We start from the raw sequence: 72,089 nt of genomic DNA, 5'->3' as shown, positions 1-72,089 counted from the left end.
GGTGTTTGATGAAATGCCTAAGTTTTCTTATCACCTCTGTTTGTGTTGGCAACTTCATCGGCGACCACCTGTTGCTGCGAGTAGCTGCAGGGACTGTAGGCATCCGCCGTAAGAGGATGTGAGGTAACAAGAACCTCATTCCATGTTGTTGTTTATTTCACGTATTTAGAATTTGATTAGGTGGCGAAATAGATATGTGTCTTAAATAAGAATTTGAGTTGATTAAGTAATACTCAGTTGATAGTCTTGAGTTGTTTTGAATTTGTAGTAGACTTGGAGTTGTAAGTTGTTGCAGTATGATTGATAAGTTGAGTGTTTTGTTGTAGATGACTACATAATCGTTAATCAAATTCATTGGATTGATGTTGTGATGGTTTGGTTAGTTGTTGATGATGATGTTAGGTTGATGTCGATTTATGACGGAGATTTAATTTTTATGATAGGTTATTGTGGGTTGATATCATTATGTGGTGGCTTAGTAATTAGAGATGATTCATATATAAACCTATTCTAATAGGGTTGTATGGTTAAGGATTATTTAGGGATTTGATTTAGCTATTTAATTCTTAAGTAATTAGCTAAATCTATATGTTTGATTTGCAGGACTTTGAGGCGAGACGAACATCTCGACGAGGGATTGGTTTATCTTCACATTTGAGGCGGGTACCTTGACTTATCTTTTTGATATGCCATGTTGATATGTCTAGTAGGTTATAGCCTTTAGTAATAATTATGTTCGTCCTTGTTTCGGTACCTCACTACCGGATACCTGTTATATGCTTGTTTGCTCACCTGATATGAATTTTATGCTAGTACCCACATGATTATATATATATATATATGCTCAGAGAGGTAGTGACATACCATGCTTGTTATGTTCAGGACCTAGGTTTTTTATATCCTATCTGACCTGTGTACTTTAGATCTTCGTATTTGACCATCGATATTACGGTACTCATTTTATATATATGGATATGGTTATGCTGATCAGTTTATTGCTATGCTTAGTGTCATGCATCATGATTGCATACTGTGCGATAGTCCGCTCCATTTTTGTTGAGCACATCGCGATATATGGATCTGCACACACCACCACTCGTGGGTTAGTGGTCGATTCAGCAGTGTGTGTGTTGCGGTAGGGACTTTGTTTGGCTCAGTTGATCCGCTCGTATGCCGTGATGCAGCGTGTTAGCGAGGATTCCTCCCGTAATCGTGTCGGGAGTTGAGAGCATCAGCTCCCCATTTATGATTTGGGGTAGGAGGATAGGTGTACTCACAAAGATCTCGTCCACTCGGTCCACTCATCGTGAGTAGTGACGACAGTGCACGGTTGTCACGACCCTACCCTCGGTCTCACTATTGTGTGAGATGGTACCGTGGCGTCGGGGGTGACGGGATCATCGTTGGCATCATCGCATTTATCATTCTTGCTTGTGTTCACGCACTTATATCGCGTTTGGATGGATCGTATGTTTGACATGCATCTGAGTTTATGACACTTCCGACGACCGATTATTACGATAGGTGGCCACGATGAGTCGATACTCTTCAGCCTTTTCTATTATGCATTACCTTCTTTTGTTCAGGAGACTGTACTCCATAGTTATTACTATTTGTTATAGTTTTCTATACATGTCTACTGGTATCTGCTGAGTTGTTGAACTCACCCCTGTGGACACTATCTTTTTCAGGTACCAGGTTGTTATGATGTCGCTTGGAGTATCCTGTCTGCTGGTCCCCACGTCACATCAGAAGACTTATCGGTTTCACTTATGTTTTGTTTGTTCATGTATCAGTTTGTTTAGCTCTGTACTCCGGTTTTATTTTTGGAGTGTTGATGTTGTTATGTGATATTTTGCATTGGTTGTTGGTTGTGTAAGCTTAGCCGGCTAGCAGTTTTTGTGCTTTGGTTTGTATTGGGTTTCTGTCATTTTCCGTTGTGTTGGTTTTGTTCTAACCGTGTGGGCTGATGATATATATATAACTGCGTGGTTGTGTATATATTCCAGCCGCCTGTGGCTGATGTATATTATGCCTGTAGAAATGCTTCAGATTGTCACCCGTACAGGGGAGGTGTTGCCGAAATTTCTTCGGACAGTGACTTTCCCGGGGCGTGATAGGGGAGCTTTACTTCGAGTTTATCAGTTGCAACAACATCTACAAAGCGAGCAAGTGAGCGAGACACGATATTCACCCCCTCTAGCTCCGGAGTGTTCCAACAAGTGGTATCAGAGCGAGGTCGTTTTCACCGGACTTATCGCCAGAAAGGACAAAGAGATAGAGGAAGAAGAAGAAGTTGAAGCCTAAAGTCAACATGTCAAAGAATTTATCAAAAGAGTTCAACTTCAAGATGGATTTCTGAGATGAACTTAGATATGCAACAAGAATGCCTCCACCATTTATATCTACAAGCTTTGATTCTTGGAAATCAAGAATCAAAAGCTTCTTCATGATGAAGATAGAGTAATGATTTACTCTAATGGAAGGCTTTCAAGCTTCAACAAACGACAAAAACAAAATCCTCAACAAGATCAAATGGAGCAAGGAGCAAATTCAAAGAAGCTAGGCCAATGACAAAGTAACCATGCTGTTAGTCAATCTATTGTCGAGCAACATATTGAGCCAAATTTGGGAATACCAAGAGCCAAGAAGCTTTGGAGCAAGTTGACAAAGTTTCATGAAGACCCCTTCACTATACCGAATCAAGACAAATCTAAAGAAGGAGATTCAATGGATTAAGAAGAAGAAGATTCATCCTCAAGAGAGCGTCAAGACAAAGGTAAAGGCGCATACTCTTTATTTGATGTGCATGAGGATTCAGATGTTAAGAGGTGTTCAACATTTGAGGAGGATATTCAAGAAGTCTCCACCTTAAGGATTGAGGGGGAGCGTCATTCATTGACACCTGAGCAAGAAGAAACTTCTACCTCTTAGTCAAATGAAGAGAAAGATGGTTCCACATCTAAAAATCAAGAAAAAATAAATGGAGGATCAAGTGTCATCTCTACAAGTAAAGGTATAAAAATGTTAAATTGTAATAATAAAAATCACATTGTATACTTTGAATGTAGGGAAATAGGATACTACAAAAGTAAGTATCCAAAGTTGACCAAGGAGAGGGGTAAAGTGGCACCAAAGGCTAAGGAGAAGCTAAGAAAGGTTGACCCCATGGTACGAAAGGGCAAAGAGCACATTTTGTGCTTCTTGTGTAGTCAAAAATGACATTACTGGAGTCAATGCCAACAGAGGAAGATACCGACCAAGAGTCAAGAAGAAAGCTCAACTCAAGGGAGAGCTTTGATCAAACATGTCTTGTCGTAAAACAAGTATAAATCAAAGTTAAATTATGATCCCTAGCAAATACAATATAGGGAAACTCAAGTCATCTCCTTAAGACCATTGTAATATCTTTGCGAACACTAATTCTAATTGATTGAAGGTAAGAATAGGGGGAATTGTTTTCAAGATTAAAGGCTAATGAACAAAATAGAGAAAAATCATTCTCCTGACCAATCTACTATTTAAGAATGGAAACATCCCAACAGAGTCTAACCAAGTAATCTGAAATGAGGACTATGAGAAGAAAGGGGTAGCTGATCTAAACCTTCCTAATCAAGAAACATTTCAGTCCAACTTAAGAACAACTCAAAAGCTTAAGAAAATTATCTCAAGTGCATAAAATCTCCAAGCAATCACTGGAGATTTGGAAACATGTAAAGCAAACAATAAGAAGTGTATCTCTCCTATAGATTGTTCACATGAACCCTAATCAGGAAACATTTTCAGAAACTTAGCCGTAGAAGGAAGACAGTGGAAATGGGAAAACTGCCGATCAACACCAGGGAAAGAGAAGGATCCTTCCTTGCCATTGGCTAGAGATGAATCTCCCTAGTGATCTGCTTCTTCCACCTCCAGTTGTGTCTCTGGTTCCTTCCAAGTCGCTCTTGCGGTCGCCAAAGAAAAACCCAGATCCCCCTTACTGTGCTTCATCTCCCTCTTTTATATCCTCTTCCAAACCCCATCCGATGGTGGTAAGTAACTCATATCTCATCTGAGCGGTTGGAGTCAAATGTGATATCAATGGCTCAGATCATGTTGGATTTAAAATGGATGACTGAAGTTAATTTGAGTTGCTCCTTCCAATCCATCCCAATTTGATCAAACCAAACTCTATTCTCCACTACAATCCCTTGCAAAGAAATGAAACTAGATGAATTAAGTACAAAACCTCAATTATATCTAATATTTAATTCTAATGCATACTCAAGTTTCAATTCAGAAGAATACGTTTTCAACCCATAAATTGGTTATGAACTAAAATCAAAATCAAAAGCTTAGCACCCAAACATGTTATCAAATTAATTACTTATCAAGCTCTAAAGAGCAAATCTATGGTATCATTTATTGATGAAATTCTTCTAAGTAATGATAAAAGTATGCTAGATCAAGTTTATATCATTTTAATACTATTTATCATAAAAATAGAAAGCATGATAAGATTAAGGAAAAATATGTTTCATATCATGTTAGGGCTACCTCACCTAAGGATAGGAAGGTAGAAAATAATTTAGGCAAAAATTCTAAGGAAATTAGATATGTTCCTAAGAAAAGGAAAACTCAAGAATTTAATGAAAAATCAAAATTTTAGGATAGAAAACCAAGTTTTGAGGTCAAGACTTGATAAATTGGAAAAAACCCTAAAGAGAATGAAAAATATTTTTAAGGGGTCAAATGAACATAAACTAGGGATAGATAGACAAAAGTCATTCAATGACCATAGATGTTTGTAATACAAACCAAAAGGCAAGAAGGATGTGACTTCATACCATAGGATGTCATATAACTATGTAATCAATCCTAGGTTAAGTGGTCAAGTCAAGGCTACAAGGGAGGTCATCCCTAGAGTTCACCTTGAAAAGACCAATGTGACTAAGGCTTTTAAGAAGCCTATGAAAGTCACTAAGAATGTCATAAGGAAAGTTATCCCTAGAGTTGACCTAGAGGAGTCTAGTATGACCAAGGCTTCTAAGAAGACTAGGAAGGTAATTAGGAAGGTAACTAGGAAAGTTATCCCTAGTGAATACCTAGCATACCCAAGGAGCACCAATAAAGTTGACCTAGAGAAGCCTACAAAAGTCATTAAGAAGGTCACAAGGGAAATTATCCCTAGAGTTGACCTAGAGGAGTCTAGCATGACCAAGACTTCTAAGAAGCCTAGGAAGGTCATTAGGAAGGTAATTAGGAAAGTTATCCTTAGTGAGTGTTGTTGGTACCCCAAGGTTGTTTTGATGTGATCAAATAAGTTAGATTAGGTTCTGTTGTGCTTAACCCTGTGTCTAAGTGTGCAGGGACTTAGGAGCACAGAAAGTTGAGCAAAAGACGCAACTAGCGAGAAGGACGACACAGGAGAGAACCGACGGGCTCGGTTCATCTGAGGGATGAGGTGTTGCGGAAGAGTACACTGGCGGACGAGAAGGGAGCGTGCGGTGTTTCCGAGGGATGAGAAGATGGAGCGGAAGATTGCTAGAGGAGCAAAAGATGCAGCTAGCTAAAAGGTCAGCACGGGAGAGAGAGCCAACGGGCTCGACGTGTCCCAGGGATGAAAAGTTGTGGAAGAGTACGCTGGCAGACGAGAAGGAAGCACGCGGTGATTTTGAGGGATGAGAAGCCGGAGTGCAAGGTTGCTTGAGAAGGCCGGAAGTTGGGTTCGGGTGAACCCTATTCCAGATGAACAAAATCACCCAAGCGAGCGGAGTCGGAGTGGAAGACCCGGACCGAGGCGAACGGAATTGGAGCAGAGGGCCTGGACTAAAAAAGTCAACTATGTTGACTTTGTGGGTCCAGTGCTCGGACCCATTCCAGGCATCCGGAACCCAAATTTTATCGACGTGGACTTTGACCGACACATCAGGGTTAGAATTCTATCCCACTCCAGGCATCTGGAACCATTTCAGGCGCTCCGACCAAGACTATAAATACAGTCTTGGTCCCAAAAGTTAATAACGACAAGCATTTTGATAAAGTGTGTTTCTCTTTATTAGTTTAGCTTCATTTTTCTGTGCGTTAATTTCTATAAAGAGACTTCTTCGCCTGAAGGAGAATCAGTGTGTTTCACTTCCTTGGATTAACAACTTTGTCGGTTGTAATCAAATAAATCTGTGAGCCTCGTCTTTTTGTTTATCTCTTATTTTATTTATGCAAGTTTTAGCTTAATTAAGTTATAAGTTTGAGGAAGGTATTCTTGTTTTGTTTTTGTGCAGGGGCTATTCACCCCCCTGTAGTCGCTAGCCAAGGGTCCTATAAGTGGTATCAGAGTGAGGACGCTTCAGAAGGACTAACCGCCGACCGAAGCAAAGAAACCAATGGCCGGACCAAGCCTTGTTCCACTAAAATTCGAGGGAGAATTCACACGCTGAAAATGTCGAATGGAGGTATTTCTAAAAATTGACTTTGAGATTCTTTTAATAAACAAGTATGATTTTGTAGTTCCTATGAATCAAAACAAAGAAGAGAAGGAGGAGAGTCTTTGGACGAAGAAAGAACAAAAATGATTCCGTAGCAAATAACAGAGCGGAATATCACTTGCTAAGTGTATTGCCACCTCAAGAAGTCAACCGTATCAGGAGCTACTCGTCATCCAAAGATCTCTAGGAAAAATTCCTGGAACTCCACGAAGGCACATCCGAAGCTAAGCTCACAAGACAAGATATACTTCAGAACAAACTGATGAATATCCGTCTGGAAAGATGTGAGAAGGTAGCCGATCTACATGTGAAGATCAAAGAACTAATCACCGAACTCAAAAACCTCGGTGAAACGATAACCAATTGGGACTCGGTATGCTATGCACTCAATGCCTTTCCTAGGACTCCAAAATAAACCTTGATAATCAACGCCTACTACATCTCAAAAGACCTAGAGGTAAGTACCCTAGAGGAACTCTTTTCTATTTTAGAATTACATGAAACCAGATGTGCAGGTACAACAAAAGAGTCAAGCCAGATTCTGGCACTAAATGCAACCAAGAAGGATGAATCCGAGTTAGACTCATAAGGAGATCAAGAAGTTTACATGGTAAGGAAATTCAGAAAATTCTTTAGATCTAACAAATTTAAAGAAATGCAGAACAGGAAAAATCCAAGAAATAGAAGAAGGGTTCGATGCTACCTATGTCAAAAGGAAGGACATATAAAATAGGACTGCTCATAACTCAAAAAGGAAAAAAATAAGATGCCCAAGCAAAACAAGCAAAAGAATCTAAAGGCTACTTGGGACAAAAGCTCATTATCTGAGTCAAAAATAGAAGAATATGCCGGACTAGCACTGATGACGAGCCATGAAGAGCAAAGCATCTCAGAAGCCAGCATCGATGAAGGGGGAGCAACTTCAGATGAATGCAACGAAGTAGGGGGAGAGTTAGGCTTCAAGTTTGATATGGTAAGTGAGGTATGCCTCATACCGCCCAATCAACTCTATTTTGGTATTAAATCTATGGCAAAATTAATGTGCAAATTAAAAAGTAAAAATGATAAATTAAAAAAATGAAAACTTTAAAATAAAAAGAATTTTAGTAAAGTCATGTCTAATAGAAGATTTTGCAAAAGTAAAACATGAAAATGTTGAATTAAATGATCAAATAGAAAACTTAAAAAATTTTACATGTTCAAATGTTTCTGTTTTAAATGTTAGAAACTATAAAGGATTAAACTGCTACTATAAATATCACAAAGGATAAATTAGGAAAATTTCTCAGAAATACATTCCGAAGAAATTCCTAATTAACCCAATTGGAAGGAACCTATATTATGTTTTAAATACTTGTCTTAATTGAAGTTTAATTAGGCTTAGGGCATTCAGAGAGTACATTAAATGTTTAATTTCTTTATGAGGCTTTGTCTAGAAAGTGGTTGTTGCTCCAATAACCAAGAAAACCTAATGCCTCGTCATAGCCTGGAAGCCAAGTATTGAAATAAAATGTTTGATTGACTAACTGATAGAACATTAAATTGAAATTAGATAATACTTTAAATAGTTACTCAATTTTTTTACTTGGAAATTTCTCAAAAATATTTTTTGCAAACTTAGAATTTTTTGTCAAAACTTGTATAACTTAGAAAAATTTCTCATTTTTTTAATCTATTTAACTTAGAGTTTCTTTTATATTGGCTTTCCTTTACAAAAACAAAATTTGTAAATCTTTCTTAAATTTAAAAATGTACCCTCAGATGTTTTAAGATACCCCATTTTTTATGTGATCAAAGAGGGAGAAGGGAATATTAAGTCTAGGGGGAGATAACTTTTAATTTTTATTTTTTGCACTTTATTGAAAAATTTATCCCTAACTTAACTTAGGTTGCTCACATCAAAAAGGAGAAGATTGTTGGTACTCCAAGGTTGTTTTGATGTGATCAAACAAGTTAGGTTAGGTCATGCTGCGTTTAACCCTGTGTCTAAGTGTGTAGGAACTTAGGAGCACAGGAAGTTGAGCAAAAGACACAACTAACAAGAAGTACGACACGGGAGAGAGCCGACAGACTCAGTGCGTCTGAGGGACAATGTGTTACGGAAGAGTACACCGGCGGATAAGAAGGGAATGTACAGTAGTTTCTGAGGGACGAGAAGCTGGTGTGGAAGATTGCTCGAGGAGCAAAAGACATAGCTAGCGAGAAGGTCGGTACGGGAGAGAGCCGATGGGCTCGGTGCGTCCGAGGGACAAAGAGCTGCGGAAGAGTACGCTGGCAGGCGAGAAGGAAGCACGCAGTGATTTTGAGGGATGAGAAGACGGAGCGGAAGGTTACTCGAGATGGCCGGAAGTTGGGTTCGAGTGAGCCCTATTCCGGATGGCTGAAATCACCCAAGCGAGTGGAGCCGAAGCGGAAGACCTGAACCGAGGCGAACGGAATCGAAGCAGAGGGCCTGGACCTATTCCGGGTGCCCAGAACCTAAATTTTATCGACGTGGACTTTGACCGACGCATTAGAGATAGAATTCTATCTCACTCTAGGCGACTTGAACCCTTCCAGGCATCCTGACCAAGGCTATAAATATAGCCTTGGTCCCAGAAGCTAATAATGACAAGCATTTTGATAACCAACACTTCTGCGCTTCTCTTTGTTAGTTTAGCTTCATTTTTCTGTGCATTAATTTCTGTAAAGAGGCTTCTCTGCCTGAAGGAAAATTATTGCATTTCACTTCCTTGGATTAACAACATCCCCGGTTGTAACCAAGTAAATATGTGAGCCTCGTCTTTTTGTTCATCTCTTATTTTATTTATATAAGTGTTTAGTTTAATTAAGTTATAAGCTCGAGGAAGGTATTTTTGTTTTGTTTTTGTGTAGGGGCTATTCACCCCCCTCTAGTCGCCCGCCAATGGTCTTACAAGTACCTAGCACACCCAAGGAGCACTAATAGATTTTGGGTTCCTAAGAGTGCATTTTCTATACACTAGATGAGTTTAGAGAGTGCCAACTCCAATTGGAATGGTAATTAACCTAATCTTGAAGTAGTTGACACTTGGAGGGCATTTTTAAGGTAGTTGTACTCTTTGAAAATGAGAAGGTCTAATTGTTTACTCTTTGGAAGAGTAAAATATGTCAAAATTTAAATATTTAGACTTATTTTAAACTGGCACAAATGGGATAATTCAAAGAAATGCTAAGTTAAGATTTTGGTATTTTCTTGGGAGAAAAATAGGCAACTTAGGTTATTCTTAGTTTAACAAATGGTTTAGGGATAGAAACACTTAGATAGATAATATAGGTATTTCATTTATACTAACTTACCATGATTGTTTGTCCATCATATGCTATGACATCATATTTTGCATTCATATCATTATGAAAAATATCACATGTCATGTCATGTCATACATACATCATATATCTATTGTATGTTTTCTTTTAAAAATTATTCATTTTGATGTATACCATAAATCATCATGCATTACTTTAAATTTCTTGTAGTTAAGGACAATTACATTAATTAACAAATGACATCCTAGGTGGATGATTACATTTTAAATACCTAGATAGATATACATGAACTCTTAGATTAGAGAAAACTAATATCTACATCTCACAAAGACCATAAGTTGACTTGTATATATTTTTGTATACATTAGATACAAGTGAGATGCTAAGAGGATGAACAAAACTCAAGATGTTGATTTAGTACATCTTTTTAAGTTTTAATTTCATCAAAACACATAGTTTATGTGTAATTCAGTCATTGAGAAAACTATTGTACAAGTTATAGGCATTTAACCCAAGGAACATAGTTAGAAATTAGTTTTGAAAATCATTTTGAAATGCTTTTGGAAAACCTTGGTAAAGATTATCTTTTGATAGTGCTCACCATTGTATAGTTAGACATAAACTAGGAAGAAACATTAAATATTCAATGGTTTCAAGTTTTATGTCAATATTTGAAAATAGAGGTTATTTTCTTAGAAAACTATTTTTCCCTGATAATATATAACTTAAATAATGTCTATACAAAATTTTATGAATTTTGGAAAAATGTAGAATTATTTAAAGATTTCTAAATTTTGGCTAAATTTGAATTCAGAGAAATCAGAAATCCAATCGATCAGGGAGTTTAATTGATCGGTTGATCGATTGAATTGGATTTTCCATGAGCAAAAGCTCCCGGAATCAATCCATTGATCGATTGACCTGTGACTTGATTGATCGATTCAAGTGCTTTTCCATGAACAGAGCCTTGTTGAATCGATTAGTTGATCGATTGAAAGGCTTCAATCGATTGAATTCCAACTTTAATCGATTGAAAAAGTTAATTTTGGCTATGATGGTCTAATTTTAGTTCATTAAGCCGCGTTTAGTCGTGTTAACCATCTGTAACCATAAGAAATTCATTTATGAACATTTAAGGGTAATTTTCTTGATGAAAACAAGAATAGATTGGTTAAGGAATACTAAGTTAGAGTTTAGAATGATGTTTAGTTTCAAAGTTAAATTTTGAACATTAAAATTTTAAATTTTGGGTTTCCTATAGGTTTAGGAATTTCAAGTCATTGTTAGTGCAATGACAAAATTTTGGAGCATGTTTTGAGGGGGAGCTACTCTTTAAAGACATGAATTATTTTTTACGAAACTATGGAAGGTTGTAAACCTTCATTATGGATGTATGCTCTAGGATGAGCATTTGGAGACAATGAAGAGTACGAAACCTTCATTATGATGTTACGAGCAACATATAGATAACTCTTTAGGGGGAGAGTTTTGATGTGTGCCAAAGGGGGAGAATGTAGGATTTAATTTAGAAAACCTTCATTGGGAGATTACCCTCTTGTTAAGGGGGAGAATGAAGGATACCCTTATTCATGTTTTGGTATGAAGAAGAGTTGCGGCTATGAGATTAGCCTAACTTAAGCGTATTATCAAATATCAAAAAGGATGAGATTGTTAATGTAATTTCTCCTGAGTTAAGATTGACTAGACTTGAATTGGCTTAAGCTTAAGTCTTGATATTTGAGTTTCGATATTTGACAATGTATGAAGATTGTAGATACAATTATCCATATGAGATATTGACAGTCAAAGGTTGACCAATGAGTCAAGTATGTCAAGATTGATCGGATACTTAACTAGAAAGTCCTAATTGGAGATTAAACAAGGACATGCCCAATGAAAAGGTTGGCAAAAGAAGAAAATCCAGGTGGGTCTGTGTTGACCAGACACTTATTGTGGAAATCCCTAGTGATTGAAGCTAGGCAGATTAGAAAGTTCTAGTTAGTAAAGTCAGATAGTTGGGAAGTCCTAGTGAGTGAATTTGGGTAGATTGAAAAATCCTGGTGAGTGAAACCAGGCAATTGAGAAAGTCTCAGTGAGTGAAACTGGGCAATTGAAAAGTCCTGGTGAGTAAAGCCAAACAATGGAAAGTCCTAGTGAGTGAAGCCATTAAAAAATCCTAGTGAGTGAAGCTAGGTGATGAGAAATCCTAATGAGTGAAGCTAGGTGGGAAAATCCTAATAAGTGATGTTAGGTGATGAAAAGTCCTAGTGAGTGAAGATAGGTGAAAAATCCTAATGAGTGAAGCTAGGCAGTGAAAAATCTCGGTGAGTGAAGGTAGGTGAAAAGCCCTAGTGAGTGAAGCTAGGCAGAAGCAAACTCCTGCTGAGTGAAGCTAGGCATGAGAGAAATCCAGGTGAGTCAATGTTGATTAAACACCTGGTGTTTGGAAGTCCAAGTGGGTCATGAAGGGACCAGACACTTGGCATGAGAAGGTAAGTCCAAGTAGGTCAAGGTTAACCGGTCACTTGGCACGGGAAGAAAAATCTAAGTGAGTCAAAGGTTGACTGGACACTTGACATGAGGAGAAAAGTCCAAGTGGGTTAAAGGATTGATCGGATATTTGATGACAAAGTCCCAGCAAGTCAAGGTTGACTAGATGCTAGGCAATAAGGAGTCCTGACAGGTCACAGTTGCTTGGATGTTGGGTTTGGGAACCCTATACTTGACTTGAGCATGTTAGGGTTGGCCAATCAATTAGTCGATCAATTGAACTATATCTCAATTAATCAGTTGATCGATTAGGAGAGTGCTGCGAGCAAAGGCAGCTCAATCGATTAGTTGATCGATTGGGAGTAGACCCAATCGATTAGAAGCCCTAAAAACATACAAGTTCAAACACAAAAACTCTTCTCACATCCTCTTCTCCAATTCTCACCGCTGGTTCTTGAAGGTTTTTTGGAGGAAAGTGCTACTGCATTTCAAAACATCAAGAGACATTTCCAAACAAGAAGAGTGCAAACAAGGGTTTCATTATTGTAAATCTTGTAAGATTTCATTTGTTTAGCTTCTTATTTTCTTCTTGTTGTATTGAGAACTTGTATGAGGTATCTTCACCTCCAGAGTGTTTCCAAAAAGGAGTGTTTTGATAGTGGATGTGTGAGAGAGAGCTAGATCGTTGGATTAGTCACCTCATCTTAAGATGGATACCAAGTAAATCCTTATGTTAGATTTGGGGGGGGCTTTGCTTCTAGTTTATCTGCTGCAACAACATCTACAAAGCGAGCAAGCTAGCAAGATGAGCTATTCACTCCCCTCTATCTCCAGAGTGTCCATCGACATCGTCACTTAAATTCCAATCACCATCCACAAGTAAAAGTCAATCAGTAATAATCAAAATGGACAACGTCCAACTGGCAAGTCAAGTCCGATCGACAAAATTCAAAATGAGCATCCGCTCAGAAACCCTAGAGGACCAAAATTTCAAGCCCATCGACAACTCCGAAATAGCTCTAATTGTAGGAATTGTAAATTGCAGCAATTTCATGCGGAAAATCCTTTCAGAATCCCCATTTGGGATAAATTTTAATTTATCGTCCACTTGGTAGCCTCGACCGATAACTCGGTCATACCAATCGACTCATCCATCATTTCTTGGCAATTTGAGATTATCATATCAAACCACCTCAAGATAAGTATGAACTTGAATTTAAATTCTAAAATTTCTCTTTATCAAGTAGGAAGTTTAGACCGGACCGACACTCGGGTCATACATTATGCCTCTAGCTCTCTAAGACATTCGGGTTATATACTGTGCCTCTACTCTCAAAGGCATCCAGGTCATACACCATGCCTCAAATCTTCAAGGCATCCGAGTTGCCCCTAGGGCGTAGCGCAGATGGTGGGCGCATGACATCTCTGGCGTAATGGCCAGAGTTGATTTTCAAGAACTGACGACCTGGGGTTTACGCCACTATACGCCTATGGCTTGTGTACCTAATGTACCTCCCTCCATATCTGTGAGGCCGGCACTAGAGAGGCCACTAAGGTAGCAGATCTACCTTTTTTTCTTTCAAGACATTCAGGTCATACACCGTGCCTCCAGTTCTCCAAAGCATTTGAGTTATACACCGTGTCTCCGCTCTCCAAGGTATCTGGGTCATACACCGCGCCTCCACCTCTCCAAGGTATTCAGGTTATGTACCGTGCCTCCAATCTCCAAGGCATTCGAGTCATACATTGTGCCTCCAGTTCTCTAAGGCATTCGGGTTACATACCTTGCTTCAAATCCTCAAGGCATCCGGGTCATACACAGTGCCTCCAGCTCTCTAAAACATTTGCGTCATACACCATGCCTCCAAACTCCAAGGCATCCGGGTTATACACCATGCCTCCAATCCCCAAAGCATCCGGGTCATACACCATGCCTCCAGTCTCCAAGGCATCTTGGTCATACACCATGCCTTCAGCTCTCCAAGGTATTTGGGTCATACATCATGCCTCCAAACTCTAAGGCATCCGAGTCATACACCGTGCCTCTAGTTCTCCAAGACATTAGAGTTATACACCATGCCTCTAGTATCCAAAGCATCCGAATCATACATCGTGCCTCCAGCTCTCCAAGGTATTCCGGTTATACACCGTGCTTCCAAACTCTAAGGCATCTGGGTCATACACCGTACCTCTAGTCTCCAAGGCATCCGGGTCATACATCATGCCTCTAGCTCTTTAAGACATTCAGGTCATATACCATGCCATCAGTTAACAAGGTATCCAATTCATACACCGTGCCTCTAAACTCCAATGCATCCAGGTCATACATTGTGCCTCCAGTGTCTAAGGTATCCAAGTCATACATTGTTCCTCCAAACGCCAAGGCATTCTGGTCATACATCATGCCTCCAATCTCAAAGGCATTCGGGCTAAAGGCATCTGGGGTCATACAACAGGCCTCCAACACCAAGTTCCAAACTTTCATGTTGCTTGGTCGAGTTATAATCGAGCATGCCCTCACGTCCAAGTTCCAAACTCTCATGTCGACCGACCAAGTTATAAGCTAAGATGCCCTCGCGCCCAAGTTCCAGACTCTCGTGTCGTTCGGTCGAGTTGTAAGTGAGCATGCTCTCGTGCCTAAGTCCTAGACTCTTGTGCCGCTCGACTGAGCTATAAGCGAGCATGCCCTGGCACCCAAGTCTCAAACTCTCTATCCGCTTGGCCAAGTTATAAGCTAGTTTGCCCTTGCACCCAAGTTTCATACTCTTATGCCAATCGAACGAGTTATAAGCAAGCCTGCTCTCGTGCCCAAGTTCCAGACTCTCATATTGATCGGCCGAACTATAAGTGAGCATGCTCTCACATCTATGTTCTAAACTCTCATACCACTTTGCCAAGTTATAAGCGAGCATGCTCTCATGCTTAAGTCTCAGACTCTCGTGCGACTAGCCAAGTTATAAGTGAGCTTGCCCTCGCACCTATATTTCAGACTCTCGTGTCACTCGGCCGAGTTATAGGTGAGTATGCTCTTGCGCCTAACTTCCACACTCTCGCTGGACCAAGTTATAAGCGAGCATGCTTTCATGCCTAAGTTCCAGACTCTTGTGCCAACCAACCAAGTTATAAGCGAGTTTGCCTTTGCGCCAAGTTCCAGACTCTAGTGTCGATTGGTTGAGTTATATGCGAGCTTGCTCTTGTGCCCAAGTTTTAAACTCTAGTGTTGACCGGCTAGTTATAATTGAGCATACTCTCGCACCTAAGTTCCAGATTCTCGTGCGGACTGACTGAGTTATAATCGACTATACTCTCGCGCCCAAGTCCCAGACTCTCGTGCTGCTCGGCTAAGTGATAAGTAAGCTTGCCCTCACACCCAAGTTCTAGACTCTCGTACTGCTCAGGCGAGTTATAAGTGAGCTTGCTCTGTGCTCAAGTTCCAGACTCTCATGTTAATTGGCTAAGTTATAAGGAAGCTTGCCCATGCATCCAAGTTCCAGACTCTTGTGTCGTTCGACCGAGTTATAAGCGAGCTGTTGGTGCAAAATCCCTCAGGTCAAGGTTGACCTGGTTAACCAAGCTGAGTCTTGGTTTGGGTTTAGATGTTTGACAATAAGATATTGATCGAAGAAGAGTCAAGTAGGTCAAGATTGACCGGATACTTGACTAGGAAGTCCTAGTGAGTGAAGCTAGGCAGATGGAAAATCCTAGTGAGTGAAGCTAGGTGGAAATCCTGGTGAGTGAAGCCAGGTGAAAGTCCTAGTGAGTGAAGCTAGGCAGAAGGAAGTCCTAGTGAGTGAAGCTAGGCAGAAGGAAGTCCTAGTGAGTGAAGCTAGGCAGAAGGAAATCCTAGTGAGTGAAGCTAGGTGAAAGTCCTGGTGAGTGAAGCCAGGTGAAAGTCCTAGTGAGTGAAGCTAGGCAGATGGAAAACCCTAGTGAGTGAAGCTAGGTGAACGTCCTGGTGAGTGAAGCCAGGCAAGGAAGGAAATCCAGATGGATCAAGGATGATCGGACATCTGGTGTTGGGAAGTCCAAGTAGGTCAAAGGATTGACTGGATACTTGGCAAGGAAGGAAGTCCAGATGGGTCAAGGTTGACCAGACATCTGGTGGAAGTCCAAGTAGGTCAATGGAGTGACCGGATACTTGGCACGACGAGTAAAAGTCCAAGTGGGTCAAAGGGATTGACCGGACACTTGGTGGGGAGTCCTAGCAGGTCAAGGGAGTGACCAGATGCGAGGCATGATGTACCAACAGGTCAAGGTTGACCGGATGTTGGTTAGGGAGGATTGGGACTTGGTTTTGGGCAAAAAGCGTCGGATCGATCCGTGGATCGATCAGCCGTGGATCGATCGTGGATCGATCCGGATTCTTCCCAGCGAACAGAATCGATCCGTGGATCGATCCAGAGGTCCCGATCGATCGGCCGATCGATCGAGAGCGATGCCGCGCGATAAGCGCCGGATCGATCCGTGGATCGATCCAGCGCTTCTCGCACGAGGCTCTGGATCGATCGATCCAAAGCCTCCCGATCGATTCGGAACATTCGAATCGATCGATCCGACCGCTAAGGCGGGTTTAAAGCCGCAGGCGAGCGTGGTCTTCGGCATCCTTTTACAAGCTCTTCTCAGATTCATTCCAGCTCCTACACAGCTCTCTACAAGCACGTGATCGCCAGTTCTTGAAGGTTCTTGGAGGCTTTCCAAGTCAAGAGGCGGATCTATTGCAAGAGGAAGAAGTTAGGGTTAGAGTTTTTACTGCACATCTTGTAAGCTTTTGCTTAACTTGTATTTCCCTTTCTTCTTCTTGTATTGAGAGTGTTGTAGGGCTTCTCCGCCTTTGGTAGTTACCATAAAGGAGTGTTATTCATAGTGAAGGGTGTGTGCGTTGGTGTGGATCCTTGGATTAGTCACCTCTTGTGAGGTGGATACCAAGTAAAATCCTAGTGTTAGCGTTTTGTGTTTGTTTCTGTATTTTCCGCTGCACATCCAAGAAGAAACAAGCAACGCCAAGCAACGAAGCGCACCGAGCGAACGCGACGAGCTATTCACCCCCCCCTCTAGCTACTTTTGGTCCTAACAAGTGGTATCAGAGCGAGGCCGCTCTTCACCGGAATCATCGCCGGAAGGGTCAAGCGTAACAAGAAAAGCTAGAGGGTGAAGAAGTTGAAGCAAATTCATCAAAGTCAAAGAATTCACAAGCTCAACTTCAAGATGCAATTCCAAGATGGACTTGGATTTGACACGAGGGTGGCTCCACCATACACCTCCACGAGCTTCGATTTTTGGAAATCAAGAATCGAAAATTTTCTTATGATGGAGATAGAGCAATGGTTTGCTCTAATGGAAGGCTTCAAGGCTCTAAGAAATTCAAAGGGTAAAGTTCTCAAGAGGAGCAAGTGGAGCCAAGAGCAAGTCCAAAGGTGCGAGGCTAATGACAAAGTGACCAAGCTTTTGGTCAATTTATTGCCAAGCACCATCCTTTGCAAAATTGTAGAATTTGAAGATGCAAAGGAATTATGGAGCAAATTGAACAAGCTTCATGAAGATATCCCCTCCACTGTACAAGATCATGAAGAATCCAGAGAGGGTGACTCTTTGGAGCAAGACCAAGAGGAGGACTCCGAGGTTGAGAGATGCTCAACCTCCAAAGAAGAGGAAATCCAAGAAGCTTCATCCTCAAGGGAATGCAACGAAGGGAATAAGGAGGGAGCATACTCCTTGTTTCATGTTCAAGATGATGAAGCCTCCACCTCTAGGATTGAGGGGGAGCAATCCTTGGTGACACCGGATCAAGAAGAAGGAGAAGCTTCTACATCCGGGTCAAGAGAAGAAGAGGAGGAAGAAGCTTATACCTCCACAAGTCAAGAAAAATCAAATGGAGGAGAATCAAGGTCCGATCAAGAGGAAGCTTCTACCTCCGGATCCAAAGAAAAAGATGCCACCCCTACAAGCAAAGGTATAAATATTTCAATTAATAATAAAAATCATATTATATGCTTTGAATGTAGGGAACATGGGCACTACAAGAGCAAGTGCCCTAAATTAGCCAAGAAGAAGGGCCAAGTGGCACAAAAGGGCAAGGTGAAGCCCAAGGAGACCATCCCCAACACAAAGAAGAGCAAGGAGCATATTATATGCTTCTCTTGCAATAAAAAGGGGCATTACCGGAGTCAATGCCTCAAGGGGAAGAAGATGGCCAAGGTTCAAGGAGGCATTAGTCAAGCGGGAGTCTCCAAGGTAAAGAAGAAGGTAACATTTATTGAGCCTACTCCTTTAAATTATGGTAAAAAGCATGATAGTTCTAATTTTTATCATTTTAATGCGATTTACCATAAGAATAGGAAGCATGAGGGCTTTAAGGAAAAGCATGTGGCCCTACATGCCAAAACTACTACACCTAAGGCTAGGAATGTAGGTAAAAGTCTAGGCAAGAACTCTAAGGATTTAATGATAAAAAATCAAGTCTTGAGATCAAGACTTGATAAAATTGAAAAGACCCTAAAAAGGATGGAAAATATCCTAAAAGGGCAAAATGAGCAAAACCTAGGGCTAGGAAAGTCAAAGCCATCAAATAGCCATAGAGGTTTGGGATACAAACCAAAGGCTAAGAAGGATGTGCCTAGTTATCATAGGGTTCCATATAGTTATGGAACAAACCCTAGGTTTAGTGGTCAAGTCAAGAATACTAGGGAAGTCATCCCTAAGAGTATTTTTGCAACCAAAGTGACTAAGACTTCTAAGAAGTCTAAGAAAGTCACTAACAAGGTCACAAGGGAGGCTATCCCTAGGGTTGACCTAGAAAATGTGACCAAGGCTTCTAAGAAGCCCAACAAGGTCACTAGGAAGGTATCTAGGGAAGTTATCCCTAGTGAGTACCTAGAGCACCCAAGGAGCACCAATAGGTGTTGGGTTCCTAGGAGCATTTTCTCTACCCCATAAATGGGTTAGAGAGTGTCAACTCCGATTAGAAGGGTAGTTAACCCAACTTTGAGGAAATTGACACTCAAGGAGCATTTTCAAGGTTTTTGTTAACCTTTGAAAATGAAATGTGACTATTATTTACTCCTTGAAAGAGTAAAATGTGCCTAGTGGTGAAAAAGTGATTTAATCTTTAAATGGCACATATTGGGAAATTCATAAGAACTACCAAGTTGGGATTTTGGTATGTTCTTAGAAAATTTAAGGCAATCCGAGCCTTAATATAAAAGTGCTACTCTTGTGGAAAAATGAAATATGCCAACATTTGAGGAATATGCTTAATTTCAATTGGCATAAATTAATCAAGGGAATTAGAAATGCCAATTTAGGTTTTGGCATTTTCTTGAAGCACTTTAGGGCAATCTAGGTTTAAGTTGTAAGTTTAGCTAATGGTTTAAGGATACTTAGATAGTTAATCTAGGTATATTTTATTTATGCTAAATCTTGCCATGATTGTTTGCCCATCATATGCCATGACATCATGTCTATTTTTGCATTCATGACTTATTATGAAAAAGACAAAAATACCATGTCATGACATTCATACATCATGTAGCTATAGGATATCTTTCTTTTGAAAGTTATTTTATTTTGATGTATGCCATAACATTATCATGCATTAAGTTTAATTCCTTGTAATTAAGGACAAATGGCATTTAACAACACTTATTAACAAGTGACATCCTTGGTGGATGTCTAATATATATCTAAAATGCCTAGATAGATATGCATGATCCCTAGATTAGGGCAAAACCAAAATCTACATCTCACAAGACCTATAAGATGACTTGTATGTGTTTTAGTGCACATTAGATACAAGTGAGATGTTAGGATGATGAACAAAACTCAAGATGTTGATTTAGTGCATTCTTTTGAGTTTTAGGTTCATCAAAACACATAGTTATGTGTTTTCCCATCATTGGGAAAGCTAATGTACAAGTCATGTGCATTAAGCCCAAGGAATATGGTGGGATATTGGTTTTGAAAATGTTTTCAAAATGATTTTGGAAAACCTTGGTGAAGGCTATCTTTTGATAGTAATCACCATTGAATAGTTAGACACAAACTTGAAGAAAACACTAAAGTTTTTGGAAGTTTTCAAGTTTGTGTCAATCTTTGAAAATATGATGTATTTTCATAGAAAACTATTTTTCCTTGATAGTATATGCCCTAACTAAAGTCTACACGAAATTTCATAATTTTGGATTTTGTAGAATTTTCTAGGGTTTCGTTGACCGAAATGGAATTTCAGCAACTATCGAGTCTGATCGATCCATGGATCGATTGAGGTCCCTGGATCGATTCATAAAGCAATTCTCGCAAGCAGTAGCTCGCTGGATCGATCAGCCGATCGATCCACAAGGACTGAATCGATCAATGGATCGATTCAGTCAGGTTCAATCGATTGGAACCCAACTCCAATCGATCCAAGTTGCTGATTTTGGCTGGGAAAGCCTGATTTCAGCACTTTGAACCTATTTTAGTCAATGTAACCTTTCCAAACCCCTAAATATACATTTGTATACATAAGGAGGGTGTTTTCATGTGAAAACAAGGATGGATTGGTTAAGGAAGGCTAAGTTGAAGTTTAGGTTGAGGTTTGTTTCAAATTTTGAATATTTGAACCTCAAAACTTCTACAATTGGGTTTCCTAAAGGTTTAGGGATTCCAAGTCATTGTTGGTGCAATGACAGAAGTTACCACCATGTCTTTAGGGGGAGGGACTCTTTAAAGACATGAAAATTATTTTTCATAAACCTTGGAAGGTGGTTAACCTTCTGTTAAGAGAATGCTCATGGATGAGCAGTTGAACTTGAAATGGGGAGTGGATATCCTCATTATTTCAAGTGGGAACTCAAGGGGGAACTCAAGTGGTTAGAAAATGCTCAAGGTTGGGTATTTGTCTACATTGAGGGAGAAGTTAAGGATAAATGAAGGGTATAGGACCTTCATTATTGTGTTGATCACAATGAGTGAAGTTGTGATCACGATGAGCAACTCTTCAGGGGGAGAGTCTTCAACAGATGAAGTTGTTGAAGTGTGCCCAAAATTGGAGCATAGGTTGATGTGTGTCCAAAGACGGGTTGATGTGTTTTATGAGTAGGGGGTTGATGTGTGCCAATAGGGGGAGAATGAAAGGAAGTAAGTTAGGTTTTCATTACCTAGAGGGAGTTTGCCCTCTTAGGGGAGAATGAAAAGCTTAACTTATGTGTTCATTACCTAGTGGCATGAAGAAGAAGGCTATAGGATTAGCCTAACTTACATGTGGGATTGTAAGTGTTATTGTGGTATTGTCAAACATCAAAAAGGGGGAGATTGTTGGTAAAGTCAAGGTTGACTGGTTAACCAAGCTGAGTCTTGGTTTGGGTTTAGATGTTTGACAATAAGATATTGATCGAAGAAGAGTCAAGTAGGTCAAGATTGACCGGATACTTGACTAGGAAGTCCTAGTGAGTGAAGCTAGGCAGATGGAAAATCCTAGTGAGTGAAGCTAGGTGGAAATCCTGGTGAGTGAAGCCAGGTGAAAGTCCTAGTGAGTGAAGCTAGGGGTAGGAAGTCCTAGTGAGGCAGCTGGGAAGTCCTAGTGAGTGAAGCTAGGTGAAAATCCTAGTGAGTGAAGCTAGGTGAAAGTCACAGTGAGTGAAGCCAGGTGAAAGTCCTAGTGAGTGAAGCTAGGCGGATGGAAAACCCTAGTGAGTGAAGCTAGGTGAACGTCCCGGTGAGTGAAGCCAGGCAAGGAAGGAAATCCAGATGGATCAAGGATGATCGGACATCCGGTGTTGGGAAGTCCAAGTAGGTCAAAGGATTGATGGATACTTGGCAAGGAAGGAAGTCCAGATGGGTCAAGGTTGACGAGATGGTGGAAGTCCAAGTAGGTCAATGGAGTGACCGATACTTGGCACGACGAGTAAAAGTCCAAGTGGGTCAAAGGATTGACCGACACTGTGGGGAGTCCTAGCAGGTCAAGGGAGTGACCAGATGCGAGGCATGATGTACCAACAGTCAAGGTTGACCGGATGTTGGTTAGGAGGATTGGGACTTGGTTTTGGGCAAAATCTCAGTCCGGATCGATCCGTGGATCGATTCAGCCGTGGATCGATCGCTGGATCGATCCAGATTCTTCCCAATCAGAAGCTCGGATCGATCCGTGGATCGATTCAGAGGTCCCGATCGATCAGCCGATCGACGGGTCATGTTCGCAGCGACTCACCGGATCGATCCGTGGATCGATCCAGCGCTTTCCGCAGAGGCGCTCGGATCGATCCGTGATCGATCCAGCCCCGATCGATTCGGAACATTCGAATCGATCGGGATCCGACCGCGGGTTTAAAGCCGCAGGCGAGCGTGGTCTTCGGCATCCTTTACAAGTTCTTCTCAGATTCATTCCAGCTCCTACAGCCCTCTACAAGCACGTGATCGCCAGTTCTTGAAGGTTCTTGGAGGCTTTCCAAGTCAAGAGGCGGATCTATTGCAAGAGGAAGAAGTTAGGGTTAGAGTTTTTACTGCACATCTTGTAAGCTTTTGCTTAACTTGTATTTCCCTTTCTTCTTCTTGTATTGAGAGTGTTGTAGGGCTTCTCCGCCTTTGGTAGTTACCATAAAGGAGTGTTATTCATAGTGAAGGGTGTGTGCGTTGGTGTGGATCCTTGGATTAGTCACCTCTTGTGAGGTGGATACCAAGTAAAATCCTAGTGTTAGCGTTTTGTGTTTGTTTCTGTATTTTCCGCTGCACATCCAAGAAGAAACAAGCAACGCCAAGCAACGAAGCGCACCGAGCGAACGCGACGAGCTATTCACCCCCCCTCTAGCTACTTTTGGTCCTAACACGAGCATGCTCTTGTTCCTAAATTACAGACTCTCATGCCAATCAGCCAAGTTATAAGTGAGCTTGCTCTCGCATCCAAGTTCTAGACTCTCGTCCGACCAGCCGAGTTATAGGCCAGCATGCTTTCATGCCCAAGTTCCAGACTTTCGTGTCGACTGGTCGAGTTATAAGCCAGCATGCTCTCGTGCACAAGTCCCAGACTCTCGTGCCGCTTGGCTGAGTTATAAGAGAGCTTGCCCTTGTGCCCAAGTTCTAAACTCTCGTGTCGATCGATTGAGTTATAAGCGAGCTTGCCCTCGCGCCCAACTCCCAGACTCTCATGTTGCTTGGCCGAGCTATTAAGCGAGCTTGCTCTCGTACCCAAGGTCCAGACTCTCATGCCAACCACCCAAGTTATAAGTGAGCTTGCCCTCACGCCTAAGTTCCAGATTCTTGTGCCGGCCGACAAGCGAGCATGCTCTTGCGCCTAAGTTCCAGATTCTTGTGTCGATCGATCGAGTTATAAGCGAGCCTACTATCGTGCCTAACCACCAGCCAATTTGCTTTCTTAACTCTTACCACAACTACGAATTATTCAAATGGGCAAAGCTCCTAGAATAAACTCGAGCGGTAGCACTTGTCACGCCCCAGGTAGCCCCTGCTAGAGAAAATTTCGACAGCATCTCTCTTGTACGGGTGATAATATGAAATTTCCTACAATGTCCTCAAGCCTCATATACATCGGCCAACATGACCGGAACAATAATAATATATAACAGTACAAATATAACAAACATCCATGTATTTTATAATGAAAACTAAATATAAGCATAGATAAAGAAAACATCGTAAAAATCCTACTCAACTACACTCATAAAGCACAAAACCGATATCCTACTCAACTACGCTCATAAAGCACAAAACCGATATCCTACTCAACTACACCCATAAAGCACAAAACTGATATCATCCAAACAAAAACCCATCGATAACAAGGGATCGTACAAAATCCAAATTCCAGCAGATACAATTCTGAAACATAGTCTAACATAATAAGAAAAACCAAAGCAAGGATCCAATGTGGAAATCCTAGCAACCTGGAGGGGGACTAGCGAATGGAACTCTGGACAACCTCAACCTGAAAAGAGAAATAACAGGGTGTGAGTCCAACACTCAGCGAATACCTAGTTGACATGCATAGTAAACAATAATAAATAGCAATAACTATGCGTACAGTCTCCTGATATAACATATAGAAAGTGCAAAACTGTAAAATAAGGAGTAACTGTACTAACCAGAACCTGGGTATAGGAATATCAAGGCCATCAGACCCAAAGTATCATAAATCCTGTATGCATGTCAAACAATGCATCTATCCAATATGCAACATATAAAGTGTAACAAACACAAGCAATAAATGCAAATAATGCATATGATGCAAATAACATGCCCTGGTCACCCCTGACGCCAGTCAACCATCTCACACACGATGGTGAGATCGAGTGGGTAGGGTTGTGACAACCGTGCACTCTGCCATCACTGCTCCTGATGAGTGACCGAGTGGACGAGATGTTGTCGGAGTACACCTATCCTCCTACCCCAAATCATAAGTGGGGGAGCTCAATGCTCTCATCTCTCTGAGACAATCTAGTGGAGGGACCCCCTGACGTGCTACCATGCTACGTCACGCTACCTATGAGTGGACCAACGGAGCACTGACAGAGCCAGCACTACACCCTGTCTCATATACCACTAACCCGTGAGTGGTGGTGTGTGCATATCCATGTAACTGGCGATGCACTCAACAATAATAGAGTTGTCAACATCTCAGAATGCAATGAAGCAAGATGGTGCATGTCACTAAGCCAGAAAATATCCTAATCGTATCCCTCTCCATAGAATGTGTACCAAGATATGTGGATCAAATAATATGATCTAGGTACACATGTCAAGTAGGGTATCTAACTAGTCCAGTATATCATAGAGCATGACATGTCACTACCTTTATAATATAAAGGTAATAAATAGGTAACAAACAATACATGCTCGGAAGTAAATAGTGACATGTCAATGCAGATATAATCATAATTATTACTACTTGTTAAGATCTACTAAACATATCAACAAGACGTATCAAAATAGATAGGTCAAGGTACCCGCCTCCAATAGGAAGGTCCAATCCAAACCAAATCCTACATCGAGATGCTCATCACGAATCAGAGTCCTGCATCAAACAACATATAAATATTTTATTTAGCTAGATTCATAAAAATAGCTAAATAAAATCCATAAGACTAATTTAGGGTAAAACCCTAATCAACATAGTCTCAATTTACTTATTTAAATCTAATAGTTAATTAGGGTTAATTACTTAATTCCCAATCAACCCATTAGATTAAATCCAAACCTAAATTCCCTTTCACATAAACATCTAACTACAAAATGTGTCAAATTCTTACCCTTACCTCAAATATTCCATTCGGATTCAACCATTCATTACCTGAAACCAATGAATTGATGAAATCCAAGAAAGAACATTACTCACCTTCAGCTGAGACCTCACTCACAGCAAGGAAGGGGAAATTTTCAATCTGTTCCAACGACCGTGCTAGGTCACAGCTCGATGATCTAAGTTGGAAGGGGATAAGATGTCGGTGTTGGAGGAGAGGAAGCAATTGGCCGACTATCTAGGGCAGAGCCGAAAAGAGTCGACTGTCGTGGCTGGTTCCCCTGTGGCGTCGGTGTCGGAGGCTTAGGTCTCGGCGACTATGGACCCAATCTAGGGCATGCCGAAGAGACGTGGTGGTTGGCGCTGCTCCGTTCGATGACAGCGGACTGCGGAGAGGCTAGGGCCCAGCCTCGGTGTAAGGAAGATCGCGTGGAGAGGACGAGAAGAAGAGATGGGGAAGAGGAAAGGAGAGACTCGCCACTGCCTTTGTACCAGAGGAGAAAATAAAACGGACAGTGGTGGAGGTTTTGGGAAGAAGAAGAAACGACCGGAGTGTGGCTCGGGCATGCAACGCGGATCAGGGAAGAAACAGTGAAGGAAGGGAATAAAGAAAAGAAAAGGAAATGATTTAAAGAAAATAAACATTTCCACGTTTAAACGGGGTAACTTAAACAGATTTTTCCGGGGCCCAATACTGATCCCCGTAACTCGAGCCATACGAGCTCTGAAAAATTCTCAAAAAATTTCTAAAAGTTCCAAAAAATTCCCTTATGGTTATTCGCCATTTTTCGGTATTTTACATTCTCCCCATTAATATAAATTTAGTCCCCAAATTTTGTTATCTACCATCAGCAATTACTAACAACAGATAAAAGTATAATGCTGAATGGTAATTAACTCACATATCTCAAGTGAAAAGTTGGGGGTATCGAGCTCGTATCGTATCCTCGAGCTCCCAAGTAGCCTCCTCACCCGAATGATGCTGCCATCCAACTTTAACCAGTCGGATAGTCTTGTTCTGCATCTGACGCTCCTTCTGGTCCAGAAGCCGTATTGGAATCTCCTTGTAGGTGGCGTCAGGATGAAGGGAAACTGGTATATCAGACAGCACATGAGCTGGGTCGGCTATGTATCTCCTCAGCATAGATACATGAAATACGTCGTGCACGCTTGCCAGAACCGGTGGTAGCGCCAAGTGATAAGCTACTGCTCCAATCCTCTCCAGGATCTGGAAAGGGCCAATGTACCGTGGAGCTAGCTTACCTCTGAGGCTAAATCTCTTCACCCCCTTCGTGGGTGAAACTCGCAGAAAAACATGGTCACCAGTAGAGAACTCCAGGGGTCTGCGTCTCCGATTAGCATAACTCTTCTGACGGTCCTGCGCCTCTAACATCCTCCGTCTGATAGTACGGACCAATTCTACCTCCTGCTCAGCTCTATGAGGTCCCAACAGTTAAGCCTCCCCAACCTCAACCAGAGGGTGGGTGTCCGACAAGGCCTACCATACAACACTTCAAACGGTGCCATCTGGATAGTCGAATGAAAGCTGTTGTTGTAGAAGAACTCTACCAATGGCAAATGGTCCTCCCAACTGCCTCCAAAATCCAATACACATGACCTCAGCAAATCCTCTAGAGTCTGAATGGTCCGCTCTGACTATCCATCTGTCTACAGATGGAAAGCTGTACTGAAACGGAGCTGTGTGCCCAAGGTCTGCTGCAGACTCTGCCAGAACCTGGATGTGAACTGTGGGTCTCTATGCTATATAATACTCAACAGCACACCATGCAATCTGATGATCTCTCGGAAATACAGATCTACCAATCGATCCAGGGAATCAGTCTTCTGGATCGCTAAGAAGTGCACGGATTTGGTTAATCGATCAACGATTACCCAAATCGTGTCATGGCCTCGTCATGTCCTAAGTAAACCCACCACAAAGTCCATGGTAATGTGTTCCCATTTCCACTTAGGAATAGGAATGCGCTGAAGTAATCCGATAGGTCTCTGGTGCTCAGTCTTCACCTGCTGACAGATAAGACATCTCGCTACAAATTCTGCAATGTCTTTCTTCATACCGTTCCACTAGTAGGAACATCTCAAATTTCGATACATGCGGGTCCCACCTAGATGGATCACAAATCGAGAGCGATGAGCTTCCTGAAGTAGCTCTTGTAAGACTGGGTGAGACTGAGGTATGCATAATCTACCTCGGAAGTATATAATACCCTCCTCATCTCGTGTGAACTCGGTTTGCTGCCCCGAAGCTATCTGAATGCAAATAAACTGCAAATGCTGATCACCAACCTAGGCCTCTCAGATCCTCGTCCTGATTGACGACTAAGCAACCATGGTAACCAGAATACCCTGCTCTGTCTGTCCCTGCTCTTGAAGACCCAACTCGGAGAAACCCTGAACCAAGTCTGTGACTGAAACTCGGTGGCAAGACAAAGTCCCTCTGGACTTTCTGCTGAGTGCATCGACAACCACACTAGCTTTCCCCGGGTGGTAGCTAATGGTATAATCGTAATCCTTCAGGAACTCCATCCATCTCCTCTGTCGGAGATTAAGTTCCTTCTGAGTGAAAATATATCTTAGACTCTTATGATCCGTAAGAATCTCAAAGGTAATGTCATACAGATGATGTCACCAAATCTTCAAAGCAAAGATGATGGCGGCTAGCTCCAAATCATGTACTGGGTAGTTCTTCTCATGCTCCTTCAACTGACAAGAAGAATAGAAAACTACCCTGTCGTGCTGCATCAGAACAACACCCAAACCCTGAAGAGATGCGTCGGTATAGAGCACGAATCCATCCTCTCCGGAGGGTAAAACCAAAATTAGAGCCGACACTAATCTCCGCTTCAGCTTCTGGAAGCTGGTCTCGCAGTCTTCTGCCCAAGTGAACTTCACGCCTTTCCTAGTCAGACGTGTCAACGGCATAGCGATACGTGAGAAACCCTTGACGAACTGTCTGTAATATCCAGCCAATCCCAGAAAACTACGTATCTCCTGAACTGATTTCGACTACTCCCAGCTGGTGACAACCTCAATCTTCTGAGGGTCTACTGAAATACCTCTGCTAGAGACTATATGTCCTAGAAAACCGACTGAAGATAGCTAGAAAGCACACTAGCTAAACTTCGCATATAGCTGATGTCGTCGAAGAGTCTCTAAGACTATGCGAAGATGCTATACATGCTCCTCCTCGGAGCTCGAGTAGATCAAAATGTCGTCGATGAAAACGACAACGAACTGATCTAGATACTCCAGAAAGATGCGGTTCATCAAATCCATAAATATCGCTGGAGCATTGGTAAGCCCAAATGACATTACCAAAAACTCATAATGGTCGTATCTGGTACGGAATACTATCTTCTGAATATCGGATTCCTTAACTCTCAGCTGATGATATCCAGATCGCAGATCAATCTTAGAATACACTGAGGTACCTCTGAGCTGATCAAACAAATCCTCAATCTGCGGTAAGGGGTACTTATTTCTGATGGTCATTGCATTCAGCTGTGTGTAATCGATGCACAACCTCAGAGTACCATCCTTTTTCTTGACGAATAGTACCGGAGAACCCCACGGAGAAACACTAGGGCGAATGAATCCCCTATCCAATAACTCCTGGAGTTAGACCTTTAGCTCATCCAATTCTTTCAGTGTCATACGATATGGAGCTTTCGATGCTGGTGCGGTCCCCGGAATCAGCTCAATAGCAAATTTCACTTGCCTTCGGGGAGGCAAGGCTGGTAGCTCATCTGGAAATACATCGGGATACTCTCAGGCCACCGGAACGTCTGAGAGCTGAGAACTACTGCTGTCGTCAGTATTAATCTAAGACAGAAGAAATCTCTGACAGCCATGTGACAGCAGCTTCTGAGTCTGAATCGCCGAAATGATCGATATGCCATTGTCCCTGATGTACTGAAATCCCACGAGGGTTGGTTCAGAGGTCAGAAAGTGACCACCCTCGTCTGGTAATCAACCGTGACATTATATGCAAACAACCAATCCATGCCAAGGATAATGTCGAACTCGACTATTTCCAGTACTAATAAATCAACCATAAGTATCATGTTGCCAAAATCTAACGGGCAACCTCTGACCTCCTGAGTGATGTCCAATGTATCACCAGACGGTAGGGAGACGGTCAGTCACTGTGGTCTACTAGTAGGTAGTCTATCAATCTCCCGCATAAAGGTACGGGATATAAAAGAATGCGAGCTACTAGTATCTATCAGCATATCAGCAGATAAAGCATAAATGGGAATCATACCGCGGAAAACGGATCCATCAGCTCACTGCACATCCTTTCTGGTGATCGCATGAATACGTCCCGTCTCGAGTAGAGGAGAAGGTGGTAGCGCTACTAGCGGCTATTGCATCTGGGCAGGAGCCTGCCACTGAGGTGGTGCTAGATACTGTGCCAGAGAAGTCTGAGAGGGCTGCGACTGATACTGGACCGGCGTCTGGGGCTATGACTGGTACTGGACCAGTGGTTGTGGCTACGGCTGGTACTGAACCAGTGGCTGAGGCTGCAGATACAGGACTAGGGGTTGAGGCTGCAACTGATAAGGAGGTCCCACAACAGAACTTTGTGGTACCATAAGGGAACTGGAGTGCTCCTGTCCATGCATGCCATATGCAACTACGGCAGGGGGAGCTGTCCTTTGCTGACTATGTGAAGATTGGGCTCTCTGCCCTCCTCACCGAGTCCCTGACTGACTGTGCTGTCCTCTATGAATAGCAACCCCGGAAGCCATGTGCTGAGCCTTCAATGAACAATCTCGTCTCACGTGCCAAGGCTGTTTGCAATAATAGAAAACTGGTTGTCCCAAGGAGCAGGCTGAGGTGACGTGGTCTCTGGACCCACATCTAGTGCAGAGAATATCGCTGGCGGGATATTTCCGGTTATGCTGAGAAGACCGAGAACGTCTTGATGAAGATCGCCCTGACTTCTGAGGCTGACCAGAAGCCCCAGACGTACCCTGACCTGGCCGACTGCGACCACTCTACTACTATTCGATCGACTGTGCCTGCTGGATCTATCTAATGTTTGACCCATCTGCTTCCTTTTATTATTCGGATACGCTCTCTGCTGAGCTGACTCTATCATCAGGGCTCTGTCCAGTGTCTCTATGTAGGATGAACTCCCAAAACAGGTAAGCTTTACTTGCAGATGTCCATCCAGTCCCTGAATAAACTGATGCATACGAGAACTGTCCTCAACAACTAATTCTGGACAGAATTTGGCCTACCGGTTAAACTCAGCATTATACTCTATCATCGAACGGTTGTTCTATCGCAGACTCAGAAATCCTGCCGGTGAGTCATCTGATAGGCTCGTGAAAAGTAGCGGCTCTCAAAAGCCTCTCTGAATCTAGCCCAGGTGATGTTCTGCTCGCCTATGATGGATCGCTGCGTAACCCAACAGGTGTTGGCCTCATCCCATAAATGGAAAGCAGCCAACTATGCTTTCTCCCACTCGGAGCAAGCTATGTAGAAGAAGGTCCGCTCCATGGTCTCTATCTAGGACTAAGCTACACTCGGATCAGTGTCTCCTCGGAAGAGTGTGAATCGACTCTTCATCGACTCTGCCAGTGCTGGGATCTGGGCTCGTGCCGCGACTATATCAGTGAGGTGAGTAAGGACGGCTGCAGGAACTGGCTGTAACGACCTGCCTTCTACTGACTAGGCTGTGAGGCCGATCGCTACATTATGCTGTGCTAAATTACTATTGCGGAAATCTGGATTGATTAAAATTTTACTAAACTGATTACTGTAAAATTTGAACTTAATATTCTAGGTGTACCTAGGAGTTGTACCCATGCTAGGGAAGATAATCTATGCCTCTCGGATGTCCTGCTAGCTGTAATCAGACATTTCAATCGATCCATGAATCGATTGGGCTGTCGGATCGATCCAGTGATCGATCCAACCCACATCAGCAGAAACTGATCGGTCGGCCGACCGATCCATAAACTATATTGCTTCAGATGCTGGATCGGTCACCGACCGATCCAGAGTACACCGATGGCCGGTGGACCGATCCATGGCTCACCGATCGGTCGTGACCGATCGCTGAGCTTCAGATTGTTGCAGATCCGATCGGCCGGCCGACCGATCCATAACAGACGCTAACTCTCTGTTCGCTGGATTGGTCACCGACCGATCCAATGGCTTACCCCAACTTCGATCGATCTATAGATCGATCTGGGTTTCTGATTTCGAATCAGAACCCCTGATTTCAGCACTATTTCGTGCCCAACTCATACACATCAAGTCTATAACAGCTAGAAACATTTTTTTTAACATGTATTAGCTAACATTTTAAACAGGATATCACGCATGATTCACTAATTCATGGCATGCAAATGTACTATGTGTAGAATAATAAGGTTCTAACAGTTAACTAATTTTGCTGAATGTCCTAATGCATAAATAAAGCTTGTTAGATCCCTAAGATCTTTTATTCCAAGTTCCTGCCCACACACATCCTCGTAACATTGTCCTCCAGCCCCCGCTAGTCCATCTTTCCTTTACCTTTATCTGCAGTATAAGGAAAAGAAAGTATCTATAAGCTTTCGCTTAGTAAGAAACCATCTACCTCACTAAAACATGCATTCGATGCAATATGCTTTTAAAACATGCTGTTTGAAAGTGCTGATTAGGATAAACATGGCATGTTATCATACATAGAAATCAAAGCTAGTCATGACATACTATCATCTAAACATGTGTAATAAAAACTGAACATGAACACCAAAGCATGGCATACAAAGCTAACCATAACTATCATGTGTAACAACAAGGAAAACTGAGCTGAACATAAATTAAACTAGTCTGGAACTGAATTCAAACTCAACTAACATAACTGATCTTTGTGAGTTTTGAAAAACTATAATATAACAGATTAAAATACATAATCATACTGCTAATGGGCCCGGCAACTGTACATGCTATGCGCGCATCCTCAACTAAACCCGGGGTTGCAAATCTCGAATTTAGCAAGGTTTACTAGGTTATCTAAACCTAGGGACCGACTATGGGAGCCCAGCCCAATGGATATCTAATCCTGTACAGTGCCACTACTGAAAATAAAATACTAAATCATAGCTAATTAATTTACCTTGCTTCTACTAGGTTATCTGAACCTAGAGGCGACTGTGGGTGCCCACCCATTGGACCGTAGTCCCATATATGCTGTGGCAAGGCTAACTAATCTATTTAAATGCTTCTATTGCATCTACTAAGCCATTAAAAATGCCTACTGTAGCATTTTACTGAGCTAGATATTTTATCGAACACTTAGTGTGCTCCAACTCTCCCCTCTATTAGGGAGACCACCTTTAGGCACCCGACAACGTCTAGAATCTCCAACTGAAAAGAGAAAACGTGTCCGGCCCATCTAGAGGTGCTCAACTAGATCCCTAAATCTGCGAGGAGGGTCAAATACACCCTATGCATCGAAACATCTACATGTAGCAAATTTAAAAGCATAGAATCGTACGAAAAGCTACTTATACTGCAGGTGAGGGGTTTCTTACCTCCTATTCGAAGTTTCTTACGATTCTAATCGCTAGTTTTCCCGGAAGAACGATCTCCTTGACGATCCTCCTACTTCTACGTGCTCTTCTCGCGAAGGGGAGCGTCCTCGTCTCGAAGTCGTCGCCGGAAAGTGCCCTTGGGCCGAACCTTAGCCTTCCTTGTGGTTGGCACCGAGAGAAGGAGAGGAGAAGGGAAGTCGGCGGTGAGGGTTTGAGGAGAGGAAAAATCATGATCCAAATAACCCTTCACTTAATTATTTCCTATTTATATTAAGTGGTAATTTCTGCCCAAATCTAACATAAATTTAATTGCCTCCCTTTCCTTTCAGCACGGCCCTGCTGGGTTCAACTGGTTACTAAAATTATCCGTAAACCATAGGTCTCGGGTTCAATTCCCGCTTAGGGCGTTTTCGTTTTCTATTTGTTTTTGCTACCTCCGCTACTCTAAAAATTCCATAAAAATACTCTAAAATTCCAGAAAAATTATAGAATATTTCTAAAATAAGTTTGAGAATTTTCGGGCGTTACAATCCCCCATACCTTATAAAAAGTTCATCCTTAAACTTAGAATAATTCTGGGTACTTCTTTCTCATGCTGGCTTCTGTCTCCCATGTCGCCTCTTCTGCTATGTGACTGTGCCAAATAACTTTGACTAATGGTACTTCCTTGTTCCGTAATTTCTTAACTGCTCGGTCTATTATCTGAATAGGCCGACTGTCATAGCTGAGGTCGTCGCGGATCTGTACCGACTGGGGCTCAATCACCTGGGTGACATCTGGGGTATGCTTCTTCAGCATAGAGACATGAAATACATTGTGGACAGCTGACATTTCCTGAGGTAGCTCTAGCTCATATGCTACCTTGCCTATTCTCAGACATATGGGATGACTTAGCGACCTTTTCTCCAAACGACATTCTTTGACTATCATGGCACTAGTCGAACACTTGAGGAACTCTAATCAGATGGTATCAGATAGCTTTTCTCAAGGCGCATTGAGCAATCTCTATGGTGCATCCAGAATACTGTGTATTACTAGATCCAAAGAGTTTAGTTCTGCTCACTCTCATACCAAGCGATTGAGATCTACACCTCCGCCCATAGAGAGCCTCGTAAGGTGCCATGCCGATAGTGGCCTGATAGCTGTTGTTGTATGCAAATTCTGCTAAACTCAGATATTTGCACCAACTTCCTTTGAAATCTAGGGCACATGCTCGGAGCATATCTTCGAGTACCTGATTTACTCGCTCCGTCTGACCATCTGTCTGAGGATGGAAAGCTGTGCTAAACTTTAACTTCGTGCCCAAAGCTGACTGTACGCACTCCCAGAAGTGTGATGTGAATCTGCTATCTCTGTCCGAAATAATGGTTCGTGGGACTCCATGTAATCTAACGATCTCCTTGAGATACAACTAAGCTAGCTGTTCCATGGAGTAGGATATCCTGATAGCTAAGAAGTGGGCTGATTTAGTCAATCTGTCGACTATTACCCAGATGGTATCAAAACCACTCATGGTTCTGGGTAATCCCACTATAAAATCCATAGAAATGTCTTCCCACTTCCATTCTGGTATCTGTATGGGCTGCAAAACTCCCCCTGGTCTCTGATGTTCTGCCTTAACCCTCTGACAGGTTAGGCAGGTGCTGACATATCGAGCGATGCCTCTCTTCATCCCAGGCCCCCAAAAACGTTTCTTCATGTCCTGGTACATTTTGGTGGAGCCAGGATGCATCGCATAGGGAGTCTTGTGAGCCTCGTCTAGGATTTCCTCTGTAGTTCCTCCTGATCCGGAACACATAGCTTGTCACCAAAATACAACACCCCGCTATCTGATATTCTGAACTCTCCACCTTCTGATTCTGCTAAACCTTGCTTGATTCTCTAAATTCCAGGATCCTGCTCCTGAGCTGTCTGGATGTCACCGAGCAAGGTAGACTCTAATGTCATAGTAGAGAGCTGTTCGACTATGAGCTCGAGATCGAAATTTGAGATCTCCTTCTATAGGGCCAGTGACATGACTACTAGAGATAATAGGGTAGCGCTGGACTTCCTGCTGAGGGCGTCTGCTACCCTATTCGCTTTTCCTCGGTGGTAGAGGATATCTATATCGTAGTCTTTGATCAGTTCTAGCCATCTGCGCTGTCGCATATTCAGATCCTTCTGAATGAAGAAGTACTTCAGACTCTGATGATCTGTATACACTCTGCACTGAGCTCCATACAAGTAATGTCTTCAAATCTTGAGAGCGAACACCACTGCTGCAAGCTCAAGGTCATGAGTAGGATAGTTCTTCTCATAATTCTTAAGTTGTCTGGAGGCATAGGCGATCACCTTGCCATCTTGCATCAGTACTGCTCCTAGTCCCAACTTCGAGGCATCACTATATATGTCAAAGCTATCTGCGTTCTCTGGTAGAGTCAGAATAGGTGCACTGGTCAATCTCCTTTTCAGCTCGCTGAAACTGTTCTCACAGTCCTCTGTCCACTGAAATTTTCTGTTCTTTCTGGTAAGAGCTGTCAGTGGGGAGGCTATCCTGGAGAAGTCCTCTACGAATTTCCTGTAGTAACCTGCTAATCCCAGAAATCTTCTGATCTCACTGGCGTTCTTGGGCCTTTTCCAGTTGCTCACAGCTTCTATCTTACTGGGGTCTACCATGATACCATCCTTTGAGATGATGTGACCCAGGAAGGATACCTGATCTAGCCAAAATTCACATTTGGTGAACTTGGCGTACAGCTGATTCTGCTGAAGGGTCTGCAATACTATTTTCAGGTGCTCTACGTGTTCTTCCTGAGTTCTGGAATAGATAAGGATGCCATCGATGAACACGATAACGAACCTATCTAAATATTCTCTGAATACCATGTTCATAAGGTCCATGAAAGTAGCTGGAGCATTTGTCACGCCAAAGGGCATGACTACGAACTCGTAATGTCCGTATCTAGTCCTGAATGCTGTCTTGGGTATGCCCCCTTCTTTAACCTTCACCTGATGATAACCTGATCTGAGGTCTATTTTAGAGAACACTGCTGCTCCCTTTAGCTGATCAAACAGGTCATCTATTCTGGGAAGAGGATACCTATTCTTGATTGTGACTTGGTTCAGTGCCCGGTAGTCTATATACAGGCGCATGCTCCCGTCTTTCTTCTTCACGAACAATACAGGTGCTCCCCATGGTGAGTGACTAGGACGGATGAAGCCCTTGTCAAGCAGCTCCTGTAGTTGCTCATGAAGTTCCTTCAGTTCTGCTGGAGCCATGCGGTAAAGGTGCTTTGGAGATAGGATTTGTACCAGGAATGAGCTCTATCTCAAATTCGATCTCCCTGTCTGGTGCTAGGCCTGGTAACTCTTCAGGGAAGACTGCTGGGTAGTCACATACGACTCGGACCTTTGCTAGCTGTTGGTCCTTGTCCTGTCTGGTGCTGACTACGTGTGCTAAGAGCCCCGTACATCCTGAATCCATCAACCTCTGTGCCTTCATAGCTGAGAGAAACTTCTTGGCCTTTCTCCTGGGTTCTTCGACGAATTCGAACTGTGCTTCCGCTTCAGGTTGGAATATGACTTTCTGTTTACGGCACTCGATGGAGGCACCATATTTGATCAAGAAGTCCATCCCGAATATGACGTCGTAGTCGGTCATATTAATCACTATCAGATCGCAAAAGAGCTCTCTGTCTGCTATAGTGACCGGCACTGCTCTGAGCCAGTGCGTAGACGCCATGATTTCTCCTGAGGGTAACGTTGTAAGGAACTGGCTACTAAGTACCTCTGGAGGTACTGCTAACTTCTCGGCAAATGCCCTGGATATGTATCAATGGGTTGCCCCAATATCGAATAAGACAGTTGTACTTTGCTGTAAAATACTAATCTGACCTGTAACAACTGTCGAGGCATTTGCTGCGTCCTCTCTGGTGAGTGAGTAGATCCTCGCATTGGTCGTTGCTGGAGGGGCTTCTAATCTGCCCTGGCTGATATGTGGACCATCTAAAGCGGCATGCATCTGATGTAACTGAGCTGGCTGGCCTCCATACTGCATCGGCTGTGGCTGAGGAAGACTGGTCTTGTTTGGACACTGTTTGGCCATATGCCCTTCCTGTCCGCATTCAAAGCATCCTCGTGTGCCCTTACGACAAACTCCAGGATGGAATTTCCCACAAGTAGCACGCTTTGGATAACTGGGCTGCTTGCTGGCTGGCCCTCCTTTTGGGTAACTCCTTGGTTTGCACTTGTTGCTGGAGTTCCCTTTCCAGTTAGAGAGCTGTGGCCCTGTTGTTTCGAGTGTCTGAGCCTCCTTGACTTTAGCTTCGAGAGGACTTGCTTGCCGCTTGATGCTATTCGGTAATGCTCGGTGATTAGAGCACTGCTCACTAATTCTTCCGTGGTTTGTGGCCTATGAACGCCACCAGCCACGTTCATTTATTTCCGGCCTCGGCATCTTGAGCATCAACCGGATTCGTTCCTTCTCTGTGCTGACTAGCTCTGGGCATACAGCCAACCTGTTGAATTTCTTCACGCTTCCTCAACTGATAGGTCTTGCCGAAACTCGCTGAACTCGTCAGTGACGGTTGGTGACCCGCATGTGAAAGAACTCCTCAAAGAATTCCTTCTCAAGGTCAGCCCATGTCATCTGGTTCACCGGGCGCTTCCGATTCTCTCCCACCACATACGTGCATCTCCTGCCGGCGGAAGGAGGCGCTTCACCTTCTCATGTTCTGGCCAGCCTAGAAGCTCCATCGTATTTTCCAAAGTTTTGAACCATGCCCGAGCATCCCATGGTTCATTGCCGAGAAATTCTCCGCTTGACTCTCCGCCACCGGATCGAGTAGGCTTCTCTCTGCCTCGCTGGGCTACTGTGCCGTAGGGTGGATCGGTGGAACCTCTAAGACCACCGGTGTCGTTAAGTTCTGCGGTGACAGTGGGAGTGTTCTCAGACTAGCCTTTAAGGTGGCTATTTCTGTCATTGCTCACTAGCCATCAGAATCGAGCCACTAGTCTTGTCAGAAGGTCCGGGAGGCACCGAATCGCCGCCTCATGTCAGCTCGGTGGTCGGTGCCCTTCTAGCCGGGTGTCCTCGTGCCATTTCTAAAGACATGCAGGACATACATGACTAACAGAAGCATAATAGAGAAACTATTGTTATCATGTTAACTACTATCATAAACAAGCATGCTTTAATTATCTATAACAGAAAAGCAATAAACATACAAAGTGAGAGGTATTCTTACTTGGAAGCTGCAGGTACAATGCTGATGTGTGTGTAGGAAGTATGGAACACCGCTCTAATACCACTCTGTAACGACCTGCCTTCTACTGACTAGGCTGTGAGGCCGATCGCTACATTATGCTGTGCTAAATTACTATTACGGAAATCTGGATTGATTAAAATTTTACTAATCTGATTACTGTAAAATCTGAACTTAATATTCTAGGTGTACCTAGGAGTTGTACACATGCTAGGGAAGATAATCTATGCCTCTCGGATGTCCTGCTAGCTGTAATCAGGCATTTCAATCGATCCATGAATCGATTGGGCTGTCGGATCGATCCAGTGATCGATCCAGCTTGATACTGGCACGGAAGATGACTCTGGATCGGTCGGCTGACCGATCCATAAGCTATTTCACTTCTGTATGCGGCTGGATCGGTCTACTGACCGATCCAGGAGCACACTGATCGGTCGGTAGACCGATCCAGTGGATTACATACTCTCTGTTCGCATCTGGATCGGTCGGCTGACCGATCCATAACAGACGCTAACTCTCTGTTCGCGACTGGATTGGTCAGCTGACCGATCCAGTGGCACAACCCAATTCTGATCGATCTGTAGATCGATCTGGGTTTCTGATTTCGAATCAGAACCCCTGATTTCAGCACTATTTCGTGCCCAACTCATACACATCAAGTCTATAACAGCTAGAAACATTTTTTTTTAACATGTATTAGCTAACATTTTAAAGAGGATATCACGCATGATTCACTAATTCATGGCATGCAAATGTACTATGTGTAGAATAATAAGGTTCTAACAGTTAACTAATTTTGCTGAACATCCTAATGCATAAATAAAGCTTGTTAGATCCCTAAGATCTTTTATTCCAAGTTCCTGCCCACACACATCCTCGTAGCATTGTCCTCCAGCCCCCGCTAGTCCATCTTTCCTTTACCTTTATCTGCAGTATAAGGAAAAGAAAGTATCTATAAGCTTTCGCTTAGTAAGAAATCATCTACCTCACTAAAACATGCATTCGATGCAATATACTTTTAAAACATGCTGTTTGAAAGTGCACTGATTAGACTGAAACATGGCATGTTATCATACATAGAAATCAAAGCTAGTCATGGCATACTATCATCTAAACATGTGTAATAAAAACTGAACATGAACACCAAAGCATGACATACAAAGCTAACGATAACTATCATGTGTAACAACAAGGAAAACTGAGCTGAACATAAATTAAACTAGTCTGGAACTGAATTCAAACTTAACTAACATAACTGATCTTTGTGAGTTTTGAAAAACTATAATATAATAGATTAAAATATATAATCATACTGCTAATGGGCCCGGCAACTGTACATGCTATGCGCGCATCCTCAACTAAACCCGGGGTTGCAAATCTCGAATTTAGCAAGGTTTACTAGGTTATCTAAACCTAGGGACCGACTATGGGAGCCCAGCCCAATGGATATCTAATCCTGTACAGTGCCACTACTGAAAATAAAATACTGAATCATAGCTAATTAATTTACCTTGCTTCTACTAGGTTATCTGAACCTAGAGGCGACTGTGGGTGCCCACCCATTGGACCATAGTCCAATATATGCTGTGGCAAGGCTAACTAATCTATTTAAATGCTTCTATTGCATCTACTAAGCCATTAAAAATGCCTACTGTAGCATTTTACTGAGCTAGATATTTTATCGAACACTTAGTGTGCTCCAACTCTCCCCTCTATTAGGGAGACCACCTTTAGGCACCCGGCAACGTCTAGAATCTCCAACTGAAAAGAGAAAACGTGTCCGGCCCATCTAGAGGTGCTCAACTAGATCCCTAAATCTGCGAGGAGGGTCAAATACACCCTATGCGTCGAAACATCTACATGTAGCAAATTTAAAAGCATAGAATCGTACGAAAAGCTACTTATACTGCAGGTGAGGGGTTTCTTACCTCCTATTCGAAGTTTCTTACGATTCTAATCGCTAGTTTTCCCGGAAGAACGATCTCCTTGACGATCCTCCTACTTCTACGTGCTCTTCTCGCGAAGGGGAGCGTCCTCGTCTCGAAGTCGTCGCCGGAAAGTGCCCTTGGGCCGAACCTTAGCCTTCCTTGTGGTTGGCACCGAGAGAAGGAGAGGAGAAGGGAAGTCGGCGGTGAGGGTTTGAGGAGAGGAAAAATCACAATCCAAATAACCCTTCACTTAATTATTTCCTATTTATATTAAGTGGTAATTTCCGCCCAAATCTAACATAAATTTAATTGCCTCCCTTTCCTTTCAGCACGACCCTGCTGGGTTCAACTGGTTACTAAAATTATCCGTAAACCATAGGTCTCGGGTTCAATTCCTGCTTAGGGCGTTTTCGTTTTCTATTTGTTTTTGCTACCTCCGCTACTCTAAAAATTCCATAAAAATACTCTAAAATTCCAGAAAAATTATAGAATATTTCTAAAATAAGTTTGAGAATTTTCGGGCGTTACACTGGCGGAACCACTAGAGCAGGTATAACAGGTGGTACCGCTGCATAGGCCGAGGGAGGCATCCCCGATGCTGCTGCATAGACAGAGGCAGGTGTCATTGGTGACAGTGCAGGGTTAGCATAGGTGGGCGCGGCAAGAGGTACAGTGGGTGGTGGTACAGGAGGTGGAGCAACTTCTGCTGCTGGTGCGGGTGCCGCGTATGCAGTGGACACCGGTGGCAGTGGTGCCTGGTATGTCGTAGGCACTGGTGGCGGTGGTACCGGGTACGTAGTGGGCTCGATCGGAGTAGGTGCCGGGTATGCTGGTGGTACCGCTGGTGGTACCATAAATATCGTAGGAGTGGGTATGACGGGTATGGTCAGGGTAGGTACCTTTGAAACCATCGGAGTTTGAGAACTCAACGCACCCGCAGTACCATGCGGAGTCTGTCCCTAACCAGCAGGCTCGACTCCAGCAGACGTCTCTGGCGACTCTGCTGCCAGGGACTCCAACGTCCTCTTGTGTGGTCGTCCTGCACCACGTCTCGGCACGGGAGCACGTGAACCTCACCTCATATCTGTTCAATTATAACCCAAATATTACTACCAATCTCAACAATTATAAAATTACCTTTTTATCTATTTGTTGTCTGGAGATGTTCCGTCACTGTCCAGTCCCCCTTTTTGACATCGAAAATCCGAAATGAGCAAATCGACCAAAATCCATACAAATCCAAAACAGAATTATGAAACATAATCATAACAGAAATCCATACAAATTCGAAAATACCTAGTTTGACTCACAAACTTGGCTCTGATACCAAAAACATTGTCATGCCCCAGGTAGTCCCTGCTAGAGAAAATTTCGGCAGCATCTTCCCTGTACGAGTGACAATATGAAATTTTCTGCAATGCCCTCAGACCTCATATACATCGGCCAACACGGGCGGAACAATAAAAATATATAACAGTACAAATATAGCAAACATCTACGCATTTTATAATGAAAATTAAACATTAAACATGAGCACAGATAAAGAAAACATCGCAAAAATCCTACTCAAATACACTCATAAAGCACAAAATCGATATCCTACTCAACTACACTCATAAAGCACAAAACCGATATCCTACTCAACTACACCTATAAAACACAAAACCGATATCATCCAAACAAAAACCCATCGATAACAAGGGATCGTACAAAATCCAAATTCCAACAGATACAAGTTTGAAACATAGTCTAACATAATAAGAAAAATCAAAGCAAGAATTCAAAGTGGAAATCCTCGCAACCTGGAGGGGGACTAGTGACTGGAACTCCTCCGGACATCCTCAACCTGAAAAGAGTAATAACGGGGTGTGAGTCCAACACTCAGCGAATACCTAGTTGACATGCATAGAAAACAATAACAAATAGCAATAACTATGCGTACAGTCTCCTGATATAACATATAGAAAGTGTGAAACTGTAAGATAAGGAGTAACTGTACTAACCAGAACCTGGGTATAGGAATATCAAGGCCATCAGACCCAAAGTATCATAAATCCTGTATGCATGTCAAACAATGCATCCATCCAATATGCAACATATAAAGTGTAACAAACACAAGCAATAAATGCAAATAATGCATATGATGCCAATAACATGCCCTGGTCACCCCTGACGCCAGTCAACCATCTCACACACGATGGTGAGACCGAGTGGGTAGGACTGTGACAACCGTGCACTCTGCCATCACTGCTCCTGATGAATGACCGAGTGGACGGGATGTTGTCGAAGTACACCTATCCTCCTACCCTAAATCATAAGTGGGGGAGCTCAATGCTCTCATCTCTCTGAGACAATCTAATGGAGGGACCCCTTGACGTGCTACCACGCTACATCACGCTACCCATGAGTGGACCAGCGGAGCACTGACAGAGCCAGCACTACACCCTGTCTGATATACCACTAACCCGTGAGTGGTGGTGTGTGCAGATCCATGTAACTGGCGATGCACTCAACAATAATGGAGTTGTCAACCGCTCAACATGCAATCATGCAAGATGATGCATGTCACTAAGCCAGGAAATATCCTAATCCTATCCCTCTCCATATAATGTGTACTAAGATATGTGGATCAAATAATATGATTTAGGTACACATGTCAAGTAGGGTATCTAACCAGTCCAGTATCTCATAGAGCATGTCATGTCACTACCTCTATAACATAAAGGTAATAAACAGGTAACAAACAATACATGCTCGGAAGTAAATAGTGACATGTCAATGTAGATATAATCATAATTATTACTACTTGTTAAGATCTATTAAACATATCAACAAGACGTATCAAAATAGATAGGTTAAGGTACCTGCCTCCAATAGGAAGGTCCAATCCAAACCAAATCCGACGTCGAGATGCTCGTCTCGAATTAGAGTCCTGCGTCAAACAACATATAAATATTTTATTTAGCTAGATTCATAAAAATAGCTAAATAAAATCCATAAGACTAATTTAGGGTAAAAACCTAATCAACATAGTCTCAATTTATCTATTTAAATCTAATAGTTAATTAGGGTTAATTACATAATCCCCAATCAACCCATTAGATTAAATCCAAACCTAAATTCCCTTTCACATAAACATCTAACTACAAAATGTGTCAAATTCTTACCCTTACCTCAAATATTCCATTCGGATTCAACCATTCATCACCCGAAACCAATGAATTGACGAAATCCAAGAAAGAACATTACTCACCTTCAGCCGAGACCTCACTCACAGCAAGGAAGGGGAAAGTTTCAATATGTTCCAGCGATCGTGCTAGGGCATAGCTCGATGATCTGAGTTGGAAGGGGATAGGAAGTCGGTGTTGGAGCAGAGGAAGCAATTGGCCGACGATCTATGGCATAGCCAAAAAGAGTCGGTTGTCGCGATTGGTTCCCCTGTGGCGTCGGCGTCGGAGGCTTAGGTCTCGGCGACTATGGACCCAATCTAGGGCACGCTGGAGAGACGTGGTGGTCGACGCTGCTCCGTTCGATGGCAGCGGACTGCGGAGAGGCTAGGGCACAACCTCGGTGCAGGGGAGATCGCGTGGAGAGGACGAGAAGCAGAGATGGGGAAGAGGAAAGGAGAGACTCGCCACTACCTTTGTACCGGAGGAGAAAATAAAACGAACGGCGGCGACAGTTTTGGGAAGAAGAAGAAATGGCCGGAGTGTGGCTCGGGCATGTGGCGCGGATCAGGGAAGAAACGGCGAAGGAAGTGAATAAAGAAAAGAAAAGGAAATGATTTAAAGAAAATAAACATTTCCTCGTTTAAACGGGGTAGCCTAAACAGGTTTTCCCGGGGCCCAATACTGATCCCCGTAACCCGAGCCATACGGGCTCCGAATAATTCCTGAAAAATTTCTAAAAATTTCGAAAAATTCCCTTATGTTTATTCATCATTTTTTGGTATTTTACAGCACTAGGATCGAGCGTCTGAGAGGAGAATAAGAGACACAAGAAATACAAGTGTCTAGTCAGTCGGGTTTGCAGTCTCATTCGACTAGACTTAGGGGAGGCTAGTGATATGTCGAATAAGGTAGGACCCCCAAAGTTAGGTTCGATATCAAGAAAGCCGACTGATGTGTAGATTAAAGTTAAGAAGGGATCAACCCTCGGGGTTAGCACGATTGCATGTCTTGGCTGATTGGGCTGGCCGATTGGACCACTAATTTAATCGGATCCTGAGTCCCTCAGAGCCAACGAAACATCGGGTCATATCAGTGTCAAACCAAAATGAGTCAAGTGTCATCATTGAGTGCTCTGGCTGATCAGACCAAAGGTCCAATCGGACATGCTAGACGCATTGCTCGATTGAACCATACTCTATATTCAAGTGTAGTGGCATAGTGCAAGATAAATCCCTAACATAAACCCGAGATGAATTAGAGCTAGTTGGATACCTGAGCTTAGCTCCCCACTTCGCAGAGGCAGGGCTCCCAGTCTATAGCCAGTCAGCCCCATAGTCTGTCAACCCTATAGTCGGTCAAACCTATGGGGCTTAGCTCTCCACTTCGCAGAGGTAGGACTCCCAGTCTATAGCTAGTTGGCCCCATGGATGGTCGAACCTACATGGCACAGCTCCCCACCTCTCTAAGATAAAGCTCCCAATGCAAATCTGGTCGACCCAAGTACCGGTCGGACTTACGGGGCCCAACTTCTCACTTCTCCAGTGTAAGGCCCCAGTACAAACCTGGGTGAACTTAGTGCCGGTTGGACTTAACGTCAGCCGGACTACGGGGCTCAGCTCCCCATTTCTCCAATGCACAGTTCTCAGCATACAATCGGCCGACCCTAGTGTTGGTCAGATCTACGGGGCCCAGTTCTCCGCATCTCCAATGTAATGTTCTTAGTACAAACTTTGTTGCCCCCAATGCCAATTAGATCTATGGCGCCCAGCTCCCCATTTCTCTAATGCACGGTTCCCAACATATATTCAGTCGGCCCTAGAGTCGGTCGGATCTCCTTTAAGAGACAACCTTATCAGAGAATCACAACTACCTGTCAGAGAATCAAGGAAATATTCCCTGTGCCAGTTGTATAGCGGAAATAGTGGAAACTTCTATCATCCCAGATGCAGAAATTTTGGATTTATTTTAGGAAATATGTCATAACATCATAATGGTTTGCCCTTTTTTGGAAAGACATTGATATTCAGGCACAGAGGAATCGTAACACTATAAAAGAGGGTCTCTACCTAGAGACACAAGTATGTGAGGTCTCACTATCATAGTTCATCATTCATTACTACTGTTTTCTATTTTCTTCATCTGTTATTTGACTTGAATGTTGAAGTATATATGCCAGGACCCTCTCCTTGGTCTGATGAATAACACTCTTTTCTCCTAGGGCATCTCCAATGTAAGGTTTTTAAAGAGGTTTGAAAAATAAAAAAGCTGAATAAAAAAGTTTTAACTATTGTGGATGCAAGGTTTGAGTTTTGTATTTCAAGAGCAATAGTGAAATTTCAAAGATGTTTTTTTCTTTGAAATTGATGTAATATGCATGTAGTCATGCAATTACATGTTATTAATTAGATCATAAAAAAATTATTTATAATTCTAACTATTGGAGTTGTTTCAATAGATTTTTAGAATGTTGATGTGGCATGATATGACATATTGGGATCATAAAAAAAGCTTTTGTAAAACTCTAACTATTAGATATGCCCTTAATTCCTGTCTTTACCGCATAGATTCATCCGCATATCAAGGTTCTCATCTCTTTATAAGGGCATCTCCAATCGTTAAAGCTCTAAATAAGCTTTTGTTATGATTTCAATATGTCATGCCAATATTATAAAACCTCATTGAAATATCCTCAATGGTTAAAGCTCTAAGTGAGTTTTTTTATGATATAATTTATAGTATGTAGTTGTATGACTCCATGCATATATATCAATTTCAATACAAAAGAGTATGTTTGAGTTTTCACTACTGCTCTTGAACTATAAACCTTAAACCTCATATCTACAAGGGTGTGTTTGGTTGGGGGTTATCCTTAATAACCTTGGTTATTCATCCAAGATTATCATTGAAAACTCTATTTGGTTTAGGTAATCAATGATTCCCGAGTAATATTTTATGTCCGACACGTTAACAAAAGGGTCATACAATCTGGAATTGGAAACCCTTAGAAAACTAAGGTTTTTCTTAATTCCGGGGTTAACGAATTTTTTTTACCAAAAATACCCTCTGATACGAAAAAAACGTGGGAAAAAGAGAAAAAAACGTAAAAAAATATTTAAAAAATAGTAAAAATCTAAAAAATAAAAAAAATTTAAAAATAAAAATAAAAAAATAAAAAATAAAAAATTAAAATAAAAAAATTTAAAAAATAAAATTAAAAAATAACAAAATAAAATTTTAAAAATGTAAAAAAATATAAAAATATAAAAAATGTAAAAAAATAAAAAAACATAAAAAATAAAAACGTATAAAAATATAAAAATATAAAAACATTAAAAAAAATAAAAAACACATAAAAACTTAAAAAAATATACGGGAAAAAGTAAAAAAAATATAAAAATTTTAATAATAATAATAATAATAATAATAATATTATTATTATTATTATTATTATTATTATTATTATTATGTATAGTTGGTTTTGTAACTAAAATATTAAACTAGGGTATTAATTAAAACCTTCAAATAAAAAAGTTTTTGTTGCATTACCTAGGTTGAACCAAATAACATTTGATTATGTTTTATTCCCCATAACCTTAGTTATGTGATTATTAGGTAATCACATAACCAAAATTATGCATGATAACTTGAACCAAATGTACCCAATAATTTAAACTTTTTTATTCATTTTTTTTTTAAATTTTAAAAACCTCTCACCAACCTTGAAATGCTTTACTTAATACTATAACCACCTAAGCAATACACCATCACTCTCCATTTCAGACACCTAATTTATATATAATATTAATATTTATTATTATTTAATAGATTCGATAAGTTCTGTCACATTCGAGCAAACAAGTTTTTATTACATTATCTAGATTCAATCAAACAATATTTGATTATATTTTATTATCCATAATCTTAGTTATGTGATTAATTGATAATCACATAATCAAGATTATGTATAATAATTTGAACCAAATACATCCCAATAATTTAAATTTTTTTATTCAATTTTTTTAATTTTAAAAACCTCTCACCAACTTGAAATGCTTTACTTAATAGTATAACCACCTAAGCAATACACCATCACTCTCCATTTCAGACACTTAATTTATATATAATATTAATATTTATTATTATTTAATGGATTCGATAAGCTCTGCCTCATTCGAGCAATCTACCATCACTCTCCATTTCAGACACTTAATTTATATATAATATTAATATTTATTATTATTTAATGGATTCGATAAGCTCTGCCACATTCGAGCAATCTCTTTCCTCTCTTATTCTATACCGCACAATCTTTTCTTATTCATTTTAAAGCTATATATTACTCCATCACCCAAGCTCGTATAGTCGTATTGTCGTCGCGCGGCCGTCGAGGCGGTGGACACAGCTCGGTTCTTCCTCGCCCTAACCCTATATCCTTGTTTCTTCCGCTCCCTCTTTCACTTTCCAGCTCCTTCCGCCGCACAAGCCGCCCGCCCTGCGGCCGTCTACGCCGACCAGTCTCCGGCTGCCCACACAACGCAGTTCGCGTGTTTCGTACTCGATTCCCTTTTCAGTTAAGAATCTCATACACAAAATTCTTATCCTGAACATGATTAAGTACCGATAGTTGCAGATCTTAAGCGCGGAAAACTATTCAAATGCGCTCGTGATGCTTGGATCCTGGATCTTCATGCCGAGATTCTTCTGTTTATCTGTTAAAATTGTGTGTGTGTGTGTTTTTCTCTTTTTCTGTTTGATACTGCATCGAATTGCACTTGAAATTGGATCTTACTTGCTAATTGACTCTGTTACTCAAATTAAAGTCAGGCAGATCAACACGAAGAACAAATGATCTAATAACTAGTAATGAACACAAATGTGTTATAAAAACATGTACATGGCGTTTGTTTCTAAGAAAGTCTTTGCAATTGTTCGATTGTTATTGATGTAGATAAACACTGTAGTTTATCTAAATATCTAATCCTGTGAGTGTATAACTCTTCGTTTAATTCTAGAATCCTTTTCCTACCTTAAGCCCCATATTCGTGGCTTGTTCTGAGATGTCTTCTGTACAATGTGTCCCCCATATTTCTACTGCCAAGATTACTCACCAAACACCTTTTTTTCCTACTTATTTGTTTCACTCAGTCAAGTAATATCTTTCAAAAACCAAAAACAATAAAGTAAATCAAAATTTATGTTCCAAACTAAATGAAAATAGCTTATATTAAATGCCATAAGATGAATCTAGTGAGTTTGTAAGTTTTTTCTTTTTCTTCGTTTGAGTAAAATTTTCAATCTAGTTTCTTAGTAAGGCACATATGATCAACTTAGTTTTTTTTTTTTGTATGTTTTGTTCTTTTAATATTTTTTTTCACTGACAAAGAGGAATATAGGTGGTGCGAAATGGCGAGGAGAGTTTTGCTACTGTGTGGTGACTATGTGGAGGATTATGAGGTACTTCCTTCCTGATCTCCATTGGTTTCTTGGGAGAATCTTCCAATTCTTTGAATCTTGACCAAATCACAACATGGACAACACTGATCATTCATATCTCTAGGTTATGGTGCCATTTCAAGCACTTCAAGCATATGGAGTTATTGTTGATGCAGTTTGTCCTGGTAAGAAGGCTGGTGAAGTGTGCCGCACTAGCATCCATCAGCTTTCTGGTCACCAGGTAATTATTGATTTATAAGATCCATATTATATTCTAGTCATGCTTCGGGTCTTTGATGCTAATGTTCCTTTAATCAAATCCTAAAATTGGTTGCACAGGATCATTTTGTACTCGGGTTCATGTCATCTATTTGCTTGCCTAGTTTTTGGATTGACTGTTTTATATCACTAAAGCTAGCATGTTACTTCAAACTTGAGTATGTACTGACTGCTAATTGTTGTTCATTGAGGTAAACATGGCAACCCTACTCCTAAATTGTTATTAAATGTTAACCACTAGATGCATTTGTAGGAGGATTTTCAATTGATGTAAGCATGGACACCTATGTCACAAGAGTCAGCAATGGAATACTTGGTTTTGCGTTTTTAGATTGTTTATTATGTATGGTATGGTATGGCGCCGTATAATATTAGTACTAATTTAATCCTTTCAAATCTTTAAACTGGCAATTTGTTTCATGCTATTAATATTTGGAATGTGGACAAACAAAAATACCTAGACTGTCTTCTGTAGATATTTTTTTAAAAAAAATATTCTCTCTTTTTTTTTTTCTTGATAGAGATGTTTAATTTCTTTGTTGAAATGTGTTATAAAGCTCTTGTTGTTTTCAATAATGTCATCAATGCCATGGTTGCAGACGTATTCTGAATCAAGAGGGCACAATTTCACACTTAATGCAACATTTGATGAAATTGAAGTAAGCAAATATGATGGGATAATTATTCCTGGAGGTCGAGCACCAGAATACCTTGCAATGGATGATGTGGTTGTGAAGTTAGTATCCAAGTTCCATGATTCCACCAAGACAATTGCATCTATTTGCCATGGACAGTTGATTTTAGCAGCTGCAGATGTGGTTAAAGACAGGCAATGCACAGCCTACCCTACGGTGAAACCTGCTCTTGTTGCGGCTGGTGCCCACTGGGTGGAACCAGAAACAATGGCAAAATGTGTTTCTCATGATCATCTTATAACAGGAGGAACATATGACTGTCACCCTGAGTTTATCCGTCTTTTCGTCCAAGCATTAGGAGGCTCAATAACAGGTTCAAATAAGCGAATTCTGTTTCTTTGTGGGGTATGTGCACAACATAGTTTTTATACCTTCTCGATTAATATCTTCCACAGTGTAGCTTGTAGGGTGGTGTGCAAATTTTTTTTTGGTGGATGGGACATTGTGATCAATATTTTGGATAAACCACATAATCAGTTCCACATCAAGCAAGTTGAATCAGATTAGTATTTGACACTATTTAATAGTTTGGCTTAAAATCACCCTGGTAACCTGGTTGGTATGCTTGAGCTATTTGATTAAAGCTAAAATTTAGGTAAGGAAAATAAAAAATGCTAAGAGGTTGATAGGTTGGAGATAATGCTATTGAATTTATTGTCTAGAAACAATTACTCATGAGGCTGCCCTAATTGTCATCTGAACTTAGAAGGTTGTTGCAATCAGTTGATGCAACACTTAACCAAAAGTCACACATACATGCCCTCGGGGCAATGGTGCAGCGGCAGAGCGTCTTCTAAGGATCGAGTCGATAAATTTTTCTTAATGGACGGTTGACCTAAGAGCGTTAGGCTGATGGGTTGCCCGTTGCAAGTGTTTCCCGATTTATCTTAGTGGCCGGTGGAAAACTTCCGTGAGGCCTAGTCAGTCACCCCAAGATTAGTTGGCGTAAGCTGGATATCTGGTGCCAACTAAAAAAAAAGTCACATACATAATGCACTAGTTAACAATTTCACAATGAGAAAAAAAAATCTCACATAGAGATTAATAAAAAATGCATAGATGAGACCTCTTTAATAGGTTTGGCCATAACTAAACTAGGAAGAAAATACTATAAAGAAAAAATATAATGGTAAATTATTGAACCATGTGAAGTTCCAGAATATCCAAATCACGTACCAAGTTTTAGAATTATCAAATCATGTACCCAATTCTATTTTTTTGCCCCTCTGTACCGATTGCTACATTGTAGCAATGCTATTGTTCATCAACACGGTAATATCCTGAATCGATTGGTACACTATAACAATCAATTAAAAAATTCGATTCATATTTAAAAAGTTGCTGCTCTTACTATGATGTATGGAAATAATATTGGAGGACATGGACAAAACCAGCATATTGATCTAGAGAGATCAGAATGATATCGAACCAATTCCTATGTTTTCATCTAGTTTTCCAGATTATATCCATGCACTCAAACATCATTTTCATATATCATATTGAGAGCAGTAATTTTTTTAACACGAATCGGACCCGATTGGTGAAATGTTACACTGCCATAGAATCATTCCCAATTGATTTTGGTACACTGTAACAATCGATTGGTAAATTTACCGATTGATTGGGAACAGTAAGAGGGGTCAAATGAGTATTGGGTATGTGATTTGATAATTTTAAAACTTGGGTACGTGATTTGGGTATTCCGGAACTTTAGCTACATGGATTAGTAATTTGCCGAAAACACAATAATCTCCTTAACTCCTACTGAATTAAAAGACACCAAATTTTAACATCAAAAATAGGATAATTACCAAAATGAAATTCAAATAGATCCCTTTTCCCTGTTTATTTTAGGTTCTATGTTATGGATTTGCCAATTACCTGAATTAACCCATTTCTTATTTGTTTATTTTGTTTCACAGGATTACATGGAGGACTATGAAGTTATGGTTCCATTTCAGGCACTTCAAGCTCTTGGTTGTGATGTTGCTGCTGTCTGTCCGAATAAAGCTGCAGGCGAAAAATGTCTGACTGCTATCCATGACTTTGAGGGTGACCAAACTTACAGTGAAAAGCCTGGCCATGATTTTTCCCTTACTGCATCTTTTGAAGGCTTGGATGCTTCAAGTTATGATGCCCTTGTAATACCTGGTGGGCGAGCCCCTGAATACCTTGCAGTAAATGGGGAAGTAATATCTTTGGTGAGAGAATTTATGAATGGGGGAAAACCTGTTGCATCAATTTGCCATGGACAAGTGATATTGGCTGCTGCTGGTGTTCTCAAGGTAATCACTATTAATTCGTTTTGTTTCTTTCTCTCCTTTTTCTCATTCCTGCAGAAAGATGCTAAATTTCTAGGCTAGGTTTCCCTTTTCTCTTTTCCTGTGAGACCACTTGTTAAGAAGGTGGAGAAGATTCATCTTTGATTAATAAGGGTGAACGCTCATAGTGATGCAAATGAAGTAAATTGATTCAAGGACCTGGAATACAATTTTGTTAATATTTGTGTTCTTGTCTTGGAGTGTGTTACGATTAACTTTGATTGTGCATGTACTTCTGTTTTGCAGGGAAGGAAGTGCACAGCATACCCTGCAGTGAAGCTCAATGTGGTTCTGGCAGGAGCAACATGGTTGGAACCAGATCCAATTGATCGTTGCTTCACCGATGGCAACTTGGTCACTGGCGCTGCTTGGCCTGGCCATCCAGAGTTCGTCTCTCAGCTTATGGCTTTGCTGGGTATCAAAGTAACCTTCTAGTGCCATAATACCTGTGTTTGTTTGCAAATAAATGCCCTTGTTCTCTGCTAAACAATGCTGAGAGTTGTTTTTCTTTCTTCTGCGGTATATTGTTGTGCTAAGTCTTGCTTGCTACCTGTCTGTTATCCTGCAATGTGTTGCGAATAAAAGCTGATGCTGATATGTAGGATTCTTCTTTTCTGCTTAGGCGTGATTTATAGACGTTTTTTCTTCTTCGTTTTGATGTTATGCGAAGGATGAGAAGCGAAGTCTTCGCTTATTGCGGTTGGGGATAATGTTTATGGATTGGTAATCGTTCAAATCACCATCCTTGGTTGACTATGAATCAAGCATATGATCAGGAGTTGAATGTTTTAAGATGATAAAGTGGATACGTAGACAAGATAGGAAATATAAATATATAAATATTAAAGAAAAAGTTATATTTATTAAGGAAAACTTCTTAAAGAGATTATAGTACAAATGTGTATCAATAAATAATGTACGATCAATTCATATATTGTTACAAAAGAAGAAGAAAGATTTATAGCAGTCATATTTTGGTAATTATATGGATGATTGTTTTAATACGTCTAGTGTAAAATATTTTATTAGGTGTCTGATCTTTTATTTTTTGTTAAAAGAGTTATTGCGTTAGGGTAAAATATTTTTCGTGATTTATCTACTTGTATCTAATTGGGGGCAGGTAATATTGGGTCATTTAAGGTGAGTGATATCACCTTTTGCTCTAACAAGAGGAAGAAAGTTTTATTGCTCCTGGGGCAAGGTGCAATAGTTAGACCCTCCAATGGATAATTAAGAGATCTAAGGTTTGAGTCTCAGTTATGACACTACAGAAGATTTTTCTTCCAGTGAAAAGCGAGCCTAAGAATGCTGGCCATTCGGATGAGATTCTATGAGTGTACTTCCTGATTTACTCTAGTGGTCGATGAGAAACTTCCATGAGGTTAAGAGAAAGATTTATAATGGATATCAATTTCCAACGTATGCGAAATGTATTGCGTATCATTTGATCTTTTCATACAAATGATTATTGTGTTGAATGAAATCCCTTGTGATTTATTTCCCTTCTAGATTGTATGAAATAGTCTTGGAAGGGACTCGGGTGAGGATTATCATCTTTTCTTCTTAATCTTTTATTGTAAGAAGAAGAAAGATTTATACGTAGATTGGATACCCATGCCAAATAAGAAAGAAGAAAGATCTATGTCCCGAGACTATAGTACAGTGGTTAGACTTTCGTGGATTTTAGAAATTCAAAACTCAGCTGTTACGATTGTAAAAGATTTCCTCTTAACCGCTATTGAAGGCATTGAAAATAAGTCAGACTATCTTTCAATTAATTCTATTGACTGGTAGAAAATTTTTATGAGACTAAATCGGATATCAACCAATACAAATTATATATAATTAATAATGAGATTAATTTTATTTAAATATTTATATCGGTGAAATATACGAGAGGTCAGTTCCAGATTTACAAGATTATACTTAGAAGTCGAGTTCGTGGGAGCTGGTATATTTGCTAAATTAATCTTATAATGGTCAGGGTCGATTCTCAGGAACTGACGACCTGGGGTTTACCCTGCCATGCGCCTATGACCTGTGTACCTGCATGAACCTCCCTCCATATCCGTGGGGCCGACACTAGGGGGGCCACTAAGGTAGCGGATCTACTTTTTTTTTAAATATAAAATTTTCTTAACTTTTAATCTATTTTTCTTGTATTCTTTATTATATTTAATTTGTTTTTAAAAATATTAATTATTTTTTTACTCGGTGGACCTAATTCGAGGACAGAGCAGTTCAGCTCAAATCGAGGGAGGAAAAAGTAGCTCGAATTGAGTGGCCTACTTAATCAATCTAATTTTACTTTGTTGGCCTTAAACAAAGTCTTTGGTGTTAGAATATGACGCGGTAAAAGATGATGTACTCGATCTCAGTGTCCCGTTAATTTATCATAATTTATCTTTAGATCAATATAAAAAAAAAATCACAGATAACTATAACTATAACTATTGGTGTTAAAATATAAGATGCTAGCCCACCAATAAAACCAAGAATATTTTAATGTTTTTGTGGGAGGTGCATTTGAAATATAATTTCATTTGAAAAGCATTCCGAAAACACTTTAATGTCTTCTACACGTCGATAAAAGTTAATCGAGATCATATTTTTACTATTCATAAGAATTTATAAAACTTAAATTACATGTAGGCATACGCTAACTCCTCATTTTTTGTAAAATAATTTGATGGTCCTAAAATATCTTATACTCGTCAAAAATTCATGCTGCTTGGGAGTTCAGATCCTCTGTTCTGAACTCCCGTGTCCCCTCTATCCCGCTCATTATTCAGGTTGTTGATTTTTTTTTTAAAGTGGCTCTTATGTAGGGATGATAATGGACCGGATCAGATTAGATTATATATCCTCTGTACTTATACCCATCGGATATAGGATATCCGATGGATATATCCATACCCATTAAAAGATCGGATATCTTATATACGTATAATTTTTCTTCTTTTTATCGAACTATTATCATTCAACAAAAACATATTAAAATTAACATCATATTAAAAATATATATATAATTAAAAAAATATATTAAACATCTATATAGTCTCCTACAAATACCAAAAAAAAATAATAATAAGTTGATTTTAGAAAAAGGAATTTTTTTTAATATATGTATATATATTATTTAATCGGGTATTTGGGTCGCGTATTAGGTATTGATAGTCCCTCCATACCCTCCTCCATTCGGGTCGGATGTCGGATTTGTTGGTGCAATATTCCCTAGGTCAAGGTTGACCTGGTTAACCAAGCCTGAGTCTTGGTTTGGGTTTCGATGTTTGATAATATATTGGGTTTAGATGATATGGACAATGCAGGTGCAGTTGTTCATTTGGGGAGATTGTTGATACAATTCCCGTTTGGTCAAAGTTGACCAGTTAAGATTGTGAAGGAAAGTCAAGTAGGTCAATGTTGACTGGATACTTGACTGAAAGTCCTGGTGAGTGAAGCCAGGCAGAAGGAAGTCCTGGTGAGTGAAGCCAGGCAGAAGAAAATCCTAGTGAGTGAAGCTAGGCAGAAGGGAAAATCCTGGTGAGTGAAGCCAGGTGAAAGACCTAGTGAGTGAAGCTAGGCAATTGGGAAGTTCTAGTGAGTGAAGCTAGGAAGGAGGAAAATCCTGGTGAGTGAAGCCAGGTGAAAGACCTAGTGAGTGAAGCTAGGCAATTGGGAAAGTCCTGGTGAGTGAAGCCAGGCAGGAGAAATCCAGAGGGGTCAAGGTTGACCAGACATCTGGTGAGAGTCCAAGTAGGTCAAAGGGATTGACCGGATACTTGGCACGAGGAAGAAAAGTCCAAGTAGGTCAGAGGGATTGACCGGATACTTGGCAAGAAGAGAAAAAGTCAAAGTGGGTCAAAGGGATTGACCAGACACTTGGTGAGAGAGTCCTAGCTGGTCAAGGGTGACCGGATGCTAGGTCTTATGTACCAACAAGTCATGGTTGACTAGATGTTGGTTTAGGGGGCTTTGGACTTGGTTTTGGGCAAAAACCAAGATCTGGATTGATCAGCCGATTGATCCAGCAGATTTGGATTGATCAGCCGATTGATCCAGCAAATCTGGATCGATCAGTGGATCGATCCAGAAGATCTGGATCGATCGGCCGATCGATCCGGTGAGTCCCCGCGAACAGAACCCCGCTGGATCGATCGGTGCATCGATCCAGAGGTCCCAATCGATCCAATCGATCAGTGGATAGATTGGGAGCTGCTGTTTATGCGCGATAAGCCCTGGATCGATCCACCGATCGATCCAGGCTATTCCAGAGAGCACAGAGGCGCTCTGGATCGATCCGTGGATCAATCCAAAGCCTCCCCGATCGATTGGGAGCAATCCAATCGATCGGGATCCGACCGTTGGCGTCGATTTAAGCCGGAGGCGTTCATTTCCTTCGGCAGAACTTCACCGATTCACTCGAGATACTCTCCAGCACCTCCATCGCTCTCTCCAAGCTCCAGATCGCCAGTTCTTGAAGATTCTTGGAGGCTTTTCCAAGTCAAGAGGCGGATCAAAAACAAGAATAAGAAGTTAGGGTTAGGTTTTTTATTGCACATCTTGTAAGCTTTTGCTTATCTTGTATTTCCCTTTCTTCTTCTTGTATTGAGAGTGTTGTAGGGCTTCTCCGCCTTTGGTAGTTACCATAAAGGAGTGTTATTCATAGTGGAGGGTGCGTGAGTAGGTGTGGATCCTTGGACTAGTCACCTCTTGTGAGGTGGATACCAACTAAACCAACCTTGTTAGCGTTGTGTGGTTTGTTTTTTGTATTTCCGCTGCGCATCTTTGAAGAAACAAGCAATGACGAGCATCTAGCACGCGACGAGCTATTCACCCCCCCTCTAGCTACTTTTCGGTCCCAACAAGTGGTATCAGAGCAAGGTCGCTCTTCATCGGAATCATCGCCGGAAGGGGCAAACAAAACAAGCAAAGCTAGAGGGTGAAGAAGTTGAAGCAAATTCATCAAAAGTCAAAGATTTCAAGAAGCTCAACTTCAAGATGCAATTCCAAGATGGACTTGGATTTGACACAAGGGTGGCTTCACCGTACACATCCACAAGCTTCGATTCTTGGAAATCAAGAATAAAATTTTTTCTTATGATGGAGATAGAGCAATGGTTTGCTCTAATGGAAGGCTTCAAAGCTCCAACAAACTCCAAGGGCAAGCTTCTCAAGAAAAGCAAATGGAGCTTGGAGAAAATTCAAAGGAGCGAGGCAAATGATAAAGTAACCAAGCTTTTGGTCAACTTATTGCCTAGCCACATTTTGGCTCAAATCGGAGAATTCAACGATGCCAAGGAGCTTTGGAGCAAATTGGCAACAATCCATGAAGAACCCTCCACTGTACCGAATCAAGAGGAATCCAAAGAGGGCGACTCATTGGAGCAAGATCAAGAGGAGGACTCCGAAGTTGAGAGATGCTCAACTTCCGAAGAAGAGGAAGTCCAAGAAGCTTCATCCTCAAAAGAGTGCAATCAAAAGAGCAAGGAAGGAGCATATTCCTTGTTTCATGTACAAGAGGATGAAGAAGAAGGTGAAGCCTCCACCTCTAGGATTGAGGGGGAGCAATCTTCATTGACACCGGAGTAAGAGCAAGAAGAATCCTCCACATCCGGGTCAAGAGAAGATGAGGATGAAGAAGCTTCCACCTCCGCAAGTCAAGCAAAATCGAATGAAGGAATATCTTCGGATCAAGAGGAAGCTTCTACCTCCGGATCAAAAAGAGAAGATGCCACCCCTACAAGCAAAGGTATAAACATTTCAATTAATAATAAAAATCATATCATATGCTTTGAATGTAGGGAACATGGGCATTACAAAAGTAAATGCCCTAAATTGGTCAAGAAGAAGGGCCAAGTGGCACAAAAGGGCAAGGTGAAGCCCAAGGAGACCATCCCCAATACAAAGAAGAGCAAGGAGCATATTATATGCTTCTCTTGCAATCAAAAGGGGCATTACCGAAGTCAATGCCCCAAGGGGAAGAAGATGGTCAAGGCTCAAGGAGGAAGCTCAATTCAAGGGGGAGCCTCTAAGGTGAAAAGAAAGGTAACTTTCATTGAGCCTATTCCCTTGCATAATGGTAAAAAGCATGCTAATTCAAGTTTATATCATTTTAATGCTATTTACCATGAAAATAGGAGGCATGACAAAATTAAAGAAAATCATGTAGCTTATCATGCTAAGACTACCACACCTAGGATTACGAAGATAGATAAAAATCTAGGCAATCACACTAAGGACCATATAGTTATAAGTCTAGAAACAAAAATGCTCATGGGTGTAATGAAAAATCAAAATCTAAGGATTTAATGATAGAAAATCAAGTCTTGAGGTCAAGACTTGATAAAATGGAAAAGACCCTAAAAAGGATGGAAAATATCCTAAAAGGGCAAAATGAGCATAGCCTAGGTCTAGGAGCACAAAGGTTATCTAATGGCCATAGAGGTTTGGGATACAAACCCAAGGCTAAGAAGGATGTGCCCTCTTACCATAGGGTTCCATATAGTTATGGAACCAACCCTAGGTCTAGTGGTCAAGTTAAAAATACTAGGAAGGTTATTCCTAAGAGTATTTTTGCAATAAATGTGACTAAGACTTCTAAGAAGTCTAAGAAAGTCACTAACAAGGTCACAAGGGATGCAATCCCTAGGGTTGATCTAGAAAAAGTGACCAAGGCTTCTAAGAAGCCAAACAAGGTCACTAGGAAGGTATCTAGGGAAGTTATCCCTAGTGAATACCTAGAGCATCCAAGGAGCACCAATAGGTTTTGGGTTCCTAGGAGCATCTTCTCTACCCCATAGATGGGTTAGAGAGTGTCAACTCTAAGAAGAAGGGTAGTTAACCCAACTTTGAAGAAATTAACACTCAAGGAGCATTTTCAAAGTTATTATAAACTTTTGAAAATGAAATGAATTTATGATTTACTCCTTGAAAGAGTAAAATGTGCCAAATTTGAGAAGTTTTGGTTTTATTTTAAAATGACACATATTGGAAAATCATAAGACCTACCAAGTTGGGATTTTTGTATGTTCTTAGGAAATTAAAGGTAATTTGAGCCTTAATTTAAAGTGCTACTCTTGTGGAAAAATGAAATATGCCAACATTTGTGGAATAAGCTTAATTTCAATTGGCATAAATTAATCAAGAGAATTAGAAATGTCCATTTAGGTTTTGGCACTCTCTTGAAGCACTTTGGGCAATCTAGGGTTTAAGTTTTAGGATTAGCTAAGATTAACGATACTTAGATAGGTAATCTAGGTATTTTATTTATGCTAGACTTTGCCATGATTGTTTGCTCATTATATGCCATGACATCATGTTTTATTTTTGCACTCATGCCTTATCATGAAAATACAAAAATACCATGTCATGCTATACATACATCATGTAGTTATAAGAAAATTTTCTTTTGAAAATTATTTCTTTTTGATGTATGTCATAAAATTATCATGCATTATGCTTATTTCCTTAAAATTGAGGACAAATGGCATTTATCAATAAGTCAACAAGTGACATCCTAGGTGGATGTTCAATATCCACAAAATGCCTAGATAGATATGCATGATCCCTAGATTAGGGCAAAACCAAATTTTACATCTCACAAAGACCTATAAGATGACTTGTATGTGTTTTTTCCACAATAGATACAAGTGAGATGTTAGGATGATGAACAAAACTCAACATGTTGATTTAGTGCATTTCTTTGAGTTTTAAGTTCATCAAAACACATAGTTATGTGTTTTCCCATCATTGAGAAAGCTAATGTACAAGTCATGTGCATTAAGCCCAAGGAACATGGTGGGATATTGGTTTTGAAAATGTTTTTAAAATAATTTTGGAAAACCTTGGTGAAGGCTATCTTTTGATAGTAATCACCATTGAATAGTTAGACACAAACTTGAAGAAAACACTAAAGTTTTTGCAAGTTCTCAAGTTTGTGTCAATCTTTGAAAATATGATGTATTTTCATAGAAAACTATTTTTTCATGATAAATTATACCCTAAATAATGTCTACACAAATTTTTACGATTTTTAGAATTTTGTAGAATTTTCTAGGGGTTTCTGAAATAGGCTGAAATTGAATTTCAGCAATTTCAGGCCTTCAATCGATCAGTGGATCGATTGGAGTGCCTCAATCGATCAGCCGATCGATTGAGAAGGTATTTCTCGCGAGCAGAAGCTCGCTGGATCGATCAGCCGATCGATCCAAGAAGACTGAATCGATCAGTGGATCGATTCAGCAGGGTTCAATCGATTGGAACCCAACTCTAATCGATCGAAGATGCTGATTTTGGCTGGGAAGGTATGATTTCAGCATCTTTGAACCTATTTTAGTCTAGGTAACCATTCCAAACCCCTGAAAATATATTTGTATACATAAAAAAGGGTGTTTTCGTGTGGAAAACAAGGATGGATTGGTTAAGGAATGCTAAGTTGAAGTTTAGGTTGAGGTTTGTTTCAAATTATTGAATATTTGAACCTCAAAACTTCTAAAATTGGGTTTCCTAAAGTTTTAGGGATTCCAAGTCATTGTTGGTGCAATGACAGAAGTTACCACCATGTCTTTAGGGGGAGGGACTCTTTAAAGACATGAAAATTATTTTTCATGAACCTTGGAAGGTGGTTAACCTTCCGTTAAGAACATACTCAAGGTTGAGCGTTTGAACTTTAATGGGGAGTGGGTATCCTCATTGTTCAAGTGGTTTCAAGTGGATAATGCTCAAGGATGGGCATTTGCCTACATTGGAGGAGAATGTAGGGTTAAGGATAATGAAGGGTATGGGATCTTCATTATCGTGTTGATCACAACGAGTGAAGTTGTGAACAACGATGAGCAACTCTTCAGGGGGAGAGTTTTCAACAAGTGAATTTATTGATGTGTACCCAAAAATGGGGCATGGTTTGATGTGTGCCAATAGGGGGAGAATGAAAGGGAGTAAGTTAGGATTTCATTACCTAGAGGGAGTTTGCCCTCTTAAGGGGAGAATGAAGGGCTTAACTTATGGATTCATATATTGGCATGAAGGGAGTTGAGGCTATGGGAGTAGCCTAATTTCCTAACTTAACAAGAGATATTGTCAAACATCAAAAAGGGGGAGATTGTTGGTGCAATATTCCCTAGGTCAAGGTTGACCTGGTTAACCAAGCCTGAGTCTTGGTTTGGGTTTCGATGTTTGACAATATATTGGGTTTAGATGATATGGACAATGCAGGTGCAGTTGTTCATTTGGGGAGATTGTTGATACAATTCCCGTTTGGTCAAAGTTGACCAGTTAAGATTGTGAAGGAAAGTCAAGTAGGTCAAGGTTGACTGGATACTTGACTGAAAGTCCTGGTGAGTGAAGCCAGGCAGAAGGAAGTCCTGGTGAGTGAAGCCAGGCAGAAGAAAGTCCTAGTGAGTGAAGCTAGGCAGAAGGGAAAATCCTGGTAATTGAAGCCAGGTGAAAGACCTAGTGAGTGAAGCTAGGCAATTGGGAAGTCCTAGTGAGTGAAGCTAGGAAGGAGGAAAATCCTGGTGAGTGAAGCCAGGTGAAAGACCTAGTGAGTGAAGCTAGGCAATTGGGAAAGTCCTGGTGAGTGAAGCCAGACAGGAGAAATCCAGAGGGGTCAAGGTTGACCAGACATCTGGTGAGAGTCCAAGTAGGTCAAAGGAATTGACCGGATACTTGGCACGAGGAAGAAAAGTCCAAGTAGGTCAGAGGGATTGACCGGATACTTGGCAAGAAGAGAAAAGTTCAAGTGGGTTAAAGGGATTGACCAGACACTTGGTGAGAGAGTCCTAGCTGGTCAAGGGTGACTGGATGCTAGGTCTTATGTACCAACAAGTCATGGTTGACTAGATGTTGGTTTAGGGGGCTTTGGACTTAGTTTTGGGAAAAAACCAAGATCTGGATTGATCAGCCGATTGATCCAGCAGAATTGGATTGATCAGCCGATTGATCCAGTAGATCTGGATCGATCAGTGGATCGATCCAGCAGATCTGGATCGATCAATGGATCGATCCAGAAGATTTGGATCGATCGGCAGATCGATCCAGTGAGTCCCCGCGAACAGAACCCCGCTGGATCGATCGGTGGATCGATCCAGAGGTCCCAATCGATCAGTGGATCGATTGGGAGCTGCTGTTTATGCGCGATAAGCCCTGGATCGATCCACCGATCGATCCAGGCTATTCCAGAGAGTACAGAGGCGCTCTGGATCGATCCAAAGCCTCCCCGATCGATTGGGAGCAATCCAATCGATCGGGATCCGACCGTTGGTGTCGATTTAAGCCGCAGGCGTTCATTTCCTTCGGCAGAACTTCACCGATTCACTCGAGATACTCTCCAGCACCTCCATCGCTCTCTCCAAGCTCCAGATCGCCAGTTCTTGAAGATTCTTGGAGGCTTTTCCAAGTCAAGAGGCGGATCAAAAACAAGAAGAAGAAGTTAGAGTTAGGTTTTTTATTGCACATCTTGTAAGCTTTTGCTTATCTTGTATTTCCCTTTCTTCTTCTTGTATTGAGAGTGTTGTAGGGCTTCTCCGCCTTTGGTAGTTACCATAAAGGAGTGTTATTCATAGTGGAGGGTGCGTGAGTAGGTGTGGATACTTGGACTAGTCACCTCTTGTGAGGTGGATACCAAGTAAACCAACCTTGTTAGCGTTGTGTGGCTTGTTTCTTGTATTTCCGTTGCGCATCTTTGAAGAAACAAGCAACGACGAGCATCTAGCACGCGACGAGCTATTCACCCCCCCTCTAGCTACTTTTCGGTCCCAACAGGATTCTCCATCGGGATCGGGTGAAATTACCATCCCTACTCCCATGTGCGTCCAATGCTCTATTTTTGCTCCATCTTGCTCTAAAATATGTTCTGTCAATCAAAATAAGCAAAGAGCAGATCTCTAAACAAAAAGAATGACGACCGTGTGCCAGCCCAAGGGAAGGTCGTACCCACAGGCACAATAGTGCCCCAACCCGAGAGACGAAACAGGCTTCGGCTATGCCTCCCACAAGTGGCCAACCAAGAGACAACCATGTGAAATCACAAAGTTGTGCCCCTCTTCCAGAGCCGATTCAGGGTTTAGCTGTGCCAAATGGCACAGTCATGCCAGGTTTCTAGAGACGATTCAGAGGTTGGCCGTATCAATTGGCACGACCGTGCCTCTCCACCCAAGCGGCTTCACACCTTGGCTGTGCCAATTGGTACGACCGTATTTTTTCGACCGTGGCTATTCATGCCTAGGGTGTGCCAAAAGGCACGACCATGGCAGATAAAACAATGAGACAGTGCTTAGTGCTATAAAAGGGGGGTTTTTCTCTTTTTTCACTCATCTTTGGCTTGGGACTCTGTCCTCATTCCTTGGGAAAGGATTCTCCTTCTTAGGAGAGCCCTAGAGATTCCATCTCCGCCGATCTGCATCATCCGTTCACTTCCAGAGCAAGGAAATGCCTCCAAAGATGCTAGGCTTCAAGGATAAGCACTCTCTTCTCTCTATTTCCATATATTGAGTGGAGTTTGCTACTTTCATTGTCTTTTAATTGTATTCTCTTGCAATGAAGTAGATCTCTAAATTTAGGATGCAAGAAGTAAATATCATATGTTGTGTGATGTATGAACTACATATATGATCATTTCCCTATCCTATGATATGTTTATAATTTATCTATATCTGAATGCATGCAAATGTGAGGGATTTGTTTCTATATTAAATTTGACTGGATTGGATAACCAAGGGATCCTTAGTGATAAAGGACACTCATTCAATTGGGCACAATGTGCCCTTAGTGATAAAGGGCACTGATATTATCCCATTTTCTAGAGGTCTTGATGTAGGGACTGATCCTTCACTAGAGGAATTCTAATTGGATATCTGATTAGAACCCTCTAAAATTATAAGCATGGAGATTAAGGAGATGAATATATTCTAGGATCATTAACTAACAGCGTAATGAAATCGAAATCCTAGAATCTATCATGTTTCATTCACCTATGCTTATTCTCTCTCTCTCTCTCTCTCTTCTTACGTATGTGACCATAAACCACTTTTTTTGATTATCTAGATAATTTATTGTATGAAGTTAACTAGTACTTAATCAATAGTCTGCGTGAGATTGATATTTTATTATTTGACAATAACTGTGCACTTGCAGATTATACACATCAAGTTTTTAGCGCCGTTGCCGGGGATTATTTCTGATTAACATTAGTTGATTAGTATATGAGTTACTTTAGACTTTTTTTTACATCTTCTTTCTTATTTTCATTATATATTTATTTTTTATTTTTTTAAATCAAAACAAAAATTGATTGAGTGCTTTGATTATTTTACATCTTCTATCTATCCATGTGTTATGCCATAATTACCCCTTGTGTCTTGTGATTTTATTGTCATTGTTTCAGGGGAGACTAGAAGTTTTCTTTAGCCATGGATTAGTATTCTTGGCAACCTGGAGTCTTAAATGCAAAGTATAATTTGGATGACAAGCAAATAACGAACATCTGCAGAGTATGTGTCAGTCATACCCACTTGACTTCTATATGCCACTGTTGGCGCAGCGGGGCCGACAAGAGGGGGGTGAATTACCTGAAATAGAAAAATAAAACCCCTTTCCGATCCTTGGACTTAGATTAGAAATGTAATTAAAATAAAACTAACAACTTGAATAAAATCAGTAAAAGGACAAGAATTACTTGGTTACAACCTAGATGGTTGTTAATCCAAGGTGGTTGAAAAGCTCACTAAGAATCTCCTTTACTGAAGGCGGAGAAACCTTTTACACACAATGAAAGCTCAGAAAAGACTAGGAAAGTGAATACAAAAGTTGTTACCTATTTCCTAGGTCCAGGGGTCTTTTTATAGTCCCTGGAAAATCTTATCCGTAACTTGAGGGCACCTCCAAAGGGCTTGGAGGGTGCCTCCAGCAATGCGTAGTGGATAAAGCTTTATCAACTGTGAACGACTACTTTGACTGGCCGAAGGCGCCTTCCATACTCATGGAGGGTGCCTTCCATGCTTATGGAGGGTGCCTCCCATGCTTATGGAGGGCGTCTTCCATGCTCATGGGAGGCGCCTTCCGCCTGAAGGTGGCAGAGGCGCGAGGGCGCCTTGGAGGTGCCTTCAACTCCTGTTGAGGGGGTCTCCAACAGTTTTCATCAGCTTCTTTCGCTCTTCTGTTGCTCTGATCGCTTGGGTGATTGCGACCAACAGAAATAGGGCTTATCCAAACCCGATTTCCAGCCTTCTCCTCAAGCAGGCTTCCGCTCTGGCTTCTCGTCCCTCCAACATCACGTATGTTCTTCTCGTCTACTAGTGTACTCTTCCGCAGCACCTCGCCCCTCAAATGCACCGAGCTCGTCGGCTCTTTTCCCGTGCCATCCTTCTCGCTAGCTGCGTCTTCCGCTCGACTTCCTGTGCTCCTAAGCTCCTGCACACTTAGACACAGATATCAAAATAAAATAGGACCTAACTTTAACTTGGTTGATCACATCAAAACAACCTCAGGATCCAGCAATCTCCCCCTTTTGATGTACATCAACTCAAGTTCAAGTTAGGGTAATAACGAACAAGTTGCAATGAAAGAATTTGCAAAACATTTTAAGTATAAAATTGCAATAAATGAAATTGCAACATCAAGTATAATTCAAATTGATTTATCAAAAATTCAGACTAATAAAATAGAGTAAATTTGATAAAAAAGTTTTAAAATCCTAACTCCTCCTAAACTTGTACCTATTCCTCCCCCTTTGATCGCATCAAAAAACTGGGGCACTTAAAGAATTTTAGTAAGGTTAACAATAAGTTTGAGTTTAAAAACAAGTTACAAATTTATAATTTTGCTAAATTAATTGAAATGATTGACAAATATTGAAAGTATTATTTTAATTAACTATTACATGCTTATCAGTTTGTCAATTAAATATTCAATTCAGTAATTGACTTCTAGGTTGTGGCGAGACACTAGGCCTTCTTGGTTATTGGATCATCAACCACTTCTAGACAAAGCCTCTTAAAGAATTAAACATTTAATTTCCTTTTCTGAAAGCCTATCATAAATTTTAATTCAAATATTCTTTAGGAATCTAATATAGGTTCCTTCCTACTAGGTTAATTAGAAATTTGGGTGGCACATAACTTTTTAGAACTTTCCTAATTTATCCCTGGTGATGTCTAATATACCAATTTAGTCAACCATAATTTCTAGTCTTTGGTTTTTGAAAGTTATTTAGTTTCAAACATGCATGTTCTTTTAAATTTTCGATTTGCATTTCAATTTCTCATTTTCTAACTTTAAATTGTTGAATAATTCTAAGAGACATGCTTTTGCTAAGTTTAATTTTAACTCAGCATTTTCTTTTTCTAATTTGATTAAATCTTTAGAAATAATCTTAATAAACTGAAAAAATTGCTTGGGAGATAGAGCACGCACCTCACTTACCTCATGTTCTAATGCTCCCCCTTCATCGCAGCTGTCTTCTTCTGATCCTCCATATTCATCGATGCTCATTTCTGAGTTGGTTTCATCTTCTACTTGATAATTGGCCATTAGGGCTAGTCCTAAGAAGGCCTCAACCTCGGACTCAGAGGATGATGATTCATCCCATGTGACCTTCAGGTTCTTGTGTTTGTAGGATGTTGGTCTTTTGTACTTTTCCTTTTCCTTCTTCTTTAGTTTAGGGCATTCATCCTTGATGTGCCCTTCTTCGTTGCAGTTGTAACAGCGAACCTTCCTTTTGCTTCTATAATTTTTATTCGTCTGTGATTTAAATTTATTAGATCGAATAAACTTATTGAACTTTCTTACCATTAGGGAAACTTTATCTTCATCAATTGATTTTTCAGAGTCAGAATCGTTCGTTCTTGCCTTCAGGACGACGTTATGACTTGGTCCTTTTCTTTGTCCTGCACATCGAGATTCGTGTAATTCGAAAGTAGAGAAAAGACTTTCTAAAGTACTTACCTAGAGATCTTTGGATATATAGTAGGAGTCTACTATAGATGTCCATTCAGGTGTTCTTGGGAACAGATTTAATGCATACCTTTGTGCGTCTCAATTCGTTATCGTTTCTCCGAGGTTTGATAATCTGGTGATTAGCTCCTTGAGTTTATAGGATCGAAAGCACTAGGAGGGGGGGGGGGGGGGGTGGAATAGCGCTCGTAGCTTTCACTTCGTTTTAGAACTATCGAGTAAATACACAGTGGAAATAAAAGAAACAATTGTAAATATAAATACCAATATTTACTTGATTCAAAGTCTGTGGCGACTCCTACTCCAAGACCCACACTCGTTAAGTGTTTATTTTGGGCAATCACTATCAATCCAAAATATTACAACTTAAATTATAGTTAATTTAATTGTAATAAAATATATCAATGACAAAGAATAGTAAACTTGAAGCTTCTGGTCGTCGGAGTCTTGTTATAGCTTTGTCGGATCATCTTTTGAGCAGTGAACAGTAGAAGGAATTCTGAAATCTTGTATCACCAAGTTGCTTCTCGAACCAGGCTTAAATAGCCTGTTGAGGGCACCCTCAACCTCATGGAGGGTGCCTCCAAACCCTGAGTCAGCCGTGCGTAGATAAGCTTCGCACTGCCCGCTGCTTATCTGCCTGAGGGCGCCTCTAAGCTCCATGGAGGGCGCCTCTAACCAGAGTCCAGGGTACCTCAAGCTCCATGGAGGGCGCCCTTCATCCAGCATCCAGGGTGCCTCCAAGCTCCATAGAGGGCACCCTCGCGCCTTGCTGTGGGGTTGTCGACCAAGTCACCCGAGGCTCCTCCAATCTCCATGGAGGGCGCCTCGGGTATTGTTCATCTAAGGCAAAAGTGTCCAATTCACTTTTTGCAAAATATGTTAGTCCAAGAAACCAACCATACCCTGCAAAACCAAGTTAGCACAATAAATATATGAATAATAAAGTATTTGATAGTCTTCGGACTATCCGATTCTGACTTCGAATTTCACGTTCGAAAACCCTAAGTTGAACCAACGCCTACTGTTCCCTCACCGGGGAACGCACCCTCACCTACTCCACTCAGGAGAGTTTACCTATTGTCAGACCGGTCCTCCAGATCGACTAGACTTTTGCTCAACATCCAAAGCTTCCTGTCTTCATGCTGGATGTTCGCTCTGTGACCCGCCTAGTCTTCCACCTGGTTTGCGACACCAGGACTTTCAACCTAGAGTTACCACCCCTAGGATTTTGCCCGAAGCTCTTGACCTATCAAGACTTTTCGCCTAGGGTTACCACCCCCTAGGGTTTTCCACCTGCCTAACCACAACTAGGGCTTATGCCTAAGAACACTTAGGACTTTTCATGCAATCTCATTCAAACATGCTAGATAACAAGACAAGTTAACTTTGGATTCTTTGACGTAATCAAAACACAGGTTCGATCGTCGGATGCTTCTCGCACCAACAATCTCCCCCTTTTTAATTATGGCAATACGATTCAAAGTTAAGTAAAACATAACAATAAATAAAGGAATTTAAACATGAGCATGAACACAATAATTTGGAAAAAAAACTCCCTTATTCTCCCCCTTTCATTATGTTTAAATTCTTCACTTGTTTAAATTCTTAACTTTGACTTTTCTCTCCCCCTTTGACATAAATAAAAAATAATACTAAGTAGAGAGAAGGTTATAAAGACAGAGAAAAAATTCATTCTATGTAACTTTAAGCTTCCCCTAAAGGGTAGCACTTAGAGAAATTAGTTTTGAAAATAATTTCTTTGAAAGAACACTTAGCTAAATTGGAGATTCTTTGAAAATACATAACTTTTTCAACAAAACTTAGATAAACTTAAGTTTTGAAACTGTCATAGTTTTTTTTTCCTTCAAAAAAAATAATTTAGCTACAGTTTTAGCTTTGAAAATACTTAGTTTTTTTTTCCAACAAAGACTTAGCTAAACTTTGATAATAATTATTTTGTCAAGTATTTAACTTTCAAAAGAAGTCCATTAAAAATTTAGTTTTAAAAAGACTTTGAGAAATTTAATACTTAGATTTAAAAATAAAGGTTTTGAAGAAAAACTTAGTTAAAAGTACTAAACAAATTTTTGATAAAAGTTTTAGCTCTAAAAATATTTTGATAAAACCTTAGATTAAAAGTACTTTGTTAAAAAAACTTGGCTTTTAAAAGTAGATTTTGATAAAAAGCTTAGTTAAGTACTTCACCTTTTTTTTAAAAAAAAATTGATAAAAAGCTTAATTAAGTACTTAGCTTAAAGGGGGTTTTTCATAGAAGTATAGTTAAATACTTAGTTTGAAAAATACTCAGCCTTAAAAATTTTAGATAGAAAGCATAATTAAGTATTTTACAAAATTTTTCAAAAGTATTTGAACTTGCTTGTTAAAATAAGGTCTATTTTTTAAAAGAAAAAAAACTTTTGAAAATTTGTAAAATAAAATAAAAATTAATATCTTAACCTTTCTTTCACTTCTCCTTAATTAATGCTAAAAATATTTGCGGATCTTAGAGTCCAAGCATGTATAAAAGAAATTATCTAATTTTCTAATTTTCCAAGGTAGTTTTCTATTTTCCTGATTTTTCATCTCACCATTTCTAAGTTATCAAACTTGTAAAACTTATATGTTTGTGTGAGATAGAGTTAATTTTAATTTAATTTTATCAATATTTAAAAGTATTGATATTTTAAAATATAAGTTTAAATTTTCATAGAGTTTAAATTTCAAATTTTAAAATATGAGTTTAATTAGATTTAAGCACTTGACAGTAATAAATTTTTTTAAAGATTTTGAAAATATATTGAAAATTAATTTAGTTTAAAATTATAATTTGAAAATATGATTTGAAAATTAATTAAGATTTAGAAATTAAATATGATTTGAAAATTGATTATCATTAAGATTTTAAAAATTAGATATGATTTGAAAATTAATTATCATTATGATTTTAAAATTAAAATTGATTTGAAAATTAATTAAATATGATTTGAAAATTATAATTTTGTAAATAATGATTTTGAAGTTAATTATAATCATAATTTAATTATGATTTAAAAATAATTAACATTTAATTAATTAAATTAACTTAATTGAATTAATTAATTTAAATTTGGTTAACTACTTTAAACCTAGGTCCATGTCACCTTTTTCTAGATTTTCAATCAGAGAACCTTAATAGTTTTGTGAGATGGTTAATTTTAATATTTAATTTAAATTAACATCTAAGGATTGATTTACAATTGAGTTAGACTAAGGTTTTATAGTTAGTCAATTAAATATTTATTTCAAAGATTGGCTTCCAGGCTGTGGTGAGGCACTAGACCTTCTTGGGTATGAGATCATCCACCACTTCTAGACAAAGACTTTCGAAGAAATTGGATATTTAATTTTGTTTTAAAAACCCCTAGGTCTAACTAGTCAAGTGTAAATCAAGCCTAGGTCCTTATCTACCCTATTCTAAGCATGAATAATAAAAAGCAGTAAATCAAACATCAGACAATTCTATGTTATGATAAAAAATGGTCTTTTTATTGGCACCCTTGGATCATAGCCTCAATAAGGTCTATCAAGGTAATGGATATGATTCTTGGGGATCCAATATTGACCAAGTCCAACCTGATTAATTAAGTTCAACTTGGGACCCATGCTTGGACTATGTTTCTATTTGATCGATTTACTAGTGATAAATAAGACCTATATTTTTATTTAGCCTTGAATCCAAGTCCGGATCGGTTGTAGATGACTCTCTATTTTCCAAGAATCAAATCAAGATTCTTGGAACCCAAAGTGAACCATTCTAATGTGTCTTTAAGTTCTTTAACTTGAGTTTTCAAATTGGATTTTTCTTTATCAAGTTGTTGGACTTGGGTTGAACTTCCATTTTGAACTAGCTCAGTCAAAGGACTCAATTTAGTCTCCTCCTTAAGGATTGTTACCTCCTTTTGGAGTGACTTGACTCAGACGTTTGATTTGGCCAATATTTTTTTAATAAATATGAAACTAACTTTTCTAGATCGTCTACTTGAGTTCCGGCGAATAGAGAACTTATAGTGGGGTTAGGCCCTTTGGAAACGGATACAGATCCATGGCTTAGCTCAGACTCGGTTTCTGATTCGCTCTCGACATCATACTCAGACTCGGACTCAGTTTCTGCAACATATGCTTGTACTGGTAGAGCAAGATAGCTTGCTTGCTTGTTTTTGGACACTTCGGCTTGTAGTGTCCCTTCTAGTTGCAGCCATAGCATGTAACTCCAGTCTTGGCCTTTGTATTCAATTGAGTTACCTTCTTCTTCTTGCACATCTTCCGTACCAGTTTTACGAGCTCGGCGATAGTTTCGTCATCTTCTGAGTTTGATTCATCTTCGGACTTGGGTTTGGTTCGATGCTTTGCTCTTGATTCTCGGGGCATGGTCGTACCTGCAACCAACGTAATACCTTTCTTGGCCGAGCGTGTATTAATCTGTTCGTGTAATTCAAATTCCGAAAACAGTTCATCTGATTTAATTAACGATAAATCCTTAGATACCTTGTAAGCATCCACCATTGATGCCCACAATGTATTCCTCGGAAAAGCATTTAGTGCGTACCTGATAATGTCTCGGTTCTCCACCTTCTGTCCTATTGTGTGGAGGTTGTTGAGGAGGTCCTGGATGCGTGCGTGCAATTGACTTGCCGATTCACCCATCCTGTAATTTTATGTTATATAATTTATTTAAAATCAGATCTCTTTTACTTACCTTAGTATCGGAGGTTTCTTCATGTAGCTCAATTAGCTTCTCCCATAAGTCTTTGGCACTTGAGAATAGACCAAATTGGTTCAGCTCCTCCTTTGTTAGACCACATTGAACAATACATGTTGCCTTGGCGTTGGCCTCGACCTTCTTTATTAGACTTATGCCCCAATTCTCGTATGATACTGGTTTTCCCATGCTGTCGAGTGGGAGTGAGATTCCAGTTTTGATGATCATTCATATCTCGAATTGGGTTTGGAGGTAGGACTCAATTCGACCCTTCTAATAGCTGAAGTCTTCACCGGAGAAGAGC

General features: G+C 40.6%; 1 protein-coding gene across 2 annotated transcripts; it reads left to right on the top strand.

The window, feature by feature from the left end:
* The first annotated feature begins 47,691 nt into the window (after window positions 1-47,691).
* LOC122014993 (protein DJ-1 homolog D-like) lies at window positions 47,692-52,707 on the top strand. 2 transcript variants are annotated; one of them, XM_042571580.1, is made up of 6 exons: window positions 47,692-47,934; window positions 48,748-48,818; window positions 48,922-49,038; window positions 49,676-50,116; window positions 51,694-52,056; window positions 52,339-52,707. In XM_042571580.1, the coding sequence occupies exons 2-6, from the start codon at window positions 48,768-48,770 to the stop codon at window positions 52,525-52,527; spliced, it is 1,161 nt and encodes a 386-aa protein (XP_042427514.1). In that variant the 5' UTR covers window positions 47,692-47,934; window positions 48,748-48,767; the 3' UTR covers window positions 52,528-52,707. The 2 variants fall into 2 exon arrangements, with proteins under 2 accessions (XP_042427514.1, XP_042427513.1); XM_042571579.1 differs by having other exon boundaries at window positions 47,693-47,934; window positions 48,758-48,818.
* Window positions 52,708-72,089: the final 19,382 nt, after the last annotated feature.

Source organism: Zingiber officinale, chromosome 8B (genome assembly GCF_018446385.1).
Source record: "Zingiber officinale cultivar Zhangliang chromosome 8B, Zo_v1.1, whole genome shotgun sequence".
Lineage (NCBI taxonomy): Eukaryota > Viridiplantae > Streptophyta > Magnoliopsida > Zingiberales > Zingiberaceae > Zingiber > Zingiber officinale.
Note: the sequence above shows the minus strand (reverse complement) of the source record. Positions and strands in the feature narration are given on the sequence as shown.

Coding starts and splice junctions, on each gene's coding strand:
- LOC122014993 (XM_042571580.1), top strand. CDS start 48,768: ATGGCGAGGAGAGTTTTGCTACTGTGTGGTGACTATGTGGAGGATTAT. Junction 48,819..48,921: donor ACTATGTGGAGGATTATGAG/GTACTTCCTTCC, acceptor TCATATCTCTAG/GTTATGGTGCCATTTCAAGC. Junction 49,039..49,675: donor ATCAGCTTTCTGGTCACCAG/GTAATTATTGAT, acceptor CCATGGTTGCAG/ACGTATTCTGAATCAAGAGG.